Here is a 72,089-nt window from a genome sequence, read left to right on the forward strand (position 1 = left end):
TGATCTGACTGCCAAGTTTCAGCTGACAACTGATGCATCCCAACCTTATCAACCTTACTTCTCACACACGCTTAAACCCATACGCTGTGCTGCTTGAATTAAGATGCCTGCAAACCTTAAATTACATTACCGTATGAGTTTACAGTGGCTGACAAAACCTTAGGAGGAGGATACATTCATCTGGTGAAAAAATGCATTATTAACTAATTATTAGCGGAGAGTATACTGTATCGGCGGGACACATAAAGTTTGGTGTATATCTGGTTCTTCGGTAAAATTATCAACAAGTTGGACGTAATCATGAAGTGGAACAAAATTTATGCAATATTTTAAACTTTTTTTTCCAATAAAAAACTGAAAACTTGTGTGCAATATCTTAGTTCAGCAAACTATCTGCAGGGGTTCTCTGAGGACGTCTGACCCAATGTTGACCTAAATGACTTACAATACAATACAACTTTATTTATATAGCGCATTTCACAACAGCTGGAGCTGTAACAAAGCGCTTTCCGTGATAAATAGTGTCCACCTGTGTGTTATGAACCCCAGTATAAATGAATGAAAAACTTGGAACACAGTTGGCAGGTCCAATATGCTCTTGTGGAGAAGTTTAAAGCAAGAATATGATCTAAAAATATTTCACAACTTTTAATCATCTTGACCACTGAAAACCTACAATGACCCAGCCACCCAAACAAGTAGAGCCCTGATCAGAGATGCAGCCAAGAGGCCCATGATCACTCTGGGCGAACAACTGAGATCTGCAACTATTAGTCGTGCACTGCACAAACCAAGCCTTTATGGATGAGTGGCAAGAAGAAAGACATTTTCAAAGAAATCCATAAAAAGTTTGAAGTTGGCCTTAAGCCACCTGAGAGACACACAGAAGGTGCTCTAGTCAGGTGATTAGTGGAAAATAGTGCACCTCGGCTCAATTTTGAGCTTCGTGTCAAAGGCTGAGAACATTTAAGTACATGGGATTTCTTAGTTTTTTCTGTGTAAGAAATTTGCAAAAATAACAAAACACTTTTATTCACATTGTAATTATGGTGCATTGGGTGTTGAATACTTATGGAAATGTTAGAATTCATTGTATTTTTAAAAGAAGCTGTAACATAACAAAAAGTTGTGAATACTTTCCAGATGCACTGTCTCAAGAGTATTTGGTGAAGATTGAGAGCCAAATGTATAGACTAGATGAAATATGGATGAAATGACAAATGAACAAACATTTATCATTGGTAAGGGCTGTAAGCAAATCCATCCTCACGTTATCTTGACCTGAGGTTCAGATATCTATTCCTGCCCATTGTGCCTCTCCAGGGACGCCATTCTTACTTCCTTGTGAACACTGGTGCCTCTTTTGGTGATTCATGCTTCTTTCCTCACATACTGTCAGAGCTTGGACAACTTTAAAACTACCTTGCGCTGGAGAGTGGTAAGCAAAATTGAATTTGGACTTTTTCAAATCTCTCCCACTGTGACCCCCGCTTTAACCCCTCTGTCACTCTTCCTACATACGCTGCCCCCCACCTTTATCTCCTCTTTTCATGTTCACCAAGGGGATTTTCATAATTGATGATAATTCTGTCGGCCGCCGTTAAAGCCGCACATGTGCACCCTCACAATATATCCTCCCGCCATTGTCATCCTTCTTTCTCTTCCTCTCTCGTGAGTAATGCTGTCCCCAAGCCGGAATGAGGTCAGGGAAGTAATAGCAAGACATATTGTGCATTTTGGCTGTCGGCAAATGGACCATCAATAATGAAAGGCCATGCAGTAAAGGATGTATTGTGTCTGTTTATTTTCACCAAAATTGATTGTGTTCTCTACTTGCAACAATAATACAATATGTTTAGACTGTTACTACCATGGAGAGAAATGTATTGCTTATGAGTCAAAAATAATTTGCACTTGCCAATTAAGAAGGACAAAAATCATTCCATGTCCATGCATTGTTGTGCCAGAAAAGTGGAAGCATTCCGTATGGCACTTGACAAATTGATTGTTTTTTTCTGCAGTTAAAGTGATGAAGTGACACATCTCTGCCGGGGGACTGTTTGACCTCCACTGTTGGCACATCAACAACACAACTTGTCATCAAAGTTCGTTTCAGCCCAAAGACTTGCAGTTAACCTCTGACCTCTCACCTCCTTTGCCCTGTTGTAAAGTGGGTGCCCTTAACTTTGGGAGCCTGACAGCTTTCTGAAAGCGTATTTGGGGCCGGTGGTTCTGGGTCACCGATATTCTGAATGTGTGTGAGAGGTGCAAGGGCTGCATGAAGGTGGGGGCGACTTCATTCTGTTGTTCAACTCCTAATTATTCCCTCCAGAAATTTACTTCCTTTCAGGCTCCTTTACAAACCATTGGTTTAAATATTAACAAACAAACAAGCATTGGAGCACCACGTTTGTCCATTTGCTCGTAATTAGAGAGTGCTTGTTTGTGACTCAAAACATCGCTTAGAGTCAAATCTTCCTCCCCAATTCCCTTTTCCAATCTCAGTTCTCGCCTAAGTCACATTCCTCATTTTATCACCTCTGCAATTATCTTTCCTCGCTGGATTTGACCACAATGAAGACAGGCAAACGTCAAACTTAAACTTAAGTACAACTCCCGACTTAATGGATTTACAACTTTTTGAAATGATTTTACCAAGTCCAGCGTTCTCCTACAAACAACCCTGACCATAAGTGCACAGCTGATTAAAAGTTTTTAAAAACCGCAGAGCTTCCAGGCTGAGAAGGAATGAAAGCTGGCATTTGAGACATCAATGAGCGTGGCGGGCCTCTAACGCGAGTGCAGACTGGGGCTGTTAAACAGTGAGATGACTCTCCTACAAATAGCATGTGATCTGGTTCTGCTTCCCTGACCAAGCTCAGCCAACCAATATTATTCATTTAAAGGATTTTTTTTGCCTCTTGCATACATCAACAAGTATTGAGGGATGTTTTCATCCATCAGTGTGCATGTGCCATCATCAACAGGTGCAATATAAAGTGGAAAATCACTCAGGGAGGCACAGGCCGCCACCAATACAGCATGTTGCATGGATATAAACACACAGATTCCGTTTAAAACATCTCTTTATTTACATTGTTATATAGACTTTAGCATATTCTTGATGAAGTCTATACCAGATTGTAACCTCACCTTTACACGGCGACTCATCAAAACGTGATGTCGATCATTTATTTCCCTTTCTACAAAAAGGTCCGCAAGGTGAATTTGTGGTTGTAACCGGTTCTGGAGGCCTTGTGTTTGGGTGAGCCTGACTATGCTTAGCCAGAACTACTCACACATCCGCACACCTTCTCGACTAAAGAGATAACGTCTCACAATCTCTAAAGCTAACTCTGCAGCCGAGGATTGGACTGCAAGGTCACATCGCACTTGACTCTCTTGCAGGGGTGTGCAGAGGGTGGCGCAAAAGGGGCAGTGGTCTGGGGGACCTGCGAGGGGCATCTCAACCGTAATCAACCTAAGCCCTCCCTAGTGAGCATATATAAGTGGTGTGATTGTATAGATAGAATATACCCCAAGAATTGATATGGAGGTACATTATTGTAGGAGACTGTTGGATTTTATTATGACTGCCTAGCCAGACAATTCTCCATAAAACCTGCAGAATAAGCAGGAGCATGAACATTTTTTTTCTTCTAATCAGCTTTCTTTGTTCTTGGCTGTGCAATTGCCCAACCACAGTTATTTTCAAGCCTTTACACTTACCGGTATATTTTTAGGAAAGAATTAATGAGTCCTGATCATTGATAGTGATGCAAGCAGAAGTCTTAATTGTTTCAATGTCTGTTCAGCAAGTTCCAAATGTACCTTAATGACTGTGTCCAAATATCGAATTAGAACTGACCTATTTTACGCGCTAAGCAACAAGGATTGTTTTCGGAAGCCTGCTCTTTGCCAAGCATGATTTAATGAAGATAACTACTATGGATCATTATGACGAATGGTGCTCTACTTCAGTTTTTCACTTTTCAAATTGGAAGGTGCAAAAGCATCGCGCATAACAGGAGGTGTCCCGCTGATGTAAGACGGCTGTCGGAATGCTATCATCTGATTGAGCAGTTTTTTTTGGCTTTGAAGAGATCTACAGTAGACAGTTACAGGGGAACATCCCTGCAACATTGCTCCTGGTAAATGGATCACATCTTCACTCGTAATAGTACTCCTACTTCGATATTATGCCTGTTGATCCTGTATAGTGGGTGTTTCTATGCTGTTGTAATGCACGAGGTCAGCCACAATTAATTTTGAGATGCGGGTCAACCTCTGTTTCCGTGATTGGCTGGCGACCAAATTAGGATTTCCCCTGCATCTCGCTCAGAGTCACCTAGGATATGCTTCAGCTCACCCACAACGCTCATGAGATGCTCTAGAAAATGGACGGATGGATGGATGAAACCATGTCAAATATTTCAAGCACAACCAATCATAGGACTATTGATCTACTCTGTTTCCCATGAATGTAATAGCAATCAACACTGTGAAACGTGCAGAAGTGACTCATGTGATAATAATGCAGTTCTTAAATAAAAAAAAGAGCTACAACTGGTGTTTGTTGATAATTAATAATTCTGAGGACATATCGCAGATCACACAATTTTTAAAAGATTGTCTCAGTTGTTAAAACATGTTAATCACTGTAAAACATTCACAAAACACAACATGTAGCATGACTTGTACTGCAACTCGACAATCATTTGCAGTTTTTGGGATGAATTTAGATGGCATGTTTTAACTTAACTTAAGTTTGGTGCAACTGAAGTGTTATTTTTCTGAATATATATGAATTCCACTTTTGCTTTGTAATGTTATTATATTAAGTCTTTTGATCATCCCAACAACGATCCTGCTCCTCATATACTGTATACATGCTTCTATATTTTGAGTCCAACATCTATTGGAGCATCAAATTTATTCACCAAAGACAGACATGGAATGCAAAAATATTATTTTGTTCTCAAGCTGCTCACTTGAATTTTCCGCAAAAAAAGAAGCCAGCATTGAGTACACGTTCAGGATGAGCTGTTGTTCAAAATGTCTCCGGAACACAGGTGAGTTTTAATGAGACATCTATCCACACTCATGACAGTGAATTTGAAGGCAAGTGTTGGGGTTAATAATGTATGTTAGTGTGTGACTGGGTGTCAATTTTGGATTGGAGGGTCTGTGAAGCAGGGTTCAGTGCGTGTATTCTGCAGGCCCAAAATTGTGGCAAATGATGAGGCAGGAGCACAGAGGCAGAGGAGTCAACCTCAGTTGATTGCCGAATCCCAATTCTTTTAAATTTAATGATTATGCTTGTCATAATAATAATAATAATAAGCTGACGACCAATTCATTATTCCATTATTATTTAATTTAGGATGTCATTTCTGATATCCGCAAGTATAAATGTTATCCCTCCCTTACCTATTAAATTCCTTTGCTGCCGTGTTTCCAATAGAAAAAAATATGAAAATAGTTGCTCTATTTTACGAATGCATTTTTTCCCTCCCTGTCCACATTTTAAATCCTCTTTGACAACACCCATTTCAAGGATGACAGTAGTCTCACACATTCCTCTCCCTTGGGATGTAGACTTGATGCATCTCACTCTATAAACTGTCTCAATCCATTTATATATCGTGGGGTTAAAAGAAGAAGTCGAAAATATATTCTTTGGAGAGAGCACATGACGCAGAAGCCTTTTGATTGGATTGCATATCATCAATTTGACTGAGGCTTAAGAATACAGTCGTTCTTTTAACAATAACTGTAATCTTTTTCTGTTTTAGAAATTACATACTGTATATGTGATATGTCAACTTAAAGTTGTCAAAATGAGTCTTTGACATCGTTTAAGTTTGACATCTATGCAGATTGCTGATCTAAGCCGAGGGTCGGCAACCTCCTATACTATGGGCCATTTCAACTGTCTACCACAAAAACAGAGAGTCACAAAACACATTTTTGTAAGTATACATATAGTGTGTTTTACAATAATACTTGACTCTATTTATCATTTATAATGTACCAAAGGATGAAATAGTGAAGCTTGCAGCCACTGTTGCGGGGATTCATGTGAGCGATGCATACCCAGCAAAGCCGTTTTATTCTGGTTATGGCGCCGCTTTATTGCAGTTATTTTCCAGTGGGTACTCACTGGACATTGATTTGTGTCTGTATGTGTCAGTGGCACCTCACTCATGTTTACAAAGGTACGCACAGAGTCAAGAAAAGCCTAAAAAAAATTAAGATGCCATTCAATCACTGGCGACACATGTCCAGCCGCAGGTAGTTATTGCCACTTGTGTCAGTTTGTGTGCTCACATAAGAGTCACTTGAGAGGTCAACCATTTATTTGGGGCGGAAAACATTAAACAGCTTCTGCTCACATGTCACGTGTATATCCATGCACACTACTTGCTACTTATTTTGTGCTCCGAGGTCCAATGTACAACGGCAGTTGGGATATAAAAAAAATAGTGAGATAGATCTTAGCGACTCTCACTACATCGACCTATATTCATGTTCGTCCGCATCATTTTGTTCTGTAGCAACCTACGCCCATGAATCAAATCAATCAATATTCAGGTGGGCCCTAAGCATAGCTTCCACTCACAAAAATATCACCAACTATCAGTAAGATCAAAGTATATTTATATATATATATATATATAAGTTGCTTTCCATATTCATTTTGAAAACAGCAATCCATTCAGATGAAGACTACAGATCAAATAATGAGGAATGTGTCTGTTCAAGATGCCACCCTGGACATTTCCAATCCAAATAATCTTGCAAACCTGATAAAATGACATCAAAAATTTATAGAAATATGAGAAGACGATTCTGGCATGGAATCTTTAATATAAATGATTAATTGAGATTGTGAGGACAGTAAATAACACTGGGCAACAATTTTTGTTTAGATTGCAGTAGTAAAAAAAAAAAATTTATTACTTTTTTTTGCGCTGATTCAGAATCTCTCCTTGTACTATCCTCAGGTTTTAATTCTACTACTACTACTACTACTAATAATAATAATAATAATGATGAAGAAGAAAATATGTTTGCAAAATATTTTATTTTTCCAATGAAAACCTTTTCAGTACCACTATATGTGTTTTTGTGTCGTCCTGGTTCTGTACATCTTCAATATGTTAAAGGAGTGCTTGCAGCAGAACAGTTTTTTTCACATTCACAGATGTAATTTGATTTGAAGTGGTTTCGATGCATGCTATTTTCTTGAAGAAATGCATTGAATAATGTAAAATATGCCAGAGGGCTTAAGGGTTTTGACAGCATTAAGTGATCTTCCTAGCTGTGTGTGACATTCCCTGCAGAGCATAATGTCATATGTTTCTGTGCTAGTCCATTCAATGCTTCTCTCACACCTGCGAGCCACTGGGGTATTGGTGTACACTGTGTCAGCCTCTTAATATAAACCTCCACTCACCCAACACTCCTTACAGGATAAAAATGTGACACGACGGGGACAGTGTCTCAGCTTCAGTGCATTTCCAAGGCAATCCCAGAAGACCTAACAATTGTGTTTATGACAAAATGGTCTTTCGTCGTACTTTCATGAAGATGTAATTTCCGAGACCATGGAGAGTCTTCTGTGGGCAGAGTGAGGGTTATGTGACTTGCTGGAGTAGAATATCCTGGACTCCCCAAGACAATGCTGTTAGCTGAAATGAATAAATCATGAAATCGACTTGCATGTTTTTTTTTCCTTTTCGAAGAAGTTGAGCTAAACACAATGGATCCAGAGGATAGGATGGTTTAGTGTTATATAGGACCTAATACATAAAGGTGAGTGGTTAGATTACTTACGGCATGTAGCCCGATTTACATTTTGATACCGAGAAAATAAATAACAGTCTGAATAAACTCCATGCAGAAGTTCGCAAAGCCAACCCATACTTTGCCATCATTCATCATGCATTCATTTATTTGAGGGATGAAGAAATTAAAGGGTTGATCAGAAAGGCTCACTGATCATGCTAAACTCTACTTTGGCCGTCCGCTTAATTCAAGTATTGAGGCGTTTAAAAGAAAAAATTAGAATAATGAATAGCAATTCAGCAAAAGCAAAATCAAGCAAAATCTTTTCCATAATGTGTTACAAAAATAAGTTTAAATATAACTGGAATTGCAGTTCAAATGCTAACTATTGGCTAATAATTATTTATATAAAACTACATCAGTGTGATATCCTGGCTGAAACAGATCAATACTATGCTTCTGTGGCAAAACAATGATTTTGCTGTACATCAGCCCATTTTGGAGCAGTGACAATACTGTGTTAACTAGCTCAATTTCACTATTTAGTCCAAATATTAGTAAAAGTCATATTTTCCAGTGCCTGTAGGTCTACATTAAATGATTTATTGAAGTCTTACACAATATCAATAGAATGCAATAGCTCATATAGTACGTGCTCGAATCTGTTGGTCAGGTCAGTATGAGATCGCTTGCTAATACTCAAGGACTTTTCAGACAGCTAAAGCAATTTGCATTTGACATTTTCAATGAAACTCAATATTTTTCTGTGTCCTTTCACTTAAGTCACATTTCAATCAATATATATATATGTATATTTTTTAACTTTTCTTTAATTCCTTTATTCAGACAAGGACACATGAGCACTGAGTAAATTAACCTCCGCTCTTTCCCCAAAGAGCGGAAGCGAAATGTCATATTCAGATTCATTTATTTGAATCTGTTGTGGCATATTATCGGATTACCTGACTAAACAAAGACAGAATGTACAAAGGCTCAAAAGTGATGTTTCTAGCGTGTAAGATTTGCATTTTCCCATGTTGCTTACGTGCAGTATGGAGTCAGTACTTTCATATCAATAATTTCCAAGAGATTTCAGTCAAGCTATGGTCAAATTACTTGGATACAGTATTTTGTTATACCAAAACAACCAAAAAAAATCAATATTTTGTGCCTTACTGGTACATGGATGCAATTTTTGACTAATATTCAACAAACATACAGTAATATAATTTCTAAATTGTAAAATAAAAAACACTGTATTTGATAAAAATGTAGTTAGCATCTCTCCTATTATTCCACCGCACCCAAAAAAATCTTAAAACGTTGCTTTACTCTGAGCGTGACGATCCTCTATCACAATACCCAAAGTGTGAGTGCTGTGCGGCATGGCCTCAGCGCTGCTAAAGAGTGTCTTTATTTTGACAGATCTCAGTGGGGCATCAACTCAGAGGGCTGAATGAGGAGAAGGTCATTTTCATGCCAAGTCTGCCACGTTTCGAAAGCAGCTCTAGCCTTATGTTATTCTAGAACTCGACAAGGTATTCTCTTTGGTCTAGCTTGGATTCACCTCATTTCATGTCAACAAGTCCCTTTAAGCACGGAATGGAGGTGTGTGAAAGAAAACAGAAACCACCAGGAAGGGCAGTTGACAGGTCCTCTTCTATCCAGACGACAGGAAAGAGAAGAAAAAGCAGGTTTGTGTTGCAAAAACAAATGGTCTGACTTTGTGCCTGCAACGCGTGCTGTCACAGCGAGCCAAGAATTTTATTTGCGAATCTAGAGTGCGATTTAATGCTGTCACTACCTCCACCAAGCGTATAGGTGAGCGATCATTTTCACGCTTGTTGTTTGGCTGGTGTGTTGGTTATGAGAATTAAACTAAAACTACACAACCAATGTGCATGAAATGTTGAGGCGAGGTGGCAAATGTGAATAGAAAGAGCCCGTTAACTTTTGGTGCACATCAGAAAACAATTTTTTTTTTCTCCATAGCCATTTGTTCTTTATGCAAACAACATTTTGTAAATTGGTCAACTCTGACAAACAACACACAAAAATTAACATTTTTTCTTTTTTTAGAAATGTCTTCCTTTAATTTTAGGAATGGCTGATGTATGAAGGACTGTTCGAGCTTGAACAGGCAATGAGATGGTAAGATCACATTCATATTTCAGGGTATGGCTAGGAAAGGAGATGATATGCTTAGGCAATCGCATGCTGTTATTGTAACAGGCAGCTTCAAAGAGTACGTCCAGTGGTTGGTCCAGAATCTTTGAACAAATTTCACTTTAGTTTCCCAGTCTGTATTTTACAGGGACTGTGAGTCTGCTGAATCATATGCGGCACAACAGGCACTGCACACTGAAGATGATAGATCTGAAAAACAGAAGGCGGTCAAGTGGTCCGAATGACCTGAAGCGACAGAGAAAATATATTCTACGTTTGGTCTTTCAACAGATGAAGTCAATGGGATGTTTCTGCGATAATGTTGAATCAATCATGGTTCCCAAACATTTGATTTACTCCACCTTTTTTATTTTGACATTATTAATGGCCCACCAGTCTGGAGTTTGCATGTTCTCCCCCCTGCCTGTGTTTTTTTTTTTTTTGTAGGCACTCCTGTTTGCTCTGACATTCCAAAAACATGCTAGGTAGGTAAACGGCACACTTTGAACTGTCCCTACGTGTGATTGTGAGTGAGTGGTTGTTTGTCTATGTGAGCCCTGCGATTGGCTGGCAACCGAATCAGGGAGTACCTACTGCCAGAAGAAAGTTGTGACAGGCTTCACCACGCTTGTGACCTTCATGAGGAGAAGCGGATCAGTGGATGGATGGAGGACTAATACCTCAATAATGTTGACTGATTTCACATTTGTGGGGAAAAAATTTACAAAACGAGTGCTTGCACTTAATGTTGGTGTTCGATTCAGCAGTTTTGTGCTGTCCTCGAACAATCGTTTTTCTACAAGAGAGCCCTTTGCACTGTAAAAAAAAATAAGAGTATGTGGTTTTACCAACTAATCTGAATAAGATTGCCTTTGTGCTATAATCACACATATATACCTTTGGCGACTGTAGAAAGCTTGAAATGGGATGATACAGACCCTTTTTGCACATATGCATGAATTTTGTCCATATTTAGAAGAGCATTTTGTCATACATCTGGTGAGCAAGAAAGGAAGTGCTCCCCAGTAGCTCTGATGGTCGCCTCAGGTACGTAAGATGCCCATATACCTGCTCTAAAATCAAGATAGATGAATATAAATATTTATCATTTAAACTATTCGATGCCAAATGTCATTCGTGTTGATATGCAATCTTTCCACCTGAGCGGAGAGCTGCGCTCGATTGAGCGTAGTTCTAGCTACAATTTCCAGCATCGATAATTCCAGGGAGGCGGCATTGCTTTGACTGCTGCTTGTTCATTTGTTTGTAAGGAGGATTCAGAGGGAAAAAAAAAATTGTTGTAGTGGTGCATGTCATTGCTCAACTTGCTTATATTTTCTTGTTCATCCTGCCTATGTTGAAACAGGAGGTCTGAATTTAGGTCATTAATCGTTCAGCCGTTATTGTTCTTCGCCTGTCAGCCTTAAATGCACAAGCTTGGCTGTGTGGTTTAATCAATCACATGTAAATGGAAATCTGGTGGGTGGGGGTGTATACACTGGGAGATGGATGTCATGGACAGGTGGCCAGGGTCAGCTTCATTCTCTCACCTTGGCAGCTTGCTTCCAACTACACATGTGCAACTACTTGGACAAGGCCGCAAGTACACAAATCCTCGCCATGTTCGCAAACAATTTTATTGTTGCACATTGTCCTACCAGGAAATAACTTCATTCAGTCCCCCCCCCATCTATTACCCCCATTATCCGTTTGTCACATGCTGGAATCTGATGTGCCGCTTTTGCTCACAGGGGTCGCGGGCATTCTGGAGCCTATCACAACTGTCTTCGGGCAGTAGGCGGGGCAGACTGGGGGCTGCCAGTCATCATTGTAAATGAGAATTGGCTCTGAGCTGATTTACCTGGTTAAATAGGGGGTTAAAACGGGCCATAAAAACACACACACGCACACACACATATGGGCAAAACAGCCTGGAAAGCTTCAGGCAACAGGAATCCCCTGAGGGAACACTCAAAACTATGCAAATGTATGCCAGTCCAACACTTTACACCAAGACTGTATTCACTTGCTTGACTGCCTGTGCATGCTTATTTCCCAAGGTTAAATAGCAATTAGGGATAAGATAGCTGCTTCTTTGTGTGTGAATCTCCATATCATGAAAGAAAAATCAATAGTTGGAGCAAATAATGTGGCAGATGGAGCCCGATGCATCAGATGTACAGAAATCTGCAGCTGTGTGGCATATTGTGTCAAAGGAATGTGCGCTTTGTATAATAATTGCATTTGTATATTTTGCTTCAGCTTAAAAAATATCTAGGGCTCCTTTACCATGGGTGAAGTTTTCGACGTGTATATACAGCGAATGGTTGCAAGAATGATTAATGTTTTGCACATAAGAAGCAAGGAAAGAAAAAAAAACACATAAAAAATGCATAGCCCACATACTGCTGTGTTTACAGTGATTGAAAATGAGATTGCAATTAGACCGACAAAGCCAGGGAAGGGCAGACATGATTGACACAATAAGTAAACACATGTAAAAGAGGAAACCGAGCATTACCAAGATGGGGATTAGGTAGGTGTATAGGAGAAAAGTTGTAGCATTAAGAAATCTCATACATTTTTAATTTCTATTTCTACATGGAAATGCCTTTTTACACTCTGAAGAAACCTTATTAATATGGATGTCTGTCTATTTCCTTTATTAGGAACAAATAAGCCTCTACCCCACAAGTATTTACTTGACATGCCTTGTTTTTTTTCTGTAAAAGCTCGCGTTATGTGGATTGGCATACGCTCAAAACTGATTATTTCAATCATTGCAAGGTGCCATCTTTAATAGTGCATTAATTTCCCTTCCAATGAAGTCTTAGCAGTATCTTAACCGTAACCCAGTATTGCTGTATGCTTTTACTGAAATGTCAGCATATTTTTCCATTTTAATTCCCTTGATCAGAGAATTTGCGCATTAATTCCCATCATCTCAATCTGTATCTCTAACATAGCATGTCTCTAACCCAAGACATTTTTTTTTAATCACTCGAGCCCTCTGATAGTGGATTTAGACCCTGTAAGGATGCTGATAAACACAGCTGAAGTAGAGAAAACAGAAAACGGAGAGAGCAAAGAGAAAAGACCCCTTGTTTCAATACTGCATAAAAATTATGAGGAGCATATCAGCAGAAATATTTTTCATTTTTTTCAGATTTAAATAAGGACAACAAGGATAACAAAGGAGCAAATCATTTTTAGGTCACAATAATGAAAGACCCTGCAAAGTACAGGTGTCAAACTCAAGGCCCGGGGAGCCCATATCCGGCCTGCCACTTCGTTTTATGTGGCCCGCAAAAGCAAATCATGTGTGTCAACTTCTATGATCCTTGCTCATATCCGTACCAACATTTCAAATCGTCATGTGTAATACATAATAATTTTGCAATAACTTTTTTTTTACAGTAACTTCAACAAAAAAATGAACAAACTTGTACAATTGAGTTTGAAATCCCTTAATTTGTTGTGTATACGTAATAATTTGTTGTGTACACATAATAGAATGAGATTAAATTATTGAGATACAATACAATACAATTTGATTTATATAGCGCATTTCACAGTTGGACCTCTAACAAAGCGCTTTCAATATGGTGTAATAAAAAATTTAAAATATATAGCTCTATATAGTGACGGACCATTATTATCGATTTGTGAAAAAAAATGTGACCACATTTGAGCACATGAGGTTTCCGACTGCCAATGACGATATATATATGCATATGTAATTGTCTTGAAACTACAACTTCAATGTAAAAAAAATAATATTTTAAAGGAAAATAAATTATTTCAACAAATCCCTATCACTTATTATATTATATTAGCAATTATTTGAGGTGAGACGAATTTTCTGTTTTTTTAGCTCACTCGTTTTCCACCAGACATTTATATTACGGATTGCACTTGTGACTTGTGAAACCCGTGCCTTTCAGTGGCTGCACACCTTAAACAAGGATTACAAAAACCTTTTCGATTTCTTGCGTTTCTCAAACGACTTAGCGCTTACCATTAATCATACGCAACGTAAAGAAGACCATTTGACAACTGTCCTAGTAATTACAGTACTTAGGGTACTTAACAGTCTCCCTTTGAACATCATGCATAAAGTGTCAAATCTCTGCATAAAAGTGGGCCATTTCTCCCCCCCCTTTTTCTTTTTTTTTTTTTTTTTGCATAAAATTAGCAGTAACACTTTTTTTTGTCCTTCTGCTTCAAGGCTCCCTAAATCATTGTTAGGTGCAATTTATAATAATTCATTGTGGTGAATTTCAGTGGATGTGGCAAACCCGTTATTTTGTTAAAGGAGGAGTTTTCAGTAAAAAATAAATGAATAAATAAAATTCACCGGGGACACCCATCAACCATGCTTTCCTTGGCCAGATATTTACGTTCAGTTTGCGACAAGTTGAAAAGAAGGAGTTGGACGACTCCTGAGACAAAACAAGGGTAACAACACAATACGCCATTATGAATAAGTCACGCTATCAAAACAAACGTGGCTATGAAAAACGTGCACATTCATGTTAGTGAGGGGCGTGGCTTTTGCTTAGACACTTGAGGGAGTGGGAGGAGTGAAGTTAGGCCGCATTAAAATAATGCCTGTAGTTTATAAATAGTAAAAGACGTTTAAAGTGATGTAATTGGAAGTGTTAATGGATGAGTCCAATAAATATATTATTATCTGTTACATAAAACTGTGCTAGACCAAAGCTGACCGTCGGATAGGTGCAGTGTCCAAACGTTTCTTCTCCCACCTATGGGCACAAGTAGTGGGTAATGACCAAATGAACTACATCACGGATACAAGAGGATGAAATGAGTTTTCGCCACAAGGTCTCTTGGATCAGCAGTGCCGCTTTTCCCCCTGGACACCTCCCTGGTGAGGTGTTCTGAGCACATCCCAACAGGAGGAGGCCCTTTTGAAGACTGCTGGAGAAAGTAGTCCATCTCTTGGTTGGACGCATTCCTTCAGAAAAATAAATGGCCATAGAGAGAAGTCTTTCTTTTAGCACTGAAATGTGTAGGTTGCTATTGCAACAATAAAAGAACCCAGAATCCCTAAATTACGTCATCTCAGGACATACTTGCAGAGCAATTGTTACCTCAGCCTCACTTACTGTAAATGTTAATTACAGAACACACAAGCAATTAGATGATGTTTGATTTTGCATTCTTCCCACACCTGGTGGACGTTCTCTGTGCTTGTGTTGGCATATTAAGTTTAGGTTGGCACCAAGCCCAACATTTGGAACTGAGTCATTGTTTTCTTTAGCGCAAGAATGTCACTTTTCAATGTTTTTTTTTCCTGTTCATGCAGGGATCAAGTATAGAAAAATTTCCTCTGAGTGGCCATATATTTCTTGTTGCAGATGTGATATTCTGATTCATGACATCCTTCAGACTGGAAAAGCATTTATTAGAGTGCAAAACTCTTTCAAAGCAATCTTCAGCTATTAATTAATATGCAAGAAGACATGTCGGGGGTATAGTCAATATAAATGTACCACCATCCGTTAGATTTGAATGGGAAAAAAAATGTTGGTTGGCACCTAAAGGGTCCGTTGGTATTACAATTGTCAAGAAGAAAACAACCACCTTGTCAAGGTACAAATCGTCTCTGGGAACATTTCAGATCTTTTCTATGAGTTATAACTAACCTCAAATCCATATGAGGTTAACATATCACAGCCAATGTCAAAATGATTTAGTCGACTTCTCTGGGTGCTATCAGGAAAAAAAAAACCCTCTATACTATAAAATGGTTTTGTAGAAAAGCTTTTCTATCATGGTTCAGGTCTGCACCACCCAATAACGGTTGGGTCAATTGAGGCTTGCCATAGTTGACCAATCACAAATGTGACGTGGTAATCTTCAATAACTCATTTTGAGATACTGTACTGTGTGGAGCAGAACACACAGCCAAAGTTTTAAGGTCAAGGAAAGAATGAGAAACGATTGTCTTAATGACCATATAAAAGTTAGAACTCAGCCGCAGGCTGTCATGCAAATGGGTATTGTAATAAAGAGTTCATAAAGCTTTCAAGGTGTATGTGAGTCTATAAAAACCAAAAATATTTTCTCAACTTGAATTATCGCTGAATTATTTGCCAGATAGTCAATTATTTGTGGCTTTTTTTTAACCTGTAACCTATTTCTTATCCAACTAAAATCAGTCCAACTTCTATAGCCTGAACAAATTCAGATTTCAGTATGCTCATAATTTTTTTTTGTTTGGGTGAAAGTAACTCCAAAACAGCCCAATGGGTTGTTTTTTAGTTATACACTCTGCACCAGCTTGGAACATTTTCTGCAGGTGTCAAAGGGCGGCATCCGAATCTGAACTTTAGCAGCTGAAGTTAACTGAAGCTTCAGGCATGATGAATTATTTTTTCCAATAGTTAGATATTCAGATGATTTACAGTATATGTATGACTTATGTCTTGGAAATGCCGTTGCAGCATGTTCCTCTAGCTGTGTGTTCAGCGTGCAGCATGCTGGGTGTCCCTAGTTCAAAAACCACTTGTAAAAAAAATACATCAAATGAGCTGGTTGTTCTGAAACTAATTTAAGATGCATTATTGGTTTTCTTATGTGTCTTTTGGCTTTTCATATGCCGCTGTGGGCAATTAATTTTACAAAGGGACCACATGAGAAACTGGAATGCTTGCTGAGGGCCAAACCAACATGCTAACCTCAGCTTTGTCGATATAATATTTATTGTACAAGTTGGATTTAGAAAAAGCATACTGCTCGGTTGGCGGCACGGTGGCGGACCGGTTCGCACGGTGCAGAGGTTCAGGGTTAGATTCTGGCTCCGGCCTTTCTGTGTGGCTGCGGGGGTTTTATCCGGGTACTGCGGTTTCCTCCCACATTCCAGTGTCTGTTTGTGGATGTGATTGGGTTGTGCGTGTGTGTATCCTCCCCCTCACCCTGTCTTGTGATAACTTGCCTCTGATTGCGCCTTCTCACACCCAAGGTTGTGGTTGCCGTAAAGAAATTTGGTAGAGTCCCGAATGTCCGTTTAGGGACGGTCGCCCCGTTTCTGATTACAATTCGCCTGTCCACATTCCGTATTTAGGTAATTTTTCTCGTACTGTTGATGAAATTACTTGTCAACACAATCCCCCACAACATGGCACAGTTTTCAATTAATTTAAATCAACATAGATCTTCGGAGAATGAAAATTGTTTCTGGATGATTAAACTTCCAAATTAGTCAATCTAATGTTTGTCGCACCAGTTGATTAAATTGTTTTCATCCGGTTTGCAGTCAAAGTTCCATTCGACAAAATTATTTCCAGAGTGATATACTGAAAAATCAATCTTTTATTACACTTTCACTTCCATTCAGTTAAATTGATTTTTTTCAGCTTCCACTCTTGACTTTTGGAGATAATGGACTGACCCTGGCTGGAGGTCGTCAGTACAAGATCAGCGAATGGTTATTTCTAGGTGGCCTCACACACATATTCGTAAAATAACCAAACGTAACATTCGTTACAGTTCTGTATTAAAGCAATGGTTCATATTCATAAATGTTATTGCATTTGGGGACAACGTGATTTTTTTTTCTTGTCTCACGACAGTATGTACACTTGCAAAGAGATAGATGGGAGACAAATGTTTTCAACCTGCAGTGGCGAATCATAGGTAATGCTTGGGCACTGACACAGAAAATTGGATGGTGAGGCCAACATCACCCCGTGACTTCAATTCTAGGGAAAACCCTTGGCACATCCTTAAAATGAATAAATAATGAGGGTGGATGGCAGAAAACCTCAAAACAGAAACAGTGGGAAACAATTATTGCTATTTCAAATGGCAGAAAATATTTATTAACTTAAAATTTCAATGAATGAGAGAGATAATAAAGAAAAGATCGGTGTCCTTTGTTAACATTTAACGTTAATGATTGGTATGTTTTTTAGGTGGAATATTTGTTTTTCAAAATATGTAAGTGCATAATAATTTGAGGCAACATTTCAGTATTTTTGAAAACGACAAAAATGTTGAAGATGAAAAATTTTATTTACCTTTAATCGAACTGACTATTTAGGAAATTGAGCAATAGCAGCACATAGCTTGATCATTTGGAATACGGTGAAGAGTCAACCATTTGTCATTTACATTTGTCTTCTGTCTCGTTCTACCTGCCGAGTCGCTGTGCAAAGCATGAATTCATGTGCCATCAAAACATCCATCCCACATAAAATGTTTTATCAGCTTTTTAACAGGATCGTATATAATGTGGAGGTTGCATGGGCTGCACCGCTCTCTGTATCCCATCTTTGAACTGATGTGCTCAAGCTAATTCTCGGGCATTAGATAGCACCAGCTCCCAGCTCGCATTGTCTGAACCCTGCCACTGAAAGTTGGGATGCCAGTTTTAGGCATGTCAGGCCTCTGGGCATTGGGCTTGGGTTTCGCCAGACCTCTTGTTAAAGGATTAGCTTTCACTCTGATCGTCTGGTATGTAAAAGCGTTTTTTCCCCCCCCTCTCCTGATACATTGTATTATTTCTTTGTTGTTTCCTGTTTGGTGAAATTTAGCCAAATGTGTGTGGAAGTCTCACTGTATACGGGGCTCCTCCATGTTGCTTTGACCTCACTCTCACACCTCCATCAGTCCTGTCTTCTTTCTCCATCACTTCCTCTCTACTTCAGTCATGTGTTGATTAGCCTCTGCAATGTTTTTTTTCTTTTTTTCCAATGAAGGAAGGGGGATTACGCTAAGCCCTAACTCGGGGAAACCAGCCTTATCTTGCCTGTAGCAGCTCCATGCACCAGAGAAAAACAGCCCGGAAGAGAGCGCAGCTACCGGCTCGGAGGAGAGAACAGGCAGAGAATGGCCAGTGAGAAGTAACTCCTCCACTGTTTGGCGCGTTTGAGCAGACTCATTGTTTTTTTTACTTATTTTTTTTTTAAACATGTTGTCTGAATTGTTGGTCTGCTTCCATTAGAGAAAGAAAATAAAAATCAAATAAATTTGAAAGTGATAGAAGTAGTAATTAATAACTATTAACTAATGAAAATCTTGCATTGCTGATATGAATAGCAGCCCAGAGAAAAGTGTTATAAATGAGATTATGATGGACCATAACTTAATGTGGTGTTTTGTAATTCAAAATTTTGAAACGACGACCGCAATCACACAATTTCTGTAACACCAATGAGGCTTTTGTAACTGTTGACATGTATTTTATCTGACCCTTGCCTTCTAAATTTTACTGAATATCTGGTTATCATGTTAGAGGACCCATGACCTGCGGCTGAGACCAAGTTTACTGAAGGCAGCCAATTTCACTCCAGAATACTTTGACGGTTTTGAGATTTCATTGTGCCGTTGCATAGATTCAGACACTTTGTGGAGCCCTAGTTCCTGCAGGTTGTAAAAACAAAAGAAAAAAAAAAAAAAGAAGAAAACCCATTGCACTCACATCCTGTACTTCTTACAGTTTGCCTTCTTTAAGTGATTTTTCCAATTACAGTTGCATTATATGCAATTATGGTGCCTCTAATAAAGTCCCAGTTGCTGGTTCATTTCCTGACAGAAAGCTTCCTCTTTTATCCCATTTTTGCCAACAATGGGCTCTGCGACAGAAGGGAACAAGACTCCACTGTAAACAGGCTGCTGGCCTATTCACCTGGCCTAATTACCCTTACCCGATTGGAGTGCATGCTCCTGGGAAAGGCTCCAGCTCTAGGGGATTCCACACTGAACTCAGATATCACTGCTGGTTCAGATGGGCATCTGTTCAAATAATAGACCAAATGGACTTCAACGACAAAAAGGTGACAAGAGATCAGTATTACAATGGAAAAGAGCAAAGTAAAAATATCTCTTAAACACGGGTTAGTGTTACAATTTTATGAAGGCCTTACATCATTATTAGCCATTTATTTTTTTGGTAAGGATCTCAGTACCTACTTCAGTTACACAGCCGCGGTTCACCACGAAATCCAAAGAGGCAAGATTAGTGAGCACTTGGGAAAGCTAACAGTAAGTAAGTCTACATAAACCCAAGGACGACATTAGGAAGCCAACTAAGGAATTCGTCTTTCAGACCTGTGAGCAGACGGGGAGGAACCACGTTTGGTTTGTATAAGCTCGAGCATTGTGTTTCGTATGCATTAGTGCAATCACACCATTGCACAGGCAGAATCACTGCTCGTATCTTTGGGACCACTCAGCCCTACTGAGGAACTTTATGGGTCACCTTAATATCGAAGAGAAATTAAGTAGAGGAATGATTCATGTTTTTGAGTTTTTAAAGTTGGAAGTTGGAACATATTTGAAACAACTAATATACATGTATTGTTGATGTCATATTTAATAATTTTAAAAAAGTCTTTCAGTAAGGCAGCAATCTTGAGGGAGCCGCGCAACATTGCAGGTTATTAGAAGGCCTGGGTGTGGTTTTGGAGAGGCAAGGTAAAGGGCGACAGAGCTTCTTTCTTCAATGTTCCTCCTGATACTATCACTTTCTTAGACGCGTAGATGAAAGACTTGTCTGTAACTGGAGAGGACAGAGCAAGTGGAGGTAATGAGAATGTAAAAAAAAAAAAAAAAAAACAGAATGCAAGAGAATGTTTCAGCAGTAGGTAGGGGAGAGTGAAAGAAAAAGTACCTTTGATTTCCTCAAATTAAGAGAAGAAAAACAGTCCCGGCCCACTTTTCGAACTGGCCTGTTTGATTGACATTGAAGCAACGTGAGGCTCTTGGCTGTAATAACTTGCCTTTGTGAGGAGAATCCAGTGCTTTGTCTTCCTTGGTGGTGGGGCCCCGGGTCCTCGGATCAGCCTTGACTTATTATGACTGGCTTTTGTCCTTCAGGATCAGTGGGAAACTTGACTTGCCCTTTGGTCTGTCATCGAAAAAGGGCCCCCATACTGGGGCTGTTCCCCAGCATTGGAATGATGGAATGACAGAAGAGGACAAGGCCCAAGTTTGTCGTTGCCTATTATGTTGCAAGGCACATTTAGCGTATACAATAGATGTCAGCGGTTAATAGTTTTTATTCTATAATGGAAGATAATCAACATTCCAGTAGATAATGTTATTTATTGACATTTTCTCTGAGCTGTATGGAGACGTTACCATTAGAGACTAACGTACTAACTCCTGATTTGATACGGTTACTGCAGCAGCCTAATAACATGTTGACGTTTCTACTGCTTCACCATGATGGCTACTGTCTTTTAATATTGACATATCGTATAATATTTCCTCATGTGGTAGAGTTATTGCCTGTGTTTGTGGTTTTTTTCACTTACTTGTTTTTATTTAGGAGATATAATTGCCATTACTGCAAAATTTCAATGAGCAATTCAGGGAATATTTGCTAGTTTTTTAGTTGTTTTAAAGCTTATACCATTACAGTTGTTTTCGCATCTGTCTCAGCACATCGTTTGAAAGAGTAACATGAAGCAGACAAACCATGTTTTGTCAATGCTCATTTGCGAATAGTGGAAGGAGATTTTTTTGGAAGGCTACAGGAATGATGGTGGAGTTGACTATATAACTCACTGAATTCTGTAAGGCCTAGAAAGCCAATATTTATAAAGTCATAGCCTGATACGTCCCCACTACCTGATTTATTGACTGCATTTGAACCATATTTGATCTATGAACAAGTGCAGACATAATTGTACTTCAGGATATAGCTCATTTGAGTAATGTTGACAATTACAAGGGAGGAAAAAGATGAACTTGTAAAAAGAACATGGACAGAGGAATAAGGGCTGAGGAAGGGGATTTTTTTTCGAAACACAACCAGCAAACACAACATATTATTCACAGCAAATTTAAAATGTGTGACTATCAGGTGGTTGAATCCATATATTATACTCCCACATATAATTCAGAAAATTATCAGATGGAGCAAATGACATATATACTAAGTTTTATTTACCAAATTTACCTGTCATGGCCTTACTAATACAATGCAGTTCAAGAAATGTACAGACGGCTTTGGATTTACAACACCTCATTTCTCCCTGTTTTCTTTTTCTAAATTCAGATGTCTGTAATGTAATTGCCAATATTTTCCATTGATGTTTGTTTGATATTTGCATAACAATGTGAAAAATATTTACAGCTGTCAAATGTTATTGTATGCAAAAGGAAATAAGTCTTACTAATAACTGAAGATAAAGATTAAGTTAATAAAAAATAAATAAATAAACCGGCCGAGGTTTTCAGAAAGAATGGTGAAGCTGCAGTTCATGCTGAGACATGGATGTACAACGGCTTTAGTCAACACTATTGACTTTGAAAGTGACATGAGTGGAAAAACGAAAAGGCTCCCAACTCGACTCTCTTCCACCCCACCACCTTTATTTTATTTCCATTCAGCTGTCTGCACATCCTATCAAACTAAACGGTAAGGTGTAATTACCTTTGAAGTGAGTCAACTATCAAGTGTGAAAAGTTACAGGGACAAACACAGAAGCTCGAAATGACGACAGGTGTTTCCTCCTGGGCCCGACTGAAATGAACATGGTAATGAATGTCTGAAACACTTTCAGCAGGTAGTGGGGCGAAAACGGGAGGGAGGGAGAGCAGGAGCAGGCAGTGCATTGGAGCTACAGAGGTAATTATTCCACAACTCCTTCACCTGTGACAAGAGGTGGCCAGTGGGGGTTGGCGCAAGGGAGCTGATTGTCGCGTCCTAGAAAGCAACTGGGTGAAAGCTCTTCTACTAACCTCCACAATGATTGGATAAGCCCTTCAGCTGTCTATTTTGGATTTTCTAACACATGCATACTCTATTTATTTTTCCACTATTTTCATTTTGTCCTTCTCATGCATACATATGCACCAGTAATCACTCCATAATTATTCGAGGGAGAAAAAGAAGCCTGTAGCTTGGTGTTTATAATTACATTGCTGGGTTAAAATAGTTAGAACCATTTTTTTTTTACCCAGGTAATTTGCCTCGTTTCACAACTGAATTTAATCACATATGCAGCGAATAAGGCACGAAGCAAAGTTGAAGGTAAATGTATCGTGAGTTAGTACTGTTTTGTGTGATATTATATCTCTAGAGGGAAGGGAATTGGAATAAAGGAGAATAAGGTTGCAACAATGAATTACAGTACAGCTCAAACTGTGACCTCGGTCATTAAATTAGAAAACTGACTCAAGTTACACTCAAGCAATAGAAAAGAAAAAAGCACTGAGGCTGAATTTATACTGGACGGCTTGATGGCAAATTCCTGTTTTTTGGCTGTATTGGTTGGTTTAAACGATCCATTTATGTTCAAATGTTGCAATATCACTTACATTAACTGGAAACCTAAAACAAATTCAGCATGAGCATAAACCTGGAACACGGGTAAATAATTACACGCCGCTACATTGGCAAAGCCAAACATACTATTTTAATCATATTGCTACACACAAACACATGGATTGCATCCATATATCAACTGATGTTTAAAGTATGATTACCATTGCATTCACACGTGATTCAAACTGGAGTATACTCAAATCTATGCAGCGGTGAGATGAGAAGTCTACAAAATTATAACTTTTAAAATACTGAATTGGGTCAGATCAACTATGTAGTTAAAAAAATTATTCTAAATTGTCTTACTCTCTTCAGTTTTTCCAATTGATACCCTGAGCAGAATTATCAAGTCTGCTTGAACAGTTTTTAGTGCCTAAAGAAAGCAAAGAATTTCTGTGATGAATTTAATCACCAAATGGAATATGGGGAAACATTATTCAGATGCCAAGAAGTCAACTCTTGGAGGATGTTTTTTCATCCACTTGTACAAACACTGAGCTTTTTAATAACTTGAGTGGATTTGTACTGAAATTTTCACAAGAAGGTATTTAATTTAATTTCCCCTCAGTTGCTGTGCAGGTGGCCTGCTCCATGTATGATCAACCTATTACATTACTTTCTTTTGCCATAGGGTGTGGCATGTTCAACCATGATGGTATTAACAGACAAAACATTTTGAAACTACTGTTTTGCATACATTGGCCTTGGAATAGGAAAAATGTCAGCATTACCCCTCATGGCCATTTTTAAGTGTATATATGATATAAGCTTATAGGACGTTTACTACCAACCGACTTACCTAACTTTTTAGGATTTTATTGAAGTGAATGCCCTGCCAACTTAATCTCAGCCCTTCACTGCATAGAGGTAAAGAACCATTCTGAGTAAGTGCTGCTATAAATCCAAACAGTAAGTTGGCCAGTAAATCAAATAGTGCAAGTTGCCAGAGTGCCTAGGTCGAAGTGTATTATTTGTGTAAATTACACTGTCACCCTCATAGGCAAAAGGGCTTGTGTTACCGCTGTTGCTGCCATATGGAAATTTGTAAGAATACATTTAAACGGACACAGATGGGCACATAGGGGAGAGACTGATTGTGACCAGAGAGAGAGAGAGAGAGACATCAAAACAGACAGACAGCGTGATAGACAGACAGATGGGGGGAGAGTCAGAAAGACAGACAGACAGCCAGAGAAGGAGAGTGGTATAGAGGGAGAGCTAGCTATCTTTGGTTAGATTCCAAGTGTGTAAAAGATCTCGTAGTTAGCTAGAAGTGAATATATCAGCTCATAAAACGTGAGAGGGAAACTGCATTGGATTCAAAAGACTTCCTTTTTGCATTTAAATCATGAGCAAATTGAGTTTCAATACAAAAGCAAATCCTCTCAAAAGTAGAACACTATGTATGTTTCATACGTTACCAAATCTTCAAGCAAGCATTGTGTACAGTGTTTGAGTCGTTGTTATAATGGTTTAAAAATGTCATTGTGCTTGTTCAACAAATGTGTCCACATTCTCCCTCCATTTGACACCTGTGTGCCTAAAGATGGACAGTTTTGTGGTTCTGAACCAGAATGAATACAGGAGCTGGTGTTAAATCGAGGTAATGAGTCTTGTTTGTAGGTGGAAAAAATTTGTAAGTTGTAACTGCCCTTCCAGAACCCATTACCTTCCATGGTAGAGGGGTGTGCATGTACCAATGATCCTCGGAGCTAAGTTGCCTGGGGCGTTATGCCACTGACAGGGTCACCCATGGCAAACAGGTCCTAGGTGACGGAGCAGACAAAGCATGGTTCATGTGACCATTAATGATGATGGTTTAAATGGACCTCATTTTTCCTCTTCCAGGTGAGGGTCACTGGGGCACCCCTCTGGAGCCGGGCCTGGAAGTGGGGCTCATTGGTGAACGCTTGGTGTCCAGGGCTGCAGGGCTAGATGGGCTGCATCCGAAATAGCAACATGGGTCCCTCTTCCAATGAGATCATCACCTGTGGGAGGGGCCAAAGTGGTTCAGGTGCCCTGTGTGAGCTTGGCAGCAGCAAAAGATAGGGACTTTGGTGGTCCGATCTCTGCCTACAGAAATTAGCTCTTGGGACATGGAATGGGGCAAGCAAGGAGCCCGAGCTAGCTAACAGCCGTTTAGAGTACACACCCTTTTTGGAGTCGTTAAAGGGTGTGCTGGCACTCCATCCTCCTGCTAGGGGACCTCAGTGCTTCTCGTCCACAACCCGGAGAGGGCACTCCACCCTTTAGGATCATGGTCTCAGATTTGGAGGTGCTGATCTTCATCCCAACCATTTCACACTTGGTTGAGTTGGAGATCATGGCTTGAAGAAGCCAACAATACCCCATCATCTACAAAAAGCAAAGATGCAATACTGAGGCCACCAAACTGGACCACCTCATTGCCTCGACTGCGCCTAGAAATTCTGTCCATAAAAATTATGAACAGAATCGGTGACAAAGGGCAGCCTTAGCGGAGTCCAACCCTCATTGATCCGACTCGCTGATGGCAATGCGGACCAAACTCGACATCGGTGGTACAGGGACAGAACTGCCCGTATCAGGGGCTCTGTAACCCATACTCCTGAAGCACACCTCACAGATCTCCCCCAGGGTCACGATCGAACGCCTTCTCAAAATCCACACAACACATGTAGACTGGTTGGGCGAACTCCCATGCACCCTCGAGGAACCTGCTAAGAGTGTAGAGCTGGTCCACACTTTACAATTTAGACATGTTTGACATATCAGTGCAAACAGTTTAACGCAATCTGTCTGACATGGGAAATTATTAGTATCAATTTGATTACTAAATAAATTCTGTCCTACGTAACCTGCTGTTATCTGTACAGCAGTGACTAAGTGTGAGCGTGACTCTTATATTCATACGTCTTTATTTCTTTTATGTTGCAGAGTGCACAGGTTCATGGGAAGGGAGCTGGGTGTGTGCAAATAACTATTTGAGGGAGGGGGCAAAAGTGACAGAGAAGATGCAGGGAGTTTTGACTGCACAATGTGGAGGGAGGAAACAGATTCTTCTTCTCTGATGTTGCTTCTTTTTGTCTCCCAAAATCAACAGCCTCATGTTTAGCCAGGAGACCGATGTTCTTAATCACACCCTGCTTGTCTTTCCTCTGGCCAACACCTGATTCATGATGTTGGCTCACTGTGGTGCAGGTAGGTTAACACAATACACTTTCACACTATTTTAGCAGATAGTTGCAAGTCCTAAGTTTCTATGCACATGGAAGCCTTTATTTTATCAATGTCAATTCTTTCTTGCTAGGACCCGAGTTGTATTTTTTTTCTCTTCATGTGTAAATCTGTTTTTGAAAGACTATAAATCACCCTTGGAATTCACTTTAGACAGTCCCACATGTGAAAACTGGAATGGAATCTTTATAGGAGGGAATAACAAGCCAGAGATACACGCACACGTGCACCTGTGCAGGAGACAGATGTGTGAATTAAAGCCCATCCAATTGCATTAAGCTGATCAGTCTGATGGCGGTGATTACCTCTGATTGGGTATCACAACATTGGCAATGGGGAGAAACAACTGTTTTCCCTGGATACACCGCGCCGCCGAGCATTCAATTGCAATTATATCCACCATATTAGCAGATTATCATACAAGCTGACCCCACCATGGATCGGAGCCAAACCAGCGCCCTGACAACTTACGAGGCAGGTGTTAAAACTCACCCCTCACGTTTCCTCCCAGGACACCGTGGCGGAGCTTCTGGCCTGCAGCTGCAGCAGTGGCTCTCAAAGTGTTAATGATGCATGGCAGAGGGGCTCCAAGAGCTTTTAGCACCTAAAAGTGATACAAAAAGTTCCCATTTCTGGTCTCGGGCATGTGAAAGAAATTGGAGTCAAAATGTCAATAACCAACTAAAAACACATCCATGTAGAATGAGCATATCATTCAATTGTTATGTTGTTAGCATGTCTAAGAATGACATTTATTGTATGTTTTCTAGAAATTAAAGTCTTTGATAGGAGAAAATACATGTCTTGGAAATTTTACACAAAACAGAGAAGAGTGCTGTTAACAACTCTGAGAATTTTGAATGATAAAACAAAATTGCCAAATCAACACAGTAAAATGGAACTTCAAAATCGTGAAAGAAAAATAGATGCCGTAGATGTGACAGCTGAATCTGCTGTACCCATGACCTCGACCAAGGGTGGACAATTTCGATTATCAGGGGCGCACACAAATGAGTCACATAAACGTGGTTCCATGCTAGTTTTACCAGCCTAGGCCTTTTGTCATGTGCGTTTTAAACTGTCCAACAGTCACATACATTCAAAGGTAAAGTTTACCGTTACAAATTCAGATAAACCGTGTCAAGGAAGTTGAGTGCGCATCTGCGATTTGCACATCGTCATTCAAACGTCACTGGACCAAACTCAGGAAGCAATCAATCCTATGGAAAATAAGCACTATTTCAAAGTCAGAGTCGATCTCAATCAAGTTAAATTGTATTTCACTGTATTTCGGGCCCGTCCGGGATTTGAAGCCGAAGCGAGAATCATACCCCTAGACCAACGAGCCACATACAAGGCTACCTGTGATTGTTTTACCAGCGTATGCCATTTTCAATTTAAACTTTCAAACAGTCCAAGTTTCATAAATTAAATTTTGAGGTTGAACATTTTATATTTGGGTAATCCTTGTTGAAGAAGTTCATCGGGGATTTGAAAACTGGACCACTCACATTGCCATTCAAACATCACTGTACAAATACAAAATGAAGGAGAAGTCACTCAATCTATACCAAGTACAGTAAATCGCACTGGCTCATGGGCTCATCCGGGATTTGAACCTGGGACCTCTCGCACCCAAAGCGAGAATCATGCCCCTAGACCAACGAGCCACATGTATATCTCGACATGACGGTTTTACCAGCGTATGCCCTTGCTATTTGCAAACAGTCTCATACATTAAATATGGAGGTTGACCATTTCATATTTGGGTTAACCATGTTGAAGAAGTTCATCTAGGATTTGAACACAGGACCATGCACATGGGCATTCAAACATTACTGGACAATTACAAACTCTGGGATGAGTCACTCAATCAATAACAAATAAGTTCAGGGACATTGTATCATGGGCACAGTCAGGATTTGAACCCGCGACCTCTCGCACCCGAAGCGAGAATCAAAACCCTTGACCAACGAGCCACATAGACATGACCCGAGGCTTGTTATTCAAGCATAAGCCCTTTTCTATTTGGATGCTTAAAGCTGTTCTGGACATTCTGAGACAGTTTCAAGTGAAGAACTTGTGAGCTGTTTTAAGAGTGCTGTAAAAGTCAAGTGAATGAGTGGTCTCTGATAACCACAGTTTGGTCTTTAGCCCAACACAATATTGTCTCAAAATTTCCCAAGTGTAAACTCTGATTTGAAAATTAATATTTCAACTGTGTTTTATTTTATGGATGGATGGATGATTGGATTTATTAAAAAGAGAAATAAATACATTGACTAGAACTTCTCTCTTGATAATCTCACTCACACATACACAGACGCATCCACACCACACACGAGTCTATTGCAACAACTGAATATTAAAAAATGCGCTTGCATGCAGTATTTTATCACTATACTAGGTTAGAAAATATAATGAGGCATTGTCGGTAATATTTTTTTTCTGTTCGGAAGCCCTCATAATGAAACTAATTATGCTTCACAGTCACTGTCAGATTAAAATAATGTATGTATTTCTACTTCGGAGCAGAGGTTCCTATCACACACCAAAATCTAATGGGGTTAAGAAAAGCAGTTAACAGTTAATTTTGTAAAATGATGAATACATTTATTCATGCATTTTATATAATACTGTGTCACAACATATTGTAGGCGGCAGGATTTGATTAGTTTGTCCCAAGACAAATGCTTGCATTGTTGCAAGTGCAAATGTGATTATTCCATCATGTGCATTATCTTCCCTTGCGTTTATAAAAATTTCTTTTTTTTATCCATTTCTTTTATCTTCATTCATCAACTGATCAACTGTGATAATAGGTAATTTTTCGATCCCCCCCCATGATACCATGTGGCTTGCCTAAAACATTCATAAGGCATCAAGAATCCAATTTTGTTTATCTGATAAAATGTAATAAACATTCCACTCAATGTTCTCCATCTGACCTTTTTTTTTTTTAACAAGAATCCATCTGTGTTTGCACCCTATGACGCCTCAGCTAGAACTCATTCTTGGCAGTTTCAAGTTTAATGCATCACAGCATCTTGACAGAGAGTTAAAAAAACTGAAATAGAGTGCTCCATCCGTGTCGCAGTTCAATATATTACATCAAACAGTAGGTAATAATCATAACTCTTATAGTGGTAAGATAGTGAAATCATTTGTTGAAAACAACACATAGCTATACAATTTCTGCATAAACTACCCTAAGCCGAACAAACTCGAGTCATTTCATGCTGATCACATCAGAACAAAGCGTAAAGCTATGAAGCTTAGGACTCGTATTCTATATTATCATTTAAAATCTTCAGCATCAACCAATTGTGTTTCAAAATAAACCCATTTCTCTGAGACTGAGATTGCTCTCTACCCAGTAGCACCACCAGAACACAAAAAAATACAGTATGTGCAGTGAAGCATTTCGGAGCATTTTATTGGGCAGAAATCCCAGTTTGGCTCTTTCAAGCCTGCTTGCCATGAATGATTTCGGCTGCCTTTATAGATGCCCATGCTGAGCTGATGTGGTCTGACATGTCTTGCCTGATAACCACCACCCAACTCACTGACATCCAAGATGGAAGTCTGGTATAGGGGGCCCCACATCTGAGCCAACATGGGTGACATGTGAAAAGAGCCAGATGCTTGAGCAGAAAGAACCATGCTATTGCTGAGCCGGACCTGCATCGTTCATATAGTGGGTGAACAGCAGGAGGAGATCTTTGGGGCAGCCAAGATCCCAGGTGATGGGCGGCCAGGACAATGTCGCAGTGGTGAGTTCATAGAAAGATGTCAGGGTTTTTTTTGTGCTTGCAGTTTACCACAGGACATGAAAGTAATTAGAGCACAGTTGAAAGGTCAAGTCTTTACGGTAAAGCGCTACTGAACTCTGCAAGGGACTGATGTACTATGGAGAGGGAGATTGACTGGTGCCCCATCAACCCTTTATATAAAAAAAGAATACTATAGAATGTGAAATTGTCTTTGTAAGCATGTCACGGCATTGGCCCGGGAGTATATTTATATTCACATTTGTGTTGGCTTGGGTCTTTGTGGAGAGTTTCAATTTTCTCCTTGTGTTTGCATGCATTATCTCCAGGAACTTTTTTTTTTTTAGGGCTTTTTCTCCACATGTATAATTGTGTTTTGGAATGTTTAAATCTCAATAGCATTGGCACTATTTAGGGAATGTGGAGACCGAGTTGGAAGTGATGCTGATGAAAGTAAAATTCAAAAGTGTGTATTTCATTTTTTTTTCAAGGCTGTATTGTGGTGAGAAAACAATCTTGGATTAAGGGGAGTAGATTTATTTGATCATCAGAATAATTGTTAGACAACTGGATTCTGGCTTCATAACATGCCTCTTTTAGTGGGGTACTGAAGAGGGCTTACAAGAAGTCACAGGTTCACATCAATGCTCTTCTATGCAAACACCTAGCCATAGGGGCAGTTCTGGCATGAATGACGCACGGCGTGGAAAGCCACAATGTCACACATATCACCCACCCTGAGCAGCTGCCCATGTTATCTGCATCAAAAATCGCCACTGCCTTTCAGAATCTTGATTATTTAACTTTCTACGACTAAAGGATGATCTCATTAGCTGTCTAGCTCACAAATAATGGAGAATTAATACAAAACTCCTGAATATATTTTGATGTTTTTGGTCTTAAAGGACTGGATCTAGAGAGTACAAGAGGTGACAAAGGTACTCCAGCTTGCATGAAAGGCTATAAAAGTATCCCATAAAATAAGATTCAAAACATTCATTTGGAACACGACTGATCAAGGAAGACCTTCTGCGCTTGCAATAATATCTGTTTAGACTATTTAAGAGAATGTTGCAGCTCACTGAAGACAAAGAGGACTAGTGCAGGTAAGTACCGGGGATAATGGTAAAGCAATAAAACGTAAGCAACCAACTTCCTGACTCCTTGGCAGAGTCAATTTACTTCTTTACATTGCCTGACCTCATCAGATATTTTTGAATTATACTCTGTCCCAATCCGCCCAATGAAATTGCTGGGGTGCCTGGCAGAAATTGAACTACCAATGTTACTATGCTATGCAGTTTTGAATGGCAAATGCCAAGTTGAAAAAAAATAATTGTTATTTGCTCGTTAGTGCTGTTGCTGTGCATTCCAAAATGTGAAATTGAACATCAAATCACACAGTGGATCTGATGAACTGTGACCACAATAATGGGGGCAGAAGAGTAACAATATAGCTTAGTCTTGTATCGCACAACTTGAGTCAGCTTGATCTTCAATGCGGAGCTGGCAAAGAAAAAGGACTAATTGCTCAATTTTATCAACAAGGCAATTACAAAAGATGCCTGAATGGAGTCTGAGCTTCACCGTGTCACTAAGAAATGAGTGAGACAGACGAATAGAGAGGAAAGAGGCTTTTTGCACTTCCATTGATTCCTTTTAGACCAGAAGCATTAGAGCCCCTGTGAAAATTGATCCTAGCCAGGAGCCTTCTTTTATATTGATAAAAGTTAACCGAGAAGCTCCCCAAAACAAGAAAACGTGAGAAAGAAAGGGCCAGAGTTTGAAGACGAAATGTTATCACTTGGAGTCAAACTCAGTCAAAACAAATATTTACAAATTTGGAAGCAGCCATTCCTGGAGTTTTATTTTTACTTCAAGGCGAGTTTCGACTGTGCTTGATAAAATGAGCCAACAGATTAGAACTCATTCTGAGTTCCTATTTTGTGAATGTTTCATTAAATAAAATTAAAGGAAAAAAATATGCGTAAATTGGATTTTGCATAAACAGTCATTATCTTTTTTTTCACTTAGTTTTTTTGTGACGAATATTGAGGAAACGAGGTATTATTCAGTTGTTTTTGTTGTTTATTTTGGAAAAAACAACACGGATTGAGTTGTAATCCAGTTTGTCATTTTGGTTTGTGGAATGAATATTGAGAAAATAAGTATTTATTTAATTGTGACTTTTTATTTATTTATTTAATTAATTAATTCCTTAAAAAAAAACAAGTCAATCAATGATACAGGGAAAATTATGCCCTGGACATGTCGGTGTCTTCTTCTTTCATTGTTACATGCTTCCACAAAATTCGTAGCCATTAAAATTCGTAGCCGTTTTGTTTTAGACTGAACATAAAAAACTGGAAGCCGACTACATTGTGGAGGACATGCTTCATCAATAAGGACAGCATGTCACCAACACTGCATGCTTGTGCTCTTTTCCTTTGAGCAAAACGTTGATTCCAATTTATTTTACAAGTTAGTCTTTTCTTGAACATTACGGTTTTAACAATACTGGTTTATATTGGCTGCTGAATATTAACAGATTAATATTTCAATTTCACCATTTCATTTTCATTTCAGTAGCAAAGTTTCCGACTGTTACCAGTATTATTTTTCCAGTATCTGAACGTACACTTGTCAAATACCCTGGCATTTTTATTGATCTAGGTAGTGTCACGTGTCATTAAATTATAAATGTCACCGACAGACACCTCCACACACACACGCACACGCCTCATAGTTGTTATCCAATTGGGTTTAGACAATCCTTTTTCTAAGTCCTGTCAAAGGCTTGATCCCTGGGGTCCTTTTGAAGCTTCAGGTACATTACTATCCAGTAATTTTTACAGTTTCGGCATGTGAAGTATATACTGTATTGCTTGGTATTTGGTCTTCTATTGGCTCCATAATTTTTCCATTATATGCTGCTATCATTTATATGATTAGTTACGCATCTCAACTTGCAACTTAAAACAATCAATCAATAATGGTGCTTTTGTTCCAACATAGCTTGCAGGCTTGGAGAATATATACAGTAAACCCAACATTGCAGATGTCATAGTTTACAGGAATGCTAGTAACAGTTAGAGAAGTCATCTCCATCGAGTGTAAGATCATCTTTAATGCTGTGGATAGAACTTGGTCGCAATATGTTGTTAGACTCCACACCTAAATTTAGCTATACCAGAATGCAAATTCAGGGCATAGTGCAGTTATGAACTTGCAAATGTATTCAAGGCCTTAGCAGTATATTTTTATGTCATTGTGTGACTATACATGCATCCATCAAATTAATTTACAGCTTTTCCTTACTAGGGCCTGAATTTTTCTTTAACCTCACAGTACAGGAGTTATCATTTCCAATCCAAAGCCGTCTCTCTGATTAATCAATTATTATTGAAGCAAATAATCCTAATTAATGCTATATATTTTTAAAAAAGCTTTTTTAATTCACATAAAAGGATATATATTATACGGACAACATGCATAATTTAGCAAGTGTACAAAAAAAATGACGAAAGTACAGTCAAATTTGCTTCTGACTTTTTCTTATAAGTTGGAAACTGATAATATCCTAACTATACATGTCCTTGAGGGAACCTTAGAAGAATTTTAAAACAAATCTGCATCTAATGTGGCAATCAGCTGGTTTTCAGCTTGCTGTTGGCTAATCAGGAACACACATCTAATTGTGAAGGCTATGTTCTCAGATATAATCAGCCACTCTTAAAATGGAGCCTGTTAAGTAAGATACTGCTTTGTAACAGAAGCGGTTAACTGTTTGATCTAGAACGCTGATATGCCACATTCCAAAACTTATTTCTACTCGTAGAGTTATATAATCTTGTAGATATTACCTGAATATGGTCGAGAATGTTATGGAAATAGTTATGGCTATATTGTCCACTTTTGTGGGCATAATATATTCCTGGTTTATTTATTTGGTTTATTAACTTTATACCAAATTTTATTTATTGACTATGGCATTTAATGAAGTAATAGTGAATAGGAATCAAACAAAGACATTTTGTATCATTTGGTTTCATGTCTCACCCTGAGAGTGTATTGACATAGTTTGCAGTAGTATAGTATAAATAGACTCTCACTTTGTCCATTTTGTTTTTATTTAGAGCATTGCCCTTGGCCTCCCAGTAGTGTCTTTCTGTAGCCGTGTTTGTAATAATAAAGTACACCAGTTATGCTTGTCAGACAGACTTTTTTCATTTGCTCTGAATAGGGTTGGAACTGGTTTCTCCTGAACTTCACAAGACCAGTCAAACCTTGGTGATACTCTTAATATGCCAGAAACTCATTTGAGCATCTCTTGTCGCTTGGCAGGTGAATATGTTGGACCTGGATGGCAGGAAGTGGCTGATAGCCAAGTGGCTTTGTGTGTGAGAAAGAAGACTCTTGAATTATAATGAAAATCCACTCTCTCTCACTCATTCTTTTTTTTCTACTTTCTGGTCCAAGGCTGGTTCTGCAAAGAATTGCAAAGCATTCATTTTGCTTACTGGGGTTTTGGTGCCGCCACCACAGCAGGGACTGTGGACATCTTCCGATCCATCTGAGAGCATACAGAGAGTTAAGGCCATCATCACATCATCACTGTCCAGATGGCATCAAGCCCTCATATCAACACTCATACTAACCGTTGCAGGGTTCTGGCTTTCCCTCATCAATAAGCGGGAGCACCGATTGACCATGCCAGCAACAGTCAGGACCCAGGATACAAAATAATAGACAAAACCCACATCCAAATTCCCTCCTGAGTCTTCCCTACTATCATCCATCAACAAAATGAATCCACTTCACGGGGTGCCTTAGCTGAATTTATGGCCAGATAGAGTTCATAATCTTGATTTCAAACTTGGTGGATTAAAATGAAAGAAAAATCTGGCTTCCCGTGAAGTGCCTATATGAATTTCATATGCCCTGATAGAGTGTCACAATAACAAGAGAGGTGGTCATAAGAAATAAGTGCAAGTGCTTGTAAAATGAAGAGCAAATTAACGACAGAATGGGACAAATCTTTAATGAAATCCAACCCCTACTTTCTTCCCAGTGTTTAAATGATCCTTGATGGCAAACGAGAAAGACATTTCAGACAAGGAAGGCTGTAACCCAGACTTTCCCGCAAAAAGGTAATTTGCTTAATGAGATTTCTAGCTGTCTAGCTTCAGTCCTCCAATCGTCAAATGCTCAATAAGGTGTGGAGTTGGTTGGAGAAATCATTCTTTGTATTTTACTATGTGAACAGCTTTAAAATCCAGCTATGATTTAATGAAAATGTTTGTGAAAAGAAGGCGTGTAATCTATTGTTGTTTACGCAATGTAACAGGATAACATATGATATAAAAGAGAAAAGTATTTCTTAAACTTACATTAAATGCTGATGAATCACGGTATGATGAAACCCTCTCTCCCTTCCTCCACCCACCCAAAAACCCCCACAAGTTCATTTGTATTGCAAACAGGTCACGTTTCTTCCAAACCTCTCTCAGGTAGATGCAAAAAGGCCAACAGGGGAATCCCCAATAAAGAAAGACCTTAAAAGTAGAAAAACAGGGGAGGTAAAAAAAAAAATGCAGCACTTTCACCAGTTTTAATTTGCCTGGAAAGACACTACGACCGTTTTCACTATGCTTTCAATCACAAAGGTGCAATAGTAGGGATTTGAATACCTGTGGCTTTCAGACAGAACACTGAAGTAAGACAGATCCTTGTCCAAAATGCATGCGGAAATTGTGCCTTACCTCGCTATTATAATTAGATGTGTGTCCACGTCATTGCGACAGCAACAATTACTTTCAACACAGAAGTAGAATGGGCATTGAGTCGCAGGTGTTAATCTTCACACTGCGCTTCACCTCTGTTACTCCTCGAAAGAGGCTTAGTATCTGTGTGTGTGGGTGCGTGTGTACGCGTTTGTGTGTGTCACCGGGACAAGATGTGACAAAGAATGGCAAATTGGGGTGAAGGCTTCCTGCTGCTTGTTCCCCATGCCAACAAAGGATCAGAGGAAAGGAAGCAACTGAGCAATGACACTTTCTCACCAACGGACTTGCTTGAGTGTGAGGAGGGACATTTCTCTATGTTTGATGTACTTTGTACAGTGACTAGGGCAAAACAACCCTATAAATGTGGAATCATATTAATAACAGAAATTTTGTAAAAAAAATTAAAAAAAATCCTAGTTTGATTCAGTTGTGTTCCAATCATGTTGATGAAAGGGCATTGTGTCCAGTTGACACACTATTCTATTTGCTGTACCATACATTCTTCCATAACACATTTTAATTTTTCCTCATTTTGGTGCACATTTTGACTTGTAAGTTTTGCCATCATTTAGAATGGCTAGACATAATTATAAGATTATTCTATTCACACATGGAGTATGCAACTAGTGATTAACCAAAAATACTGCAGTTATTTTAATTTCGTCTGTTGCCCACAATAATTCTTCATATCTACGTCCCGAGTGCTAAATATTTGCTATTTGATGCCGTTTTTATAGTTTTATGGTCATTATGAAACATTGTTTTGAGTATAGGATGCAAGTAAGCCAGGCAAAAACATATTAGCTCTGAAAGAAGAAAAAAACGTATTCAGAAGAAGAAGCAGTAAAAGAGACACCTTGATCCATTATGCATCGTATGTGTCCTCAGTATTGTACTTATATATTATATATTAATAATATTGATTGTACATGTGAAAAAATGCATATATTATTACATGTTGAAGGGTATTTTCCCATGACCCTGTGGGGTATTTAAGAGAATACTAACCGATTAAAATAAATCTGAAAAATTGTTTCCGGTAGTGAAGCTAAAGAAGTCTGTTTGAGAAGGTTGTCACGAGCCTTCTTAATTAGTTTATTAATCCTTTTTTAATCAGTCGCACTGATGCAGCTCCCGCAACAGAAAGCAGCAACATCGATGGAACTCGCTACGACAGACTTGTAGAGCACGCCAACATATTGCTGCGCATATTGAGAAGGATCTTCGCTTCCTCAGGAAATACAGTCTGCTCATTTGCTTCTTGTAAACAGCATCCATGTTGGTGCTACAATCCAGTCAATTGTTCAGATGTACTCCCAAGCATTTATACTACTGTACAGTATCAATCTCCTCTCCCTTGGTGGGCATAGGTTTAGTGGTGGCCCTGGTTCCTTTGGAACTCAATCATTTTGTTTCTTGCGGTCTTTAGAAGCAGGTAGTTATGCTCACACCACTCCACAGTCCTCGATGACCCTTCTGTACTCCATCTCATTACCTCAATACATAGCCGACACTAGTGGGACATTGAAGAACTGCAGGTGACAGAGGGTAAAACTTTTGTGAAGTCAGAAGTCTAGAGGGTGAATAGGAATTGGGTGGAGCGCCGTCCCCCCGTGCTGCAGACGACCATCTCTGGCACACAGCCACATGCCCTCATGTATTGCAGTCTGTTGATGGTCCACACAGTCAGACATTTACACACCTTCCTTTTTCAAATTCTCTCACAGAAGTGATGCTCCGATGATGTTAAAAGCACTGGAGGGGAAAAAAAAAACAAAAAAACAACAACATGACTCTTAACAGTGCTCCCTGGGGACTCCAGATGAGACAATGGCATCATCCACTCTGATGCCAGGCCAGTAGGCAAACTGCAGGTAATCCAGATATTCAATTACCCATCCACCCCTGAATCCTAAAACATGCCATGCATTGAAAAACAAAAACAATGCAAGAGGATTTAATGAATTCATTAATATATGAATTATTTTCTCTAATCAGATCATATTCCGACAGTCTCTTCTACTGTGAAGTCTGTTTGACATCAGTGGGTGTGAGGGCTCTTGGCAGGAGACTTTTTACTGAATAAGACAGACTGCAAGTATTAAATCAACACATCCAATTCATTTTTTCCCCCTTGTGCCAGCTTAAACTATGATAAACACGATGAACTAACTAATATATTTCTGCACTAAAGGAGAGTTGTTTTTTTTTTTATATGAAATATTAACTCCTGTCAGATTATTGACATGCAGAGGCACCTTTTTGATGGTCCGTATGACCTAAGGTCAAATGCTGTATGTGCAAGATCCTTGCATAAGATATTTGCTTTTCCTGACAAGCCTTTCATGCTATTGACTCAATGACTGCACAATCAAATGTAGTAGCCTGAACACCAACAAACCTCAAGATTGAATACCCCACTTTGGTACAAAAAGGTAATTACAAATTTGGAAGTACAATAAATTTGGAGTGACTCATCAGCAGTCATTAAAATTGTCCTACATTTTGTATTACCTAAAACAATCTATGCATCCAAGAAGTAATAAAATTAAAACTATCATGTATGCTGTATCCCGTTTTAAAGAATTTGTCTACCTTGGAGTCCAGACTTTGATTTACTTTTGGCTGTTGATGTGAGTCTAGTCTCACAGTTTAATGAGAGCTGGCGTTCCAAAAGCATTAATTGACGTCCTTAAATGTGGCAGCACTTCGGCTCAAAGAAAGTCCATTGAGCAATTTAGGCTCCAGTACTTCACCTCTTTGATGTGGAGTCTGCTACAAATTGAGTCTTGTTTTTGGTGATTACAAAGCAAAAATAAAAGGAGTTCAGAGCTTAGCGTTGATCAAAAAATAGACAAAATACCTCTGCAGGATATTCCCCATCTAATCTATCATAGAGAAAAGTAATTGCTTTGTGCTGATGAAAAGGTGTCTTTGTAAGGGTAAACTGGTTAAAATTTGTACTTGTGACCTTGGAGGCTATATTTTGTGTTTGGCTGTAATGCTCAATAACCCTTTGTAATAAGTTACCTTATCATCCTTTGCTATTAGATATATATATATTTTAAAAAAAACCTTGCATGTGTTGCCAGGCTTCACACTGGTAAGGTTATGAAATGTCAAATAGGAGCTTCGGACGATTTTTGTGTATATCCATATATAACTGATTTAAAAATGTGTACAAGTTTTCCAACATTTTGTTGATTTGCTTAGATAATAAAGGTGTCGTCAAACTGAATAAATGGCCATTCTATTCCTTTTCCAATCAGATTCTATCAACCATTATCAGGGAGAGATCCTAATGGATTTGTCAATCAAACCATCAAGTTTGAAAAACAAATAATACCACAATTTTCAGAAAACAGTATTTAGCTGCAGATCCAAAACGAAGGTCTTCTGATCTCAAGGTAAGTTCAAGGCTATTTCAAGAGTGTTGACCTCTCCTGGTCCTTCTTGCTTACTTAAATGGTCACAGGGGAACTGTGAATCTATCTTCGCTTAATGGATATAAGAATCTCCCTACCCGCCTCAGTGATGAATGGCTCGGAAAGGACGGCTAAAGTATCACTCTCTGCGGGATCTGGAGCTTCATTCGTTCTGATAGGAATCATAAAGCTGCGCAGGAATGCTTTGCCTGGGTCAATATCCTGTTGAAGTAGCCATTAAGCCACGTGCTACAATGGACACTAATATCATCAAGGTGTACTGCTATCCCACTGTCATTGCATTCATCTCAAGGTGAATTATAAATGGTCCTCAAGCTCCCAAGCTGTTCACAATCTAGCCTTACAAGACGGATAGCGATGACGCACTAAATCACGCCATCCATCACGTTTCTATATGAAGATGCATGATGAGCATACAGTGAAAGTGTAACATTAACCATTCTTGCTGACAGATAAAAGAAGCAGATCTTTCAGCTTTCCTATTCACATGCTAATGTCAAAGATACCTCTTGTCGGACAGAAAGGAGTTAGATGTGGATTGTACTACTATGGCCATTTGGTGTACTTTGCTACGCAACTGTGATGAACGAGAAAGTCAGTGCAATCAAATTACAGGGATGCCTTGACTTACAAGTTTAAATCATTTTGTGACTACGCTCATAGAGTAACTCAAAACACCTGTCTCAAATCATCTTTCCCCATCGAAATGAATGGAAGTGCCATTAATCTGCTCAAACACACAAAACATTTTAGTCTTTTTTCCAAAGAAAAAAAAATCTATAGTATCTATAGTGGCGGCACGGTGGCCGAATGGTTAGCACGATGGCCTCACAGTGAGAGACAGCATCGGGCGTGGGTTCAATCCCGGCTCCGGCCATCCTGTGTGGAGTTTGCATGTTCTCCCCGTGCCTGCGTAGGTTTCCTCCGGGTACTCAGGTTTCCTCCCACATTCTAAAAACATGCATGGCAGGCCGATTACAGGGACAACGGATGCAAATTAGCCATTGGCTATAATCTGGCATATTTACAGGAAACTGTTTGATTAATATGCACTGTCCCTGTATACTTTCAAAAATAAAAACAAATTCAAATACTTACAAACCGAACAAACAAGGTCTTATTCATATCTCATAAAAACATGCAGTCATAACAAAATGGGATAGAACATAAAGAATTCACTCATCTGCCTCACAGTTCAGATGGATGTACTTTGAATCTGGATTCGGGCCTTTCTGAGCCCGCGTGTTTTTTCTCCAGGTACTCATCCCACATTCCAAAAATGGGCTTGCATGGTTAATTGAAGGCTCAAAAATTGTTCATAGGTGGGAACCTGAGTGTGAAAGTGTAAGATTTGGAATGACATAAAGTACAAACTTAGTACCTCAGCAATCTAAACATTTTGAATGAGTTGACTTAAAAAAATGCACTAAATGCTGGTTTGCTGCTCTGCAATTTTGTGCCATCCTTTAAAAAAAAAAAAAAAAAAAATCACAGTGTGTTTATTTTGTTGTTTGCCGCAAACACTTTGTTATTCTTTTATAGATAGATTGAGAAATGTATTATCAAATATAGAATATGTATGGATGCATTTTGTCCATATTTAAAAAATGAGTAGCACTGCTGAAAAATTGTGGCCCCCCTCCAGCAAGTTGCCCGGCCTGCACGAGAGCAACAGAATTTACTGACAGATGTGCTGCTTTACACCATACACAGGGTTGATAAAACCCAAATCCTTAAGGCGCCTGGAGGAGACCATAGCTAATGGTAGGTGGGATTTTGTTCACGATGTGATGGATTAAACTCAGCGGGATCAACTTGGTTATAAGAGCCGCACCAAAAATATTTCTCCATTTAGGCTGCTCTACCCTCACCCCTACATTAATGCATCCACCGTGCACCTGACTCATAATCTCCACCCATTTCTTTGGTACTTTAAATTTCACCATGGATACTATCGAAAATCTATTCAAATCTTGAGCCATTTTTGGTAATGGGAGAGTAGAAGCTACCAGGGCAGGTTTAATCCATGGGAAGCAAAAGAGGGGTCAACAATATTGTGAATTAGAAGAAATACCAGTCTGCGGTTAACTAGGTCATCTGCAACACAATCCAAGCATAAATACAATCTTTTCAGTTCGTCTGTAACTCTATTACATGGCACATTGCTCGGAAGCGCCAAAGATGTGGAACTCAGGCAGACAGGCCGGATAATTGTATGGCTTATATATTTTTTTCCTCCAACACTTTTCATGTTACTAGAAGGGCCAGGCTTAATAGTTGTAGTCAGTGCGACCCATTATAGTTGTGATCAAATAAGGTGTGTCACGGATCTTACAAATGGGGTCACAAGTGGGATGGTTAGTGAGACCATTGGCCTGGAGACAGATGACTCGATTGACAGCGCAGAGTTTTGAGACAACTGGAATGTGGCTTCTTCGTAGGACATCAAGCTGGCTCTTGAGGGCGAGTTACTTTGATAGAGCATGCTGTCATAGTTTTATATGATCATGTTGGTGACCCTTGTAGAGATTTTTTTTCGTTGTTGTTTTAGCCACCACAAAAAAGAAAAACAGTGGCTTTGTGGTCAGTGTCCATACTGTATGCAGTAGGGAGTAAGAGTGCACCGTGATTAGTTGTGGGCTCTGAAAATGAATTTACAGTGTAGCCGGGAAGAAGTCACAAGACATTTTGGTATGTTACAGCAAATAACATTATTTCACATCTAAAGAATTCCTTTTTTTCTTTGAATTTTTCCAATCGACAACCCATAATTATTGAAATAAATACCAAACAAATAGTATACTATATTTTATACTAATAAACTATAAATCACGTGTCCACAAGTATTCACAGAATTTGATCAACACTTGATGTCTTGATATGAATCAGTTGTCTTTGGGCAGTTTCGCCAATTCCTCTTTGCAGCACAGCTCAAGCTGCATCAGGTTGAATGAGAAGGGTCAGCACATGGCCATTTTCAAGTCACAGCGGAGATGTTCATTATGATTCAGATCTCTGCTCTGGCTTGGTGCTAAGGGGCATCGTGCTGCTGAAAGATGAACCATTTCCCTAGTAGAAAGTCAATATTACTCAGAAGCAGTTAGGGGAAAATGAAGCTTCACGATGCTTCATGAATGAGTTGTATTTTTTATTTATTTTTTTACTCCTGTAGATGTCAGTGTCTGTTCAACATAGGGCAAAGCACACTGACTAGTCATTTCCTAAATCCCTTTCTTTAAACCAAAAATGCCATCTAGAGGAGTCAAACGATATAGCAACTGTTTCATGAAACATCTTGAGACTTCATTTGCCCATCCCTAGTCTGAAGTAGAATTTCATCCCTGTACTTTGCGGCATTCATCCGAAGCGACTTGGATGGAAAAATGGATGGATGGAGGCCGCTGTGCTTAATGCCACCTTCAAAGACAAAAAACATGTTCTGTATTCTTCCCCAGATCTGTGCCTTGAAACGCCGCTGCCTCTGAGATCTCCAGACAATTCCTTTGACTTCATGCTTGGTTTGTGCTCAGGACTGCGCTGTCAACTGTGGGACCTTATATAGACAGGTGTGTGCCTTTCTCAATCATGCCCAATCAACTGAAGTAACCACAGGTGCGCTCCAATTAAGCTTGTAGCAACAGTTAGGTGATGATCAGTGGAAAAAAAATTGTGCACCTGAGCTCAATTTTGAGCATCAGGGTAATGTCTGTAAATATTTGTGAATTTGAGATTTTAATTGTATTTTTTTTTAGTTTTGTTATAAAGGGATGTTTTGTGTATAATTTGAGCCTCCCCCCAACAAAAGGAATTTAATGAATTCTGGAATAGGGCTGTAAGTGAAACATTGTGTATACTTTCCAAATACACTGTATGTCACGCTTTGTTTAGTTTTGGTTTGTTTTATGTCCACTGTGTGTTTTTGTAGTTTACAAAACTAAACAGGCGATAAACCATGTACTACATATTTGTCCTTTCAGTCAGCGCTGGCCTGATAAAGTCACTGAAATCCTGTTGTGCAAATGTGTGTCTGTGTTTAATGGTACATGTCAGCCGTCCTTCAATCATTTGTGCATATTCAAATCCACAAGGTTTGGATTCATGAAGCCTTCAGAACCTGATATACGCCCACATGGGGCTGTGGGTGTTCTACTTTTGGGGTTAGCATTACAACAATAAAAAAAGCTTGAAGAGAACAGTAAATCTTTATTTAGGTCTCAGTGAAATCACAAAAAAATGCAACAGCAGAGTGGCAGCAGGGGGACTCACTGAACCACAGGGTAGGAATATTTCATCAAAACCCAAACCAGTTTACAGTTTGTTGAATTTACGATAAGAAGTGCTGGAGTTTTGAAAACGCTCCATCAATTGAAACATTTCCCCTCTAACAAATGAATCGTGTAAATCCTGTACAGTGGCAAATCTTGCGGTTAAAATTCAGATCTTACATTTGGCTTGGTGCTTTGGGGTCATTGTTCAGCTGAAAAATTGAACCGTTGGCCCAGTCTAACATCAAGAAAACTCTGAAGCAGTGATCCTCTGTGAGTTGTTGCATTCATTGTTCCCTCTTTCCCTCAAGACAAGTTTCCCAATGCCTGCTGCTGAAAAACATCTCCACAACATGATGCTACAACTACCATGTTCACTGCAGGTATGGGATTGATCAGGTGATGAGCAGTGACTGGTTTTCTTTAAACATGATGCCTTGTCATTCTGGCTAAGGACTTTAATCTTTGTTCCATCACACGAGAAAATTTGATTAGAACATCAGGGATTTTCAAGATGAATATATCTTTTCCGTCTAATAAAGGAAAATACTGTAAATATTAAAGTGTTGTTGACTAATGCTGGTGAAGGACACGCTTCTCTGTTGTACCAACTTTTTGCTGTTTTCTCTTTTTCATTTACAACTGAGTTTAAATAGTTTTCTTGAATACTAAAATTGCAGTTGTTTGGTAAATGCTAAACAGGGGTACATGAAATGCTAGCACTTTAGAATGTGCTCTTTACAAACTTGCAACGGGATCATTTAAAAGCATTACACAATGTAATTGTCCGCTGTTTTGATCAGGTTTGGTTATTAAATCCAGCTGAATGTTGGAAAGATTTGCTGAATTTTCTTTTGTTTTGGTGAAAAGCAAGAATAAAGAATTAATTTGCCTTAGCTCAAGGGAAAAGCGTGCCTGATGTTACGCTGGGACAATCATCCCGTTATAGTTGCGAAGCGAGAGAACACAAATTTTCCTTTGGCAGCTACAAATGAGGGAATTTCCAGTGCTTTAGAGACCAGTTCGATTTGACAATGGAATGAAAGAACTATATGAAATTTATAGCAGTTTGGGGTCAGTGAACATAGTGACATAATGCAGTGTAAAAGACCAGATTTTAACTTTATGACCAGCGCATTCATTGCCAGAGGAGCCTCAGAACTTCACTGGTTTAGCGTTTGAAAAAGTACCAAATTAAACATTAAAGCAGGAGAAGTCAAAAACAGAGTTTGAAATTGCAAGACGAGACAAGGCAGATGACCATCTCCACCTCACGTTCCACTCCCGTCCTAATTCGTGTTTTAACTCATTTACTGCCATTGACGGCTAAAGACGTCAAAGATCCGTTTTTTTTTTTTTAAATTTATTTATTACTCGGCTGGTTGTGAATGAGTTAATATTTATGTATTTTATCTATTCGGATATCCTTCGATCCACAAAGGTATTAGTGATCACGAGTAAAAAGGTAACTGCCAAAAATAAGGCAGTGTTTGTCAACCATTTCATAAATATCAGATGTAACTGACATGTCTCATTTTTGTAAGGGTTTGCTCATATACAGAACTCTCAATATACACACAGACATTACATATTCATAAAGCCAGACTGATCCTATTTTATCGCTCATTGTCAAACTTGTATAAAGACGCCCTGTGCTGCTTGGCTGGACAGCAGACAGAGCTTACTGAAGGAGCCTTTTGTTCTGTGAGCGAAGACAAGTTCAGAGGAAGTAATGGGAGGGCAAACAGCAGACAGTGGCTGTCCTCCGTCATTAGACACACTCACAGACACACATAAGGCTTACTCAGAGCCATATTGCATGTCACAACACTTTCCCTTCAAATGGCCATATATCCTCCTGTGACATATGTTCTACCCCTCACTTACACACATGCACACACGCAGACGCAGCAGTTTCAATATAACAAGGAGGGAACTAAAGAAGGCTGGTTACTTTCAAAGACTTCATTTTTCATTTCGCAAGAAAATAATGAGGCTTGGATAGAAAATGTTGTGAAGAACAAAAAAGTGAACAATTTATCACAGTGTGAATTATTCTTGTTTTGACATACATGATAAACTGATTTTCATGAGTAAAACAATGTCGGAATCAGATAAAGATCTCCCCCTCCATTACTTCCTGTTAGCAAGGCAATTCCCTGGAGACAAGCTCTCTCATAGCTCTTGCCTGCTCTTCATACTGTAGCATCCCAGGAATTTTAATCCCCACTCTTGCCTGGGAATGCAATGTCCTGGCACCTCATCTCTCCAGAGAGAAGCACGATTGAAGTAGTTCAGGATGGTTTCACTGATAGCCCCCCTGTCCTTCGCTTCCTTTCTCACCTTTTACTCCAGTTCTTTTTTTTTTTCCACTTCGCGTTGTGTTATGTCTTTTTAAGTACCCCAGAACACTATATTTCCCTTAACACTGGCCCAAACTTTTTAAAAGTGTTATTCAAAAGTCAAATATGCAAAGGCAATTTCACCCATAGCCTGACTTTGCACTCAAAAACATGTCGGAATGTATCACGCTTATTTGCGCCAAGGCATCGTTAGCAGACCTTTACATTATTAGCTACCTTTGATTGATTTTGTGCTTCATCTTCAATGAATGATGCCTTCAATGAGTTTGCTAGTTGAGTTTGAATAAGGGAAGGACAGCCTCATGTTGAGCGAATGGATGCACGGATAAAGCGTTCTGTTGAAAAGGTGTATGCAAGGCTAAGCACATGTTAAAGTCTAGACTTCAAGAGGAATTGGTATTTGCTTTGCTTTTTTCAAGAATCCACTGTGCCCGACGAAGAACGATCTTTGTCAGTCATTTGCCATGCAGTGGCTAGCTCATCCCCGCAATAGTGCGCTGACTTCTTTCAGTTTTTCTTACAAAGTATTGTGATTATAAAATTATTCACCTGCGGTCAACAACAAAAGTTAAGAATAAGGTACTGGATAACTCCTAAGGCAGTAAATGTTCGTACAGCGTGCATCTCGTGGAGATTGATGTGAGGAGCACGGCTTTGGCCAGAGACGTGCGGGTGGTGTAGGGGAATGGGACTACCTTGACCAATTAATTCGAACAACTTTGCAGAATGTTCGACTGACATAGCCCGGTCAAAAATGTTTACTCCATTGGCAGTTCCTCACTTCCGTACTTTGTAATAAATGAAATGCAAGCTCACTTTACTCCAAGTTACGACTGCAGACCGCAAACTGCAAAGACCTTTTAAATCTTGCACAATATTATGCTTTTACAAACATTTCAAGCGTATATTCAAACTGCATAAGCCAAGTAAAAACATTACATTCCACACACAAATCCGGATTGGCTATTTGGTTGATTATTCCAAATGTTATCCATTTAAATATCAGGATTGCCATGTAAACTACCCTCATTGAAGATTGGCCTTTTCTTTATTTACGTCTCGATTTAAATTGGTAAAACAAAACTTGGAACAAGTCTGTTGGCCACAATAAGGCAGCACATTTTATCTGAGGCTCATGTCAGCGACAAAACAGATTGCCATTCTAAATTGGAGACTGTTGTTTAAAACAAAGCAGCAATGACAAATCTGCTCAGTAACTGAGTGGCGAGCAGTGGTTTATGTCACAAATACTGCCCACTTGGAAATGCAGCTGTGCGGGGACCTGAAATCATACCTTGTGGTGTTTGCATTTCATATTGAAAACATGCTCGTGTTGTGAAAATAGGGCGAAAGAGTTTCCATATTAACAGGAGACACCAAGAGATTTTTCCTGTACCTTTGCGGTTACGCCACCATTGTGAAGATTGATTGCACTCTTAAAAAAACTTTTTTCCATTGCCAGCTTGAGTTTAAGATATTTATACCAAGTTTGGATTATTTATTTATTTTTTATTATTATTATTTTAGGGGGGATGGAATTCTGTTCAGAAATATTTGCTCTTACTACTGTATGTGAATTCCTTACCTGTTTTAAATCTATTTGACAAGCACATGCATTTGGCATTTCACACAGCATGGAGTGGGATGTGGGAATTTTACTTGTGCTAAACGGTCAGTGCAAATGTAAACACAAAAATAACCAAGTCAGCTGAAATCACGCGCTAGTTTTGCCCATGGTGCTCATCCAAGAAATTTGTTGAAACAAGGTGCACTACTTTATCTTACATAAGTGTAGCAGAATGAATGAAAGTACGCAGTTTTTCTTTTTTGTTTTTGTTTTTTATGTCCGTGTATAATACGTTGGTTGGATTTTGGGTCATTTTATATGGAAATAAATGCGTCATATTAACAGCATTTTGGGTGTTATTCATACAAAATTTTGAACTGTCTAAAGTGTTAATAATGACTTCATCTCTTTGACAATGCTGATTGATCAAATGTTACGTTTTTGGAGTCTCCTGAAAATGGATGATTTTGGATAAGGAGTACCAGTGATATGAAAGTTTTGTTAGTTATCATCATATAATTATTATTATCAATATTATATTACATTTTTATGTCCATAAGCTATTCTCTATAACCACCTGGCAATATATGAAGGTGTGTTAATTGAATACTCATTAAAGTCTTGACTTTTTAATACATTGCATAAGAAAAAGAAGGCATGTTGCCAGAACAAATACTTTAATCAAGAGACAAGGTGAAGTTGTACAATACATTTGTGATTAACTTTTCAATTTTTGACAAACAGCAGTTTTAATTAAACAAAAGACTCAACATTTTGTTGGTGCAACTACACTACTTGTCTTCTAAACTGCAAAACTTGACAATGTTTTTTCCCTACACCAGTACGAGACCAAACTGTAAACTTATTGCGTTTACAGAAAAGCTGATGACATAGTGGCACTATGTCCTACAGGCAAAAAAAAAAAAAAAAAAAGTCAAGATAAGACTGCCCTCAGTCTCAGGAAGGGGAGCATCTTGCGCATGCATAACCTCAGGCTTAAGAGCCCTCTTCCTCAACGATTGCAGTTTAATCCATCTTGGGAGTAGTTCCTTGGCCAGGGCTGGCCGTGAGGGTTAACAAGGAATATGGCACTTGAGTGCGTGTGTGTGCGTGTGTGTATATATACAAAAGTTTTGGCTCAATCTTAGAGTTGGTGACATGTGTAAGAAGTAATCACAATTCAAATCGATTGGTTCAAATGCAAGACTGAAAGATTCATAGCAAATTGTTCATTTATTTATTGGTTCTTGTGAAAAAAAAAAAAGAAAATGGAGTGTTATTTATGAATGCATTTTGTAGTTAACTATTCCCATTGAGCATCCCAGTCATCATGAGAAAGAATTTTGAGTGTGGGACGACTCCAAATGGTCTATCACAAAGATATGCACAAAAGACTCCCCTGTTCATCTTATCTCAACGAGAGGCTGAAAATAGCAGAGCAATGTGATTCCTCTTGTGTGCTCTCAGCTCCATGACACATCAACACTCGTCTAACACGGATGCAAGCTCCTCTTCTTGACTTGTTTCCCACCCCTCTCATTATTATGCATACAACTAATATTGCCTACATTTTCTACTTGTTTTTAGTAGGGATGAGTGGAAGGTCAAAGATATTCCCATTGGGTAGCGCACACAACACTAAAATTGTGAAGAAAAAAATAGCCAAACATTTCTTCACAATTGGACAAACAAATAAAATAAATACTGAATTTTTCACTAATTTATGAGATTTCCCCATTGACTGACAAGCTTATGTCATTAGTCTTTTTTTTTTTTATCTATAATTATCTACAAATATGTGATGACCCTCCCAAGCTTATTCGTGATGCGCAGCCTTGAAATTCTGCCTCTGAAAGACCTTTTTAATTCATTAATACACAAATGCTGAGAGTGCAAAACGAAGAGCTCTAATCATGAACTAGCTGAAGCGCTTAGTTGCTCTTGCGATGATTGACACATTGTGAATGACTGCTTAACTGTCAGCTTCACGATATCTTGCTTAACTGGCATTTTCACTGCCGGTACAGGTATCAGCTTCGCACGCTTAATCATTTAAGGTTCATTGCAAATTTGTAGGACTATTTAAGCGCGGATATTTTATAAACATATCAAGGCTAATTTGAGAGTTTTTGCTCAAGAGTCAATGTTTTTATTTTTAAATACATATAGCTATGTCATTTGATGAATATCAGGGGTTGTGCTGGTTTTAGTAAGGCACTCTATTAGAGCGACATACACATTTTTAGGTTGTGGCAGAAAGTCAGAGAACATGAAACTCAATACAGGAAGAACTTAGCCGATTCAAAGTCATATTCTCTCGAATTGTAAGGTAGGAGGCAGTAACCACATGGTCCACTTCTGGCCATTATTATTACAGGTGAGCGACAGCTAATAAAAACCTGCACAGTGTATGAATACTGAATAAGAAGAGAAAAGTTATGCTTTGCAATTTATTTTCTTTCCAGATGGTGGAAATTAAAACAGTAGAGTTGATGATAATTGTTGCATGCTGACCAGCTTCAGGCGATATTCAGGAAGAGTTAAAATGCCTCAAAATCATAAAAATTGAACAGATTTTCATACCAGAACTAAATTGACAACCATTTCCAACATAATGGTTGCTGTTGTTTACTTGATCTGGATGAAGGCCATAACAAAAGACCAGTTCTTCTACTGTCATTATTATTTAGTCGTTCCTTTGTAAGGTACACTGGTAACACATTGGCGCTGTTAAAACTAAATTAAACCATTTTCATAGAAATTCAAATCACTCAACCAACACCAAGTTGTGGAAGTTTCCCAGCAAGTAAAGTGCAACTATACCAATTTGGCCCTATTTTTGTGCCCAGCGCAAGTGTCACAAAAGCGGAGCCTTTCTGAGCGCATGGATGGAGTTTTCTTTTCTTTGGGGTATTTTGCTTGACTAGCACAGATAGATGAGGGCGTTTGCCCGCAGCTGACACCAAGCCAGTCTAAGCAGCTCCCAGCTCATTCCCTTTAAATTCAGCGCAAAGAGATTGCGCAGTTTACATGGTCCATGTCGGAGATTGGTCCTCGCAAACACACCAAAATCAAGTTAGAGCGTCATTGCACCTGCTTTTAGAGAGTCTAAAATCTTGTCTAAACTAGACTTATGAGGGGGATACCAATTTTATTTCTCGTCACTCTCGCAAGTATGAATATTCGTTAGAATTTAATGTATATCAGCCAATTCATTCCCATTGTATTCACAAAGAAAACCATAAATGGAGTAAATGGTAATGACAAGCTACATATTGGATTTCATAACTTATACAAAAGAGCCATAATAAACCGGCTCCATTAATGTCATCATCTGCATGTACTTGCCAATCCGAATCCCTTTCTGTGGATCTCTTTCCCATCAAGAACTTGATGCACTTCACTTTTAGTCTCGTCTACATGGCTGGAGGTTTTCCATCTCAGCCATAGTTTACCCAGAATCTAATGATTAAATTTGTTGTTCTCAACAATCGGTCATCCTACACAGTTCGACAGCCACAGTATTAGCAGACAAGGCACAATTGTAGTTTTGACGTCATTTCAGGCCTGCACCTGATAATGCTTCGGCACACCAATTTTATGGATTAATTATTTGCCGACTGTCAAGGCATTTTCGTGTTTACAAGGCTTGAGTTAAATCATACTGGGAACAATTCATTCGAAGGATAGTCACAGTCTCAAGTGTTTGCCGAACACCTATTAACATGAGGACTTCCTCTGACGTATACATGTTGTTTATCCTTCTAATACTTTCACTTTGAGATGCAGATTTGGAGGCATGTTCTCCACCCTGCCACACCGCCTGCAGTGGTATCCCGCTTCGACATGCCCTGGGGGGCATAATATGAATATAAATGTAAAATTACTAAAAGGCTGACAGGGTGGTATGCCTTAGATGTATGCAGAACATTCAGACATACATTACTGAATAAGTATAGCATCTGGTAGACTTTAAGTAGATTGTTTTGCCAGATACAGACTCGTGATGAGTCAGTTGTGAACCCATCTCTCTGGAGGGAACAATGGCATTTGTTGTTGTCTTTCACCACCACATCTTTTTTTCTGCGTATGTCAATTAAAAATAAATAATATAAATAATGCATATTTAACATAACATATTTGTAATTAATAATTCATTGTACACATAATTTTGTTCCAAATTAATTTATTCAAAAAATGAGCAGCTGTTTTTAAAGAGAAAGAACCTTCATTTTATTCAGGTTATATTTTGTTTTTACATTTTAAAGTGGTAATTTTCCTGGTATTGACATTCAAGGTTTGAACTATAATGTGTTCAAAATGAATCTTTAATCCATGAAGCAAGAAATTAGTGTGTCAGATTGAATATTCTCATAAGTCTCAGTGCTTTATAAAGCAGCAGACATGCTGGGCAACCGGGTGTAGAGAAGTGGACTGAGCAAGTAAATTATGATGAATGGCTCCGAATATTTTTACCAGTTATTTATTTATAGAGCAAAAAGCCCAATAGGCTACGTCTTTTTTGCAGAGTTAGCGAAAGAAAACCACGCTACTATACTAGGTAGATCTTTTAAAAGCGTTTTGAAATTGAAGTGGTCCTCGCTGGATGCTGCTTTTGTGTTTTACAAATGAGAACCGTACAGACACCATCGCAACATTTCATTATGCATCTTAAACACAAGAAAGGTTTTGTTTTTTTATTTGAGGGAATGCCTGGATTTGCTTTTGAAAAAAGAAAAAAAAAATCATAATTAAGTCTTTATTTATGCAGTATGAAGTCACCCCATGTACTGTATCTTTACCTCATATGACTCCTGTGGTTTTATTTAAATGTCACAAATATATATTCTTAAACCCCCATGATCCCCGCTCCCCTCTAGAAAATGTAACTATAGATTTTAAAGGCAACTCGTGCTCTAACTTGATGAGAGCCGAGCTGGAACAATTGAATTGTTGAGCTTCCTCCTTGAGCTAGTATTTACTCTATGGGGAGGTTGTCCTGCATGGCAGGGGAGGGGTGGTAGGTAAAAGACGGATTAGCTGGAATACCATCCCAGCCGTCTGTTCACCACATGAGGACCAGACCCAAAGGTCCAAAGATCCTGCCAATTAACCTGTCACTCACTGTGATGTTTTTTTCTTCCTTTCTGAGACAGCATTGCTTTCATTGGTGAAAGGACATAAGCCCAATTGCCTTCCCACTCAAACATTCTAGCATGTCTTTGCATACAACCGGAATTCTTTCACATACATTCCACAACTCTGTTTTAGAAAAGATCACACCATCATGCAGTTGTAATTGTTTTTAAGCGGCTGACACAAAGGGCCCTATTTTTGCACCCAGTGCAAATCCAGTCCAAAGTGACGTCAAACTGTGTGTATGAGTGGAATCTTCTTTCTTTTGGTATTTTCCGGGATTAACCCAGGTAGAAACGCGCGTTTGCGCCGTTGTGAGAGGGAAACCGGCTGAGTCGCGACCAATCAAAACGATTCCCCTACTTCCCTTTTATATGCGGCGCGGAGTGAGCCACGCATTCTACATGGCATGTTCAAAGTAGATGAAGGAAATCGATACTCACTTAAAAGTTGGCATCTGCGGATGGAGACCTGGAGACCTCCTTCCATCCTTGATTGTGCATTGTGATACCAACACCACAACCCATAGTTGTGCCTGTGGTCAGATTGGTGCTATTGAATTTTTTTTTCCAGATGCAAATGACAATGTGTTCAATGAATTGATTTCCACAATGATTAAGAATTATTGTCCCGGACTGTTGTCATATAGTTGAGGAGCTCAGATTCGTTCTGCCTGCGCTTTGATCAAATCCACCAAAATCGCATTTCACCACCTGCACAACAACTTAGATCTGCTTTTAGTTAGTCTAAAATGTAGTCTACGTTAGGTCATCAGAATTGCCAGATGGGATGCAATAGAATTGAGCGAAACCTCTTGAGGCCTAGTGTGGATGATCAAATTCACAAACTTGCTAAACTAGACTTGTCCTTGTACGAAAATGAAAATACACCGTGTGCATGGGCGCCTGTTTCTGAAGACGGGGTAAAAAAAAAAAAAAAAAAAGACTTTTCCTGGTTAAATAAAGATAAAAAAAAGAACATTATATGTGTTCAGTATACAAAAGTGACACTACAGTTGTCCAACGGAGTGCAAATTTACTTTAGTGCCACTGTGTCCCGCGATGATGCATTTTGCACGTTAAATTATTTAGCGAGACACACAAAAACGAAAGGCATTCCAAACATGAGTTCAACCTGGGAAGACACTCTGCTGGAGCCATTTTTGCACGTTTGTGTGAACGCCAAACATTTTGGCATCATTTGCATTTTTTTTTAATAAACCCAAAAGGAAAAACATGAAATAACAAAGCCCATTCCATCTCTACAGCCTTAGTTTGCATTCTAGTTGCCAAAGTGAGGTATGAAATGACAGAGTGGGAAAACTAATTAATTCAGAACTTTATTCAAGAACTATGGCTTGTAATGAATTCAGAATTAATTCACTTTGTAATTAACTGCCTATCATCAAGGTCTTCCACGCCAATTCAGTGCTCGTTGAAATCACAGACAACGATAAGCAGTCGAAATCATTTGCCAAGTTATGTGGTTTTCCAACATTTTTTCCAATCGCTAACTAAACTTGCCTCCCACAGTTAACAGCATCAGTTTTTATGAATCTCATTTGTGCTTTCTTTCTTCTGCCCTTTGCATAAATTTGACTTTTGCTTATGATAATACATAGGCAGAACCTTTTGAGTGGACTTACTGATTTCTGTTTTACTCAATCACTTTTGAATATGTAAATTTTAGGATCATTTTCTGTTCACTAGGGATTACTCAGAACCCTATCCACTGTATATTCAAATTCTCCAGGTTGACATTAAATTTTTGTCAGGATTTTGTATTGATGATCAGACCACTGAGAAAAGTATTCTTCAGCAATCAGCACATCTCGCAAAAAGAACATCTCAATGAGATTAAGGTGTGAAATCTGTCGTGCTCCATCCAGGATTTACAATCCCCAATTCCAATAAAGTGGGAATGTTGTTTAAATGTAAGTAAAAAACGGTACAATGATTTGCAAATCATTTTCAACCAACATTCCATGCTCACCAAACCATTCTTTCACAGTTTGAATGCTGTTAGTTCTTGTATGGTAACCTTGGAACTTGGTTGCATAAGTCATTCCTGCAGTAGGCAACAGCTATGATTGGCACACCAAACATGAATTATTTCTCATTACCATGATGCACCCATTACTCGAGTAGATCTGGAGTTTTCAGACAGCTTGACCCTTTTGGTCTCTAGAGAATCATGGCTTTTTAATACCAGTTACCCCACTAGCCCCAGTCCTTTAACTTGTCCTAACCTGACAATTTATAAATCATTCGAATTATTTTTCTGAGTGATCAACCAGAAGTGATCAACTAGGTCACACAGCATTACAAAAAACCTTTACTGCGCTTTTTTGTAGTTCGATTTTGAAAGCTTGATGTATCGACTATTTAATTGCACGTTGTATACATTTTGTCAAGCAATTTTCTTTGCAACACAAAGCCCTAATTGACCCTTAGTTCTCTTCTCCCATCAGCTTGTTTCACTCTCACGGTAAACACTCAGGAGAAGTACTCCCAACCTGTCAAGTGTTTGCACTGTTTGCTGTGTGTATGCTGGCCTCACCTCAGCAAATCAAAGCTGTAATATAATTTCATATTGATTTCTTGTTGACCTACCATGAAGCAGTCATCATTCTGTAATGTGCGCCAACATCGTCCTAATGAAATCAATAGCTCTCCTGCCAAGTAGAGGTCCAAGACTCTCTGGGAGCTCAATGCTATTACGGGGACTGTATCGGGAAAAGAAAAAAAAAAATCAGGGTTGCAAACAGGACCACTATGGCTTTGGCTGGTAATGAACAACACCTACACATAAACTTGACTAGATTTCAGTTTTGTATACTTTTTGTCATGAAATTGTGAGATTAGGGGGCAGCAGAAATGCTGAGTGAAGCGTAGCCCGTTGATTAAATTGACGAGATTCACAAACAACAAATTCACAGCAACTCTCTCCAGGGAGGGGGCGGTCACTGAATGTGACTGGCCAATCACAGAGCGTCAAGAGTGAAAAAAATACTGTAAGTAGTTATCCAATGAGTGTTCTAGCTGCAGCACGAGTATCGACAAATACGAGCTGTACTCGTTCCATTTATCATCCGTAACTGATACTTGTCTCAGCCTGAATTTTCTGTAGTGAGGGGAATATTAGGATATTATGACCCTCTTGCTACTTGTGGAAATTGGATGAGCATATGTATGTGTCATATATTCATACTCGCTTGTAGTGTCATCATATTCAGAGCTTTGACACGATTCATTTTGTAAACATAGGACCTTTGTACACAGATGAATGTTTTCAGCGAAAATTCAGCGTGCCCGGATACACTGTAAGCAAATATCTGGCAAATCCGGTTTGAGAACTTTTACAAGGGCGAAATGAAATGCACATCAAGATGATATATCCTTTTGGCGAGATCCACTAAATTTGTCAGTATGACTTGTTTATTGCTTTCCAATAATATGGGCGAGATATCCCTTGTAGGTGCCTCTCGGGACAGGAGGTGGAAGGGACTTGATGTGTTTAGGTGAAAACCAATATTGTTCAATCTCTCCTTTCAGTATATTGCTGAATAAATTAGGTTTTTATTTGGCTGAGCATGTGCAAGAGCAATCCAAAATGTTGCCTACTCCTACACTACAATACCTAATGTGATGATATTGCCCGCAGTTATTGTAATTTTTGGCAAAACTGTCACCTCTGTTTCAACATTTACAGGGGCACCCCGGGACTCTGTGTGATGTCCTTTACCGTGCGTAACACCCCCCATCTATTTGGACAGTATTGCTGGCCACCAATAACACTGTCGCAAAACTTGTCAAGGTGACTTTTGTTCATTGGACCCGATTAGGCTTGGGACCAGCTAAGCCAATGTTGACTGTTGGGCTTTATTTTGTCTTCACAGTCTAATAATGAAGAGGGGTTTGGAGGTTTGTACAACACGGAAAAACATGCTTCCCAATGCTGAACTTCAACATCATGAAAACTACAACTTATGATGTTGCCGCTTGGTTTAGTTGCTTTATTATTATATATAATATTCAGTAATATGCAATACGTATTAATATTTTAATATAAATTATTGTAATGCAGCATTTTTACAAAGGACAAAAACAAACCATAATAAAAGAGGAGGGAGAAAATTCCTCTTTGCCAAAATACAAGCACGTGTTTGAAATACGTTTGAAAAGTATAAAAGAGTACATGTTATATTTGTTTGGTGGATATTAATAAAATAAAAAAATAAATAAATAAAAATTAAATTAAATTTAAAAAATTAGATTATTAATTATTTGTATTTTATTTTTTTCAAGGCGCTCAATCACAGGCATGAGAAAAAATAATTCTAAGAACTAAAGTCAAATAAGTCGTACTGTGTATGTTCAGTTTAAAGCCTTTTAAAGGTGAGACAGTGCCTCATCAGGGGATAGCTTGAAGAGAACTTAATGGGTATGAGATGTTTCCAGCTGGAGTTCAGGGAGGAAGGAGGCGACAAAAGCCTTATGGGGCACATTATGAGATAAAGACAGACATAGAGTCCCAAGGCTTTGTTATGCTTGAAACTATACAAACAAAGAGAAGAAAAATATGCATTACTAGCTGCATTTTGCAACACATTCTATGGCAAATATATCTTACTGCATCTACAGTAAAGCATGAAGAATAAAAATCACAAATTGTTCTTTGGCAGAATGAATTCAAGCATATGTAAATTGCTTGGGTTTGGAATGTAATTTGTATGCATGTGCAGTTGTGTCAACACCTCGTGGTATAGACAAAGTGGGGCTCCATGTTGCAGCAGCCTGACACATTAAATGGCTTTAAAGTGAACAATAGCAGAGAACTGCCATGGCTGACCAAGTCTGATAACATATTTTACATGTCGGTCACAGTCACGGGTGCTTTAAAAATAACCCGATGCCGGTTCGCAATTCACAGCCCTTGCACCAGAATGCTCCAGATTTGCAATGGAGGTTGGTGATAGAAAACATGAGACGGCGAGGGCATAGGACGAAGAGTGAATGGAACGCAAGTGCTCACGCCGCGGTGGTTGTGGGGGATGGAGGGAGGCAGGTGAAAGAGCTGGCGTGAAAAATGAAAAGCACAAATAGTCGTGACAGAGGAAGCACTAAGGAGGGAGAGGTGAACGTATGAATTCTTAATGAGTTCTTTCTAAAGACAGAAACACTATTGTGGTAAATTCCTAGATACATCATTACAATGCAGTCAATGCAACACCCAAGGTTATCCATTGGTTATCCCCGTACATTCATGAAGTGTTATTGAGGTGCGAGCATATGCACATTCAGGATTCAGGATTGCAATTCTAAACATATATCTATATATCTATATATATATATATATATATATATATATATATATATTTATTTATTTATTTATCTATTTATTTTTCCAGACACCAAGTCTCTCCGGAGTATAAGTCAAACCAGCCCAAAATTGCATATACATAAATCACACTCGGAATTTATTTGATCATATACTAGATCAAAAACATTTTGTCTTGGAAGTTATAACATTCATAAAAGAATAGAGAACAGGCTGAAGAGTTGTAAGACATGTGAACACCAGTGTCAAGTGTTCATGTTAATTTTTTTAAAAACATTATTCATGTCTGTTGAACTGAGGATTCTGAGTGTTCACATATTGGTCATGTAGACCATGAATTAAAATGTAAACCATTTTTACCACTGTGTGTGTGTTACATGACCTAAAAGTGTTGCATATTAATAATCAGAGTTGACCAAAAGGCAAGAAACAGCCAACCACGAGAGAGACAGATGTTTACAAGGCGGAGCGTAGAAAACCATTTAAAATGGTTTAGATAGGAGATAAAGCAGTTGCTCTCTGCCAGAGTAATGAGCCACTATCCCTTTGTCTGTCAGAGTGCACACACACACGGAGAGAGCTGTGATAATTACATGCAGCATTTGTTTTTGAATTGAAATGCACTTGAAATGAATACCCTGTATTTTTGCAATATTTAACCACTAATGTGGCGTGAGAATACAAATATGTTCATGCATTCACTTTTTGGTATTAGTGCCTGATGCATAATGCCCCCTGGGGAAAAAATGGGTTGGTCTGGTTGTGGTAAAAAATCAGTTCCAAATTCGATATATATTAATAAGAAGACAGAGAAAAATCATAACATATTAATTAAAAATTTACCATTATACTAAAAAAATTCTGTACAGGTCAGCTGTTATCTTTTGAGGGACAGAAGTCCAATTTGTTTGGATGTTTAAACATTGTACTTTAAAATATAATAGAAATAGACAAATTCGGTCCCGGGTCAAACTGTTGACATCATAAAATATTTATTAATATTATGTACATTTCCACAAAAGTAGTCACTTTTTTATTTTTATTAGTGTCTTTAATCATTCCTAAAAGTAATTAATGAATACTAATCTCCACTGTGAGAATTAAATGTAAAACATATTTTTTGAAGGTCTCCAATACAATATTTTCACCATACAATATAAAGGTAAGAAGGAAATTTGGGAAGCTTTTAAGATGTACCAAATGAAGGGGGGACAGTTGCAGACTGCTCATTTCATAATATTCAAACAACTGTTTGAACGATGGCTTCCTTAATTAAAAAGGTGTTTTTGAATAAGGGCCTTAATTGAAAAAAAAATAGCACACGAGTATGTATTCTAAAACATGAATTTTAAAGTATGTGATTTGCCTTATTGCTGAATTGAAAAAAATCCCTTCAGGGTGTGCATGTAAACAAGCAATACGGCTGCCTCTGTTTCATCCACACCACACAGAGACTACCGAGCTAAGCAATAACTCGACAGCAAAGACTGATGAGCTGTGAGATTTTAAGCACTGCTTTACACAGTTGACATCACATACAATAATGTGACTTTGCCAAATGTGCATCAAAACGCATGCAGATTTATACTTTACCGCAGGCAGAATAGTTTCTCTTGCATGAAGATGTGCAAGCAGCAACAACCATCCCGCCAATAGCTTCATATCATGAAGACCATGACGCTCATTGCATCACGGCCTTGTCTCATCTCCAGACAAAAACCTTTGACGAGCCTTATTTTTCACATCCACATGTATTTCATGAGTTGAAGCATCACTTATCCCTGGAAAATAGGGATCTTCTGAATAACCCTTTCTCTATATTGTTTATTCATAGCACATAGTTGATGTGTTTGCCCTGCAGCTCAAAAGAGGTCAGAGGAACGGTGTGTTCCCAACAGCAGTATGTACTTAGTTGCACACTTAAACATTGTCTGTATCCAGTGGTCACTTAGTGAGAAAAGGGTTCGGGGAAAGGGGGTGGAGGGGGTTAAACAGATACATCTCTTTTGTTTTTCAAGTGGGTTCTCATGAAACTGCTCAGTCAGAAACGGCAAAGCCTTTTGCATTCATGAATTATATTACCGGTACATATTTATGTGTTGGAAGACCGTTGCATAAGCTTGTAAGTAAATAAGCTTTTCTGAAGGTGTGAGGGAAGATTCAATTGCAGTGGTTAGCATAGAAATGTATTTCACTGTAAATTGCGACAAAAGCAAAGTTATGAAAAGTGCATAATTATGTGACAAACGTTTTAGTGCCAGCATACCATTTTGAAGCGATACAGTCAAGGTGACTTTGCATTACTGAACCACGAGGGTCATGGGGACAAACAAAACTCCAAACAAAACACTATTACTGAGTGCAGATTACGACATGACAGTTCAGCCACAATAATGTAAAATACACTGTGCCTGTGATGTAAGTTGATTCTATTTCACGATGTATTCTCAGCTATGTCCTGAAGTTGTTTTTAAATAGAGCACAGAAAGCAGAGACGTGATCGCTGCATTTGAGAGAAATCAGGGCCACTGGAACATGAGGCCATGGCTCCCCCTATAGTTTGCTGAATGTCAGATACAGTAAGTTGTGTAGAACTGGAAGAAGCTTCCCTCTTGGGTTTTGCTTCCTCTCTGTGTTCTGCTCCCTTATAGCAATGCCTTATCTGTAACACTTGCTCCAGACATTGGCACTTTGTAAACTCAAGTTTTGGCAAGCAAGAAATGTACACAAATATATCTCAACATACTAGATAGAGCTGATATTTTGAGCTGAACACAAACACGCACACAAGGAATACATGAGGGTATTCAAGGAATGGCTTGTTTGATCCTCTGTCAGTAAGAATTTGGCGGCAGAAAAAAAAAAGTGCAAAAGTGTTGTGGGGATGAGATCAGAGTCTATTTCAGGCCTCAGATAACAGCCTAGCAAGAAGCAACTTTTACCGTCCCCTTGACTACCTAAGTATGGTAATACAGTAGAACCACAACGCTTGAATTTCTTAAAGCTCGTAAAATGAGCAAACAGGGGTTTGAATTGAAGGTGCGCAGGAATGTTGTGGACTCGCATTCAAAGCAGTGACAGCTCCAGAGCAGTTGAAGTAGTTTTGCCCACCATTAGTGTGCTTCCCAGTTGGAGATGATCCCCAGCAGCCATGTGAATGACGTGATGTTTACGCACTGTTAGGTTCTATTCTGTTTTTGACTTCCAATTTGGGATTCCCTGCTTGATTGTACATTTTATCAACATGCCATTTATGAAAAAAAAAATGCATTTGATTGAGGTCTATCGTCCCATTTAAAGAAAAGTTAATCTGAAGACTGCATAATTTTGACTATGATTATACTTGAGTAATTTATTACTACCACTACTCGTACTTTTCTTGAATCTCAGATTAATTAAATAGTTCCTTGACACCCCTTAAATGCTTCAATTCTTTAGCATTAATTTTTTTCTTTGATGCTCCTGTTTTTTGGTGAAATTTCCCTCACGGGATGAATAAAGTCTATCTACCTATCTATCTGTCTGTTTATTTAGCTAAACATTGCAAGTGTAGTAAAGAAAGCTGAGCGGCAAATGTTTGTCAAGCTAGAAAACGTTGATTTTTCTTCAGGGATCGTTCAAGGTAGCAAATGTCTTCCAACCTTTTGCAACCATGAACAAACTGACTAAAAAACTGCATTTGCTCAGTATGATGGTGACAGTTTTTACTCTGATTCCAAATTAAAGTATTTATTCCACAGAGCAGATTGTGTTTGACTTCGGAGGTTCCATTGTAACTACGATTAAAATCCTCCGAGGTTACCTTGAGCCCTAATGGAGACAGCCAAAGCTGTCATCATGAATTTGCTGATAGGGATACTGAAAATTTAGTGCTCAAAATTCTAATCTTCCCTCACCTAGCCCTTGGTGTAACAACGTAAAAGGAGGTGATTCAAAGCTGAGTGGAATTTGAACCATACATATGGAAAGCTTGGGATTTTTATCTAAGCCCTATTAGGGTATTCCCCCATCCACAAAATCAGGTCAAAAGGTTATGCAGGTAGCCGTCAAAATGCATGCAACACCCCCCCCCTCCACCTCCCTTTATCATTTCACAGAGCTACCTTAATTGACAATTCTAGAAAAGGCAAGGTTTTGTCCTCACTTCACCAGCTTCATGCAAACCATAACATATCGTAAAAAATATGCTGTTTTTAACTTCATGGATGAACTGAGGGTGCTCAACAGGCATCGGGTTTTGCACTTTCTGCTCCTCTAGATGTTGTTATTGACTGCTATTGACTGATGGATAGCTGCCAGACAAAGACTGGACTGGGGCAAGAAAAATGCTGCTGGCCTTTTTGGTTTAGTCTGGCCTCTCATAATTAGCAGACCACAACCAACTAGTTATTTATTTATGTGTTCCCCCATGAGCTTTTAGTTACTATTATGCAAAACCTATTTCTTATTATTGTGGTGAAGTGTTTGTGTACTAACTTGTCACATCATGAGACAGAATTTTTTTTTTTTTATGTATTCTACTATTTGTTATCATTATTTGTGACGTCACTACCTCAGTGATTGTTACATAGCATGTCTCACTAATTAACATTGTGTAACACATTCCAAATATGTACTTCGGAGTTGCAAATTTATAACTGACCGGTATGCATGCGATCGTCCACCAACTGAATCGTAAGCGTTGTTCCCCCAGCCAATGTGACATTAGCACTCATGCACAAATTACATGAAATGCCCAAATGACATTAAGATACCGGTACCTAAATTGAACAAATTAATCCTTTATAGGGCACTCGTGAAAATACTTGCAAATTCCAAATTACAACCATTGAGTGTTGCTGGAGAACATGACATGACCTTTTCATCTTTGTAAAATTTAGATTTTTTTTTTCATAGAAAATCATATTCAACAAAAGCAACGGTGTATGGTTCCTTGCCTGTAAATTGGTAAAACTAAAAACAAATTCAAGTCAAGTCAAGTCAATTTTATTTGTATAGCCCTTAATCACAGACAGTCTCAAAGGGCTTTACATAGCCACAATCGACATCCCCGATCTTAACCCCCAGGAGGGCAAGGAAAAACTCACAAAACCTCATTAGGGGAAAAGTGAGAAACCTTGAGAAGGGACCACAGATGGGGGAAATAAACGTCATCATCATTATATCATAACATTTTGAAGCAACCTTTTCAGGGGCCTGAGCGACGGGTACTTTGAGGAAAGCAGGTTGGCAACTTGAGGAACCCTAGTATTCAATAGCCTTGTCATCTCCCGATCGATGGACATACATCAATCATCATAAACATATGGATGACCCAAAAGTCATTATTGCACCATCTTTGGTGGTGACGTTAGCAGCTCTTACAAACAGCACCAACATCACCATTAAGACATAAAATATGTCAGCGTTATAATCTAAAACGAATCATTTAGGAAGGTACAACTGCAAACTATTAAATTACTTCTGTATGGCGTTCTTATTTAGAACCTCCAATTAGCACCACTTCTGGTGGAGGACTGACGTGAAAATTAACATCACAACATAAAAACAGGTTAAATGTAACATACATACGACATGGCTAATCAGAGCAATGCATTTGCATTCATGGATGTTTGGATGACACTCATCATTGACGCATGAATGGCTATGCACATCTTGTCTTCGGTACGTCTGACACGAACGCTAAGTATTTCTGTGAATGTATGCGTGGGATTGCGGGCAGGAGAATCCGAGGCGGCGGCTTGCTTGCTTGTTTGCATTGCTAAATCACATGGCAGACGGCAGACCGCACAACATAAGTGGAGAGGGGGATGGAGAGGCGGGGGAGTGGTGCAAATTGTGCCTGCTCGGCACTGAGAGAAGCGACGAGTCTGGCAACTTGGCTGTCACCTGTTTGAATGGGGTACACTGAAAATATTGTGTCAAGAAAATGGATGAAACCTGCTCATTAATTAATAAGCACAGCGCAAATCTTTTTTTACACATCTTCCGCAATATTAGCCACAACGCAACAATTCAAAAGAGCAAACACTTTTTCACTGCAATGATATGGTCTCATTTTAGTAACCAGGCACAGAGAATGGGAAAACAAAAATCAGACAGAAATATGGTCGATAAAAGAACAAGATCAGGCCTCCGCTCTGTATTCCAGACTGAAAACCAGAAAGCGCTAGGAATTAATTCAACAGTTATATCAATACATGAGAGCGAGCGATAGAGAGCAGAGTTTCCTATGAGTGGAGCAGAATTTACTGCTCTTACGCTTCATCAGTGTGCTGCAGGGCCGGCTGTAAATCTGCAGATTGATCAAACTGTAGGACCAAGGGGATCCAAAGCCTTATCTCCCAGTAAGGGCTCTGCAAAGTCGAAAACTGTGAGTGTGAGTGATGGTGGTAGCTATCTCGCTTCTGCTTGGAAGCCTTTGCCATGGAACACGAGTACACACGGCCTCCCTTCGTTCACATGTCTTAGCATGGTTTAATGAAGGAAAATGGAAATGTTTGACTGACAAGACAAAATTATTGTAGCTGGTTTGAACATTTGAAGGATATATCCAAAAGACATTTCTTTTCTTCTGACCTGCAGCAAATAAATAATCTCATTGTTTTCCAATCCATACCTTTGTGTCCACCACACCTGACACGTGCGCGCCAAAAAAGGTATAAACCATCTACTCCAACGTGTGTCACTGAGGGAGGATTACCTTTATTGGCTATCTGGAGCCTGAAGGCTCAGAATACTGGCAATCTACCGCATCTGTATTTGAGGGTATCTCTCTTGTTAACAGCAGTCTTTGCCTTCTGTATCACACAAGGAGTACCTAGAGGGAGGAAAGAAGGTCATAGGTTGAAAGAATAGAAACCTGCAGTCTGCTCCCCTAAGGCTATGCTACTGCCAATCGTACTTGTTAGTGGAAAAGAGCTGCATTTTAAGAACCCAAAATAGCTCAGACGAATGGAAGTTATATAGTATTTATTTATTATTTTTGGGATATGGGGTGCATTTGGGGTATGTGTGAGCGTGTAGATCCATAACACCTGCGAATGTGGTAATAGAAACTGTAATGATTAAGACCAAGCATCAGTCTTGATAAATTAAAAGATATTGTGCAAATTAAAAAAAAAACAAAATAAAGGCTAGATTCATGAGAATGCTGCAGTAAACAGAAATGTTTTCAGACCTGATTTAATTGAACTGTCAGTTTGAGCAGACAACAGATATTAAGGGAGTTTGTTCCACATCATTTCCTGCATTTACATCGAGCCGATCTAGGTTTCTTTACTTGATTTTGAAACTTTGATTTTGTTTTGCTAAATGTATTAAATGGGAAGAATCTGTGGTATAAAATCAGTTTTTTACCTTGAAATATCCGGCAAAGTCTTTATTTTTAGCCAGATTTTATTTATTTGGTTGTATTTTTTGTATTATTAGTGCTGCATGGTAACAATAAAACTTGGCATGAAACCCTAAAATCCTGATCTGATTGGAATACTTTTATTAGGGCAGATACAAGGGCATTGGTTTCTTTGCTTTCATATTTTATAATTTCATGTTGGTTTTTTTTTGCATTCGCTGTTTTTGTGACGATCCCTAAGTGTATTGGTAAAACAAAATAATTAATATTGTTAAAATCAGTGTTATTTATACAGTATAGATATCCACAATATACCTGTTTTTCATTACAATTCTCTTATTTCTAGTCATCTTTTGAACTCTACACTGTTTTAAAAGGTAGTGACTACTGGCTACGAACACAACACCCTTTAGAGGAATATTCAAATTGAAGGCAATTGTCAAACCCATCAAATATGGATTGCTTTGTAATATTTGAAACTTGCGGGCAATGAACATTATCTCATTGCCACCCGCAGTGGTTCTCATTCCTAACATCTTCCCCAAATCAGCATGCTTCTAATGGACTGATGTTCTCTTCTTGCGGTCGAAAGGTGACTGTAACTCCTTCCAGATGTATCACTGTAAATAATGGATAGTTGCATAGAGTGAGGCAACCTGAACAAAAAGAAACAAAGAGCTAGAAGATGAGCTCACTTTTCAATTTGTTGGCTATAAATAAAGAACACGTGCAGGGAAAGTCAGATTCTCTTCCTATATCATCGCCATAAATCAGCAATGCCAAGGATAGACGTGTAGAAGTATTTCCTAAGCAGAGGGAGCAGGGGGAGGCTGGAACTTGAGAAGACAAAACCCAGGGCAGGATTTTCTAATGGATAAGATTCCCCAACAACATGCTGCTCTGCTTCTCCGCCCCTCTTGAAGAGGATCTGCCAGGAGTCTGTTGTCTCCATATACCGGACTTCTCAAATATCTTTGTCTAAATTGCTTGTCTGCTTCTTGGACTGCACATGAGGAAACATGTCACAGCTGGACTTAGTTGTGAGACTTTCTTGATCAATGAGACAAATAAGAGTGTCATTCATATAACAGAAGCAATTTTCTCACAAATTGTAACTTTCATAGGGCCTGGGCCCGCACATATAATACACAGACGTCCACCGGTCTGAGGGGAGTCTCAGTTTGAGGTCTCAGATGTCTGGGCCATCTGCTAGAAAAGGGAGCAATTCGTGTCAGAATGAAGTATTACAAAGTCCAGAAATCACTGAGGGGGAAGGGCGACAGGTCTTAAGTCTCGCAGACTTTGGTAGAAATCTGTAGACAAATTTGCACATGTGCCGTCCCGGCTTGACAGGCTTCCTATAATCTTTGGCCTGATAAAGTGACTGTACATTTGTCACTGTTTCCCTTCTGTTGTATCCACTAGTCTGTATCTTATAATATTCCTGTTTTCAAAGGAATATCGCAGAGAACCATTTGTCAAAAAAAGAAACACTGGGCATTTATTGGCTGGACATCAGAAAGAAGAAAAGAAGACGTCACAGAACAATAAACAGAGCAGTAATAAAGCTTAAATATTATGACTGATGGTTTTTTGGGGTGTGTGCCGACGTCAGTTGGCACCCCATATTACCCTTTCCTGGATTTCAGACAATTTAAGACCTGCTATTTTGTCATACTGCATAATTGAAGTCCACTATTTTAGATTCTGTTTTTTCATCATCTTGGTTTGAGGTTGAAAGAGAATGTGTCTGGTCTGTAGAGTTCAAAGATTGTTTTATTTTTGTATAGAAAATGACCTAACAACTTGGGACAGACGTGCACTCAAGGCAAACACAGCAGCAGTAGAAGAAGAAAAATATAAGCTTTCATGTGAATGTGTTGGTTCAGAAATTTGCAATGTTGAAAAACACATTATTTACTGGAGAAGTTCAAATAACCAGAGGGCAAATGATGAATAAAAGAGTGGTAAGCCACAATAATGAAGAGTTTATATCAGTGTTCACCTTCTAAAAAATACTTTTCCCCTTACCTCTTAAATTGTACTCTTGCAGCTAATACAATTGTGCTATAATGCGTAGAACAATTACTGAAATGTACATGTTATAGTCTTACTAAGTTTACACACTGCCAGTTTACATAAAGTCAATGAATTACTCAATCAGTTGGACTACAACGGAGGTGACGGTTAGATCCAGGTGCAAATTAATTTCCGGCCATAAAATATCAAGCGGGGAAAAACAGTAGTTGTAGTTGAAGTAGTTATGATCAAAATGTAAAAAGTATTCTTTATGCAAATAAACTGGGAACTGGGAAGCCCACTAGTTCACTGGTCAGGTGTCACAGTCATTTGTGGCAATGAATGAAGTGCATCTTTTGGACAGCCATTCTATGCATAAAGTACAGGGATGCCACGGTCGTATCTGAAAGTCCTCTTTTCCAGTTAAAATGAAGGTGAATGTGGTTAATCCATTCCATCTTTCCCGCCAAAACAACAAAAGTCTTATAATCTTGTAATGAGAAACTATGGCACTTCATAATATTGTACTATATGAAAACTTACAATGGAATTAATGAGCGAAGAGTTTTTGGCACATTAATTCAATTGAATGCTTCTCTTTCTGATGCGCTACATGATGGCAGTAAGACAGACAGATAAATTGTTATTACACGATTACAAATCCCACTTGAGTTCTAGACAGAACACCCCCCCTTTCAATATGATTCACTGCTCAGCTCATCAGTACAGCACTAATATTAGGTGTTCTACTCAAAGGATAAAGGATATATGAACCTGAATACTGTTTTATTGTCCGTGTACATGTTTTTGCTGCACCGCTTGTTTTCAGTCAGTTGCTTAAGGGGTTAAAGCACCACAACACACAGTAGATGTGAATAGACATTTGGCTAGTGGCCTGAAAAGTAAAGTAAGATATTGTTGTGTTAATTATACAAAATGTAATTCTCTTTGCTTTAGGTTTAGTTTCACGTTAAATCTCAACTGGGGGTTGCTTTAAACTTTTTCTTTTTTAAAGAATTAATCAACCGCTATTGTAAATTACATTTGCAAAACTTTCAATAGAAGGCCCTTTAAACAAAACAAAAAACAAATTCATGTTCATAATGTTATTATGTTAAACTATTTAAATTGATGTCTGATTGTTTAATTTCAAAGTCAGTGTAAATAGCCAACTGCTCTGATGGCGGATTCAAACCCCCAATGGCGAGTAAAAACAAAAATAGATGACATTTGTTTTATGCAAGACTAATGCATAACAGCTCCTGCTTTTTGTGTCTGCAATGAAGGTATGTCTGTGATTTCCTGAGAGCAGAAATGAAAGTCTGTCCAAAGCAGCCAGATGGTTCTGTGGCTTCATCCTCACTCTCTCACTCTCAGCACCTCACATTTACACTCTCTGCTCTCCTTCACATGTCACTTTTTTGATGCGCAGGGGTGAGGGCCATAGCAGGCAGAGATTCGGCCCAGTGAGATGTTTGCTTTATCATCGATTTCCTTAATCCAAAGCCGCTTCATGGATAAAACCTTGCCAAAATCCCACATATCAGTTCTTTCTCAGGGCACTTAGCCAATAAGTAGTTAATCAAGTTCTGCAGATGGTCAAAATACAGTTTGAGAATATTTACTTGGCTGACTTCAATGTATGTCTAGCTATTTTCATTGGATCTATGTCTTTCAGTAAGAATTTGAATCTTGTTTGTATTGACGAATGATACCACTCTTAGAAGACAATTTTTTATCAAAAATGCAGTTCAGTAAAGATAGATCATGCAATGTTTGAACAAAATGTGTTCGGAGTGTTTACTTTTTTTCAACAGCACATAGGTACACTATTAAGTACACTAGTTTTTAAAACCTTATTAAAATAATATTTCCTAACAATAAAGAGATGGCAACACTGACTGTATGGAAAAAAAGTATTGTCACGCATGCAAATGGAAAGAAAAAAAAAACGAGAAGGCGTTCCAGGAGCTGCTGTTCTTCTGGGAATAATTTCTACAAGCTTTCGGGTTGGGTTTGTGTGACTATTTTGTCAATTCATCCAAAACAACATTTCTCGGGAGGTCACTAATATTGGATAAGAGGATCTGCGTCAATCTCTGTTCTAGTCCAACCATCAGGTCATTGACAGCAATTCTATCCATCCATATCTTCTCTAAACATGCCATGTGAAAAGATTTACTATATTTTAATTAGGATTGTAACAGTCGAAAGGATTAGGCGCAGCCAAGCTTGGTGCCCACAGAATTAAGTTAATTAGACCTTTAACTAATGATGTCACTTCTCAACCCATGGAGTGCACAAGAAGCTAAAAGTGAAGATTCCGTTTCTCCTCTTGAGAAATTTAGAATTATGTGATATGCACGATATGCTGGTTGTTAACTTCCCTTGTTGATCATCACTCAACTATTTCACTTTTTCTGCATGTCAATCCTACCTCATGTTGCACGAGTTACTTGTATGTATTAAGTACATCCTGCATGTGTCGTGCAAAGTGCCAAGGGGTGGCCTGCATTAAGGTTCCAGCAGGCATATTGTTTAGTCTACTTCCAGCCACCAAATTGCGCCCTCAGTACACCAAAACGCCCAAACACACTAAACAAGATGTGCCTGTTTTTACACTCAAGCGCACCTGGCTTCTCTGGAGCCCAAGGAGTAGCCAGAGGGTTTTGTCAGTTTCAGCCGTAAGCAGTGGATCAACTAAGTAGTGATTACATTTCAATTTCAATGATTCTTAGCACTGCCAATGCATTAAAATAGAAACATTGCGATCATTTCTCAGTTTTCAACAAAAACACATTTTTCAAACCACTCTTCTAGATTTTACTGGATTGTGTATTATGCTTTTATAAACAATGTGGAGAACTCTTGCTTTGGAATAAGAGCCACACACATGCATGCACACACCCAAATAAATTAAAAGTTCATATTCAGGAAGCGTTTCAAAGTCTTCCCGACAAACGTGAAATAAGCAGGCCTTTCATGGTCTTTCCGAGTCAGTGCAGAGGTGCAACTTAAAAATGGTAAGTGCTTTATTAGGAAGACTCGGATTGATTTCCTGTCAGAGGGCATCCATGCTGATTAGATCGATGCAGACTTGGTGGAAGGTTGAAATGGAGAAATCTGAAGAAGAGAGTGAATGCTCTTTCCATCCTTGGAGTTGTCTCTCATTGCCTTTGGGTGCAGACAGCCAAGTGACTGGAGTTGTCTTCTTAAGTAATTACCGGTAGGTTTCTATGCATATTTGATGAAGACCCAAAATACAATTAAGTCATAGCCCTTCTGTAGATTCTAATTGATTGTTCTTACTAAAGCCTGTTACATACCGGGCAAGTGAGACGGCAGCTTCTTCCACAGGATACCTTTAACCCCCGTCTCCCCAATTTGAGTCATATTGGGATAGTCTATGACTGTTTGTCATAGAGTAAGTAAGCCCCCAAAAATCATTTGCAATATGCTCGATTGGGGGGAATAGAATCACTGGTTTAAGCAGCAAGATCCACCATTCTTTGTCATCTCATTGGGCGGCCATGTTGTCACTTGCTGTCGACTGAGAATTACATCACAGTTGCTCAGAGCTCAGATAATGACCAATCACAGCGACCCTGTTTTCTTAAATTGAGCCGTGATTGGTCGTTACCTGAGCAACTGTGAGGTCATTTTCAGTCGACAGCAAGTGTCCAAATGGCCGCCCCCCTGAGATGGATCAAAACTGGTGGATTTTACAGCTTAACTCATATTCTGCAATTGCATTATTAATTAGAATGCTGCGTTTAGACTCGTGATCCTGCATCGACAAAATTATTGCAAAGGAAATGTTGGGGTTGACATCCCCTTTAAGAGTGTAAAGAGAATTTAGGGCTCCTTGGCTCCCAAAGGAGTAGATTTTATCTCTTTAATTGTGAGCCACATTAACCCAGTTAAGAATCGTCACAATTTGATCATATGTTATAACATCAGGGAATATTAATCTGTGACAAATTTGCAGTTGCAGAGAAGTGAAGTGACTGCTGGAATTGTACATGCAATGTACTGTGAAAGGTAAATACCTTTGGCACAAACGCAATTAAGTTATTTATTTATTCATTTTCTAAATAGCAAAGTGTGTCATCCAATTTTTTGATTGAAGATTTTCTGTTTAAAAACCCAGATCAAATTGTCTGTGTTGCGACACCTCTGCAACATTGGGACAGGATTTACAGCTGGAAGCCATATGTCTCTTGATGAAAGATAAGCCGTTATGTCACCTCAAATAATAACTAAAATATCTGGAAAAGAAAGCCAAGTTCCACCACTATCAGTGTATGAGGTCTGGCACATCCAAGACCGCAACAAGAAATATTTCTGACAGCCGCATGATCAAGTGACTTGTGAGAAAACAAGTAACAGAATCATTTGCACCCAATAAGATAAGACGTTACAAGGCTCAAAATAAATTTGGTTTTGCTTTGAAGAGCACTTTTGCTAATCAATGACTTTATTTGAGGAGCGAGCATAGATTTTTATTGAATAATAGAAGTATGACAATATAACGAGTGAGTGGAATATAGCGCTGCGCCTATAGAAT

The 72,089-nt window shown here is 38.8% G+C and overlaps 1 non-coding gene across 1 annotated transcript; it reads right to left on the minus strand.

The window, feature by feature from the left end:
- Positions 1 to 28,074: 28,074 nt before the first annotated feature.
- trnap-ugg (transfer RNA proline (anticodon UGG)) lies at positions 28,075 to 28,146 on the minus strand. The gene has a single exon. It is a non-coding gene; the product is annotated as a tRNA-Pro (tRNA).
- Between the last annotated feature and the right edge of the window lie 43,943 nt (positions 28,147 to 72,089).

Source organism: Idiotropiscis lumnitzeri, chromosome 13, assembly GCF_059441095.1.
Source record: "Idiotropiscis lumnitzeri isolate Australia: NSW breed Sydney's pygmy pipehorse chromosome 13, RoL_Ilum_1.0, whole genome shotgun sequence".
Taxonomy (NCBI): Eukaryota; Metazoa; Chordata; class Actinopteri; order Syngnathiformes; family Syngnathidae; genus Idiotropiscis; species Idiotropiscis lumnitzeri.